The sequence below is a fragment of the Poecilia mexicana genome, unplaced genomic scaffold, assembly GCF_051168715.1.
Source record: "Poecilia mexicana isolate PSO_F unplaced genomic scaffold, ASM5116871v1 scaffold_8, whole genome shotgun sequence".
Lineage (NCBI taxonomy): Eukaryota > Metazoa > Chordata > Actinopteri > Cyprinodontiformes > Poeciliidae > Poecilia > Poecilia mexicana.
Window position 1 is genome coordinate 24652636 of NW_028263377.1, and position 72089 is coordinate 24724724.

A 72089-nucleotide genomic window follows, 5' to 3' on the forward strand; every position below is an offset into this window, starting at 1 on the left:
GCAAAACTCAAATACTAACAAGATTTTGTGCTTTGCAATACAAAAAGTCTAAATTCTGTCAAAAATGTTTGACTTTTCAAACTCAAAAATGTCCATGTTTTCTTCTGGGAAGTTTCTTGTTTTTATTTTTAGTGCAAATTTTAAACTTTTCAAGCTCAGAAATGTCCAAACTGTTTCTTGAAAAATTTTGAGATTAATCTAAAAGATTCTGGGTTTTTTTGACATTTGAAACTCAGAAATTTCCAAGATCTTTCTCAAAGATTTCTGAAATTAATATAAAAATTGTAGTTTTTTTCTAGCAAATATGCAACTTTTGAAACTCATAAGTTTTCATGTCAAAACTTTTCTAGAAAAAGACATCAAACTAAAATAAATCTGAGTTCTTTTCATACTAATTTTTTACTTTTAAAACTCAGAAATCTCCATGCTTTTTCTAAAACATTTCTGAAATTAATCTAAAACTTTCAGTTCTTTGGCTGAAATTTTCTCCTCCTTTTTTTCTAGCTATATGGCCCTAACAGGCTGCCGTACCTTTGCTACACATCACCAGCAGCAGCCTTCATAGAGAAACCCAGAGAGGATGAGAAATGTATGACATCCCAAATGTCCCAGGTAGCTCTGATAAACACTCCAGAGGATTTAAGTGTAGCAGCATGTTGGCTGTGATTACCTGTAGTGAGGCGACCATCTGGCCCTCCCAGCTGGATAAAACGGTCAGGAGATGGATTGTCTTCGCCACACCACCTGAACCTTACAGACACAGTGCACCATATTTTTCATTCATATTTTATTATGTCAGTCTCTGACATTAAATAAAAGAGAAAAACCCAAAAGCAGTCGAAGTAAACATTGTCTGGCTTTCTGAAGACACATCTAGAGAGCAGGTTCTCTGTAATTGCTTGGCAACTGCCTGCATGGTGTGTGTTGAAGTTCAAAGCTAGACGGCATATCTCCAAGCAGCAGAAAACATCAGAGGTGCCTACGCAGGCAGGCACAATCATGCACAAACAAACATTCACAAGCCGGCCCGTCAGTTTAAATTGGCCATGTTGCTCGGTCACAATGGAAACGCGCTGCGGGAGGTTGAATGTTTAGATAGAAACTTTACTCATCTACTGCCGGAAGGGGCACGGCCGTTTTCTCCCGCCTGCAGAATTTAGGTTAAACCGATGCAGATTATTGTGTCAGTGGGAGGTTTTGACTTTGATGAAAACAGAACCGAGTATCCATCAGCAGAACGGACCACTGGACCAATGTGAAAGGCTGCAGTCACAGCAGGAAAATGCGACTCGAATCTGCTTCTTTTCACCCAAATGCGACTTATATCCGGCTTTTCACCCCACAAAAAAATCCAGTTTGTTCCACTTCTATACGTGGTAAGAATCAGACTTGGGTTGTAACTAGTTAGGTTACTTTTTTTTTTTTTTTTTGAAACAAACAAACAAACAAACAAAAAAAACATTAAGGAGTAAGATTTTTATTGAAATAAACTGATTTGGAAAAAAATGTATTTTGCCTAATTTAGTTATTCTTTGTTACTTATATGAACTATTGCCATTTTGGTCGTTAAAATACCAACATTTCCATTTAACTTTATGTTGTGGTCCATCTGATGATGTAGTGTTATATTGCTATGACAACAGCGAACAAGCTACAAGCTTATAACTAGCTCTCGCGACCTTCCTAATTTATGAACAATATGCGTACATTACAACTATTATTTGATCAAAAATGTTTGTGTACTCTACCCACCTATGTGTAATACTAAGATAAATATCAGTGGTATTTACTGTAGTACTTACTCATTTGCCGAACTAGCAAAATTAGCTTAGCTAATGTAGCTTAAATCTGTGGTATGCACGGCCACGAAAGAAAAAGATCGGATTGGAATTGAATACAATACCTGCCAAAAACAGTTTGTTGATTAATTAAAAATAGTTTAGCTGTATGTTGTGTTGACTTACTGATGAGGAATTACACATTGTATCTCCGGATGTTAAACATGACATGGTTGATGATGTGTATGTAAACATAAAAATGAGTCAACGTGATGTTCAGTTTGTGATTCCTTGAACTCACCAAGTCAAAAGCAAAGAAACCTGACAGTGTTTTCTAAAGCAGCTGTAGTCATCATGCTGTTGTCCCTCAAGTGTTTGTGGAAATTACTCAGCAGCGGCTTGACAGGGGATTTTCACCTACTAAAGAAATTTGCTGACATCTACTGGAGATACTGAAAAACTTCCCCTCTGTTCATGAGCACTGTTGAGAATATGATGAAGAACAATGAATATTGAAGTTCTGTCTATAGGCTTAGTTAATTTTTACTATTTAGAACCATTATTATTATTATTATTATTATTATTACAAATGAATCTGGAAAAATAAAAAGTTTTGTTATGAGTTAAATAATCTGCCACCGGCACTAGTTAATCTTTTTTTTGTAGAAATTATTGACTTAAAACAAGTGCGTATTTCTTGCTAAGATTTTATTTATAAGTTAGTTTTGTCTCATTTCAAGAGTACTTGGATATTATGAATGAAAATCCTGACCAAAACTAAGTTAAGATTTTCTTCTTTTTTTCTCAGTGTATGATTATTGAAAACAAAGTTGGAACAATAATTCTGACAATGAATATGTCCCAGAGTGACACAGAGGGAAACACTGAAGCAGGGCCAGGTATAGTTTGCAAATAAAACTGCTCAGATAATACCAAAGATAATTTCAACTACTTACTTGTCTGAATTGTATTTTTTACACATTAAATAATGCTTTAAAGCATTTTATCTTATTTTATTGTACCTAAACATATTCTATTATGTTAACTGTTACTGCCAGTGAGTGACTGTTGTTGTTATTATTATTATTATTTTATTGTTTGTTATAGTTAATAAAAAAATCTAATTAAAAACAATTGAATATAGTATTACTTTCACCTTTTCCTATTATATGTAAATATTTCTTTAAAGTATTTTCTTAAGAATTCAACACTTTTAATTTAATTTATAATTTTGTGGCAAACAATTTTCATCTATAATGTAACCCTGAAGCTCTTATAGGGCTTTTGGAAACGCACATTTCCACCCGTTTTCTTCTCTTTCGAGCACCAATCTCCCTTGCCAATATGGCGGGCGCGTCCACGTGTCCTTAGCAGTCTTTAACGTTCAGACCTGTGGAAGGAAGCACTGCGCCCCCTGTGGTGTCTTCTGTTCTAACCAAAAGCCATAGACATAATATAAGTAATCTAAGTAATTTAAGTAATCGGATATAATAATCTTATATTATGTCTATGACCAAAAGCGAAGAAGAAGAAGAAGTGTTACGTCTTGGTGGGCGGGTCTAGACGTCATTTCCGTAAAAAATCAAACAAATGAGTTTATTTATGATCACGCTAACCTCGCAGCTGTGCGGTTTAGTTTATATTAAGACTGATTTGATTCCGGCTTTCCCGATCCTACGCTTTAACGGACTGCCGTGAAGTAGCAGGTTAGTCCACACCGCTGTCTAACTTCCTGTTATAAGGAGACAATGTAGACTCCAACACTCTCACTATTGCTAATGCTAATGTTAAATAAGAAGCTCTGTTGAATCACACCGGTTATTGATTCTGATTTTAGATTCATATGGACTTGATTAAGCAAAAAAAAACATTTTTTTACTTGGATTTAGCTTAGGCTGGCTTTTTAAATCAGCTACTAACAAATTAACAGGTATGATGTCGATTTGGAGCTGGAGTAAAGGGCTAATTCTACCATTTTTGATCAGCTTTTTCTCCAAATTTAAACACGATGACATGGATTTCATTATTACACAGTCTACTCAGTTTTTAAAACACAATTTATGTTTTACGATATCTTGTTTAATTGCAAAATATTAAAATAGGTGATTCTGGGAGTGCTTTAAAGTACAGATTGTGACTTTAATCTACTTGTAAAACAACCTGCGCAGCTTAAAATTAATTCCTTTCCAAGTTCTGATACATTATAAACTGTGACTAAAATGTTTGCACTTATATATATTGACAATTCTTTTTCTTTTGTATGTTGTGTGCACATTCAGATAATTTAAAGTAAGATAATTTCTAAATAACTTACTGTTTTAAAGGAGAGAACAAGACATTTCTGTGATTTATTCAGATCAAACATAAAGCCATTACACATTTATCCATTCCAAACATTAAAAACGCTTATCAATTTAAGAACACATTATAGCTTTGCTATAAGTTAAACAGACACTAAGAGGGTTTGCATAAAAGGTTTTTATTAAAAGGTTTGAGAATAAAAGAAATGTGGCCCTCACCAGCCAAATTACAATTACACATTTTTAAATATTACAAACTTTTTATTGAATTTAACTTTTGTCTGGACTACAGAGGTACTCATTTTTATTCTTTATTCACAAATTAATCTGCTTTTAGGAGTATTAAAAGAGGGGCTGAATATAATCATTTATGTAAAATAAGTCACCACTTTCTGTTGTATAGAATCTCATTAAGGTACCTTGGATTTTGTGACAACAGCTCAAAGCCGTTTCAGGGGTGTGAATATTCTTTCCTCTCTGCTTGTATTTAGATGACATTTCCTCCTCCTTCCTTGGATTGAGCTCAGCTGCAGGCATGGAGCCCTCCACCAAACCTGGGCCCAGCCAGGTTGCTGATGTGGTGTTCGTCATCGAAGGAACGGCCAACCTCGGACCGTACTTTGAGTCTTTAAGGAAAAACTACATTCTTCCAGCCATTGAGTAAGTTCCTGAACATCCAAACTGGAAAGTTTCATTGTGTCCTTAATTAACTCCCATATTTATTTATTTTTCAAGATATTTCAACGGAGGCCCTCCTGCAGAAACAGATTTCGGTGGAGACGTGAGTGCTCTTCTTACCGCTCTATAAGGGATGCAAGTTATCGATTAATGAGTTAATCTAAAGCTGATTACTTTTACCAATCGACTAATGATGAATTGATAAGCGGCCATTTTCTTAAAAACCTGAGTTTTATTTTGTACCAAGAGGCCCGGCCGCCTTTCCATAACACGTTTTTCGCAAAACGCTGAATTTAAAAACACGTTTTTGTGTCAGCCGTGTTAAATACTGACTGAATGATTGGAAAATCATGGTTTTCTCACATTATTTCTCAGGCTTATTCGCGTCTTGTCTGTTCGTTTTCTGTTATCTTCTCCGCTATTGTGTCGTCACTTCCTGACCTTCGTAGCAAATCGATTAAGCGTGAGCGCTATTCACATGAAATTTAAGAAGCTTGTAGAGTGTTTATACTTTAACCAGATTCGTATGAAGCGCATTTTTCATCCCTGATTAGATCGTTTCTTTTCTCCCGTTCTATTTTCCGCCATCTTAGCTCCGTTTAGAGTTGACCAGCGGCGCCCTCTGCTGGATGGCTGCCAAACTACACCACTAAAAGAAGTCTAAACTGACATTATTAGTTAATCGATTTGAGCTTATTTTATCCTAATATCCCATTAATTGTTTACATCCCCACTCACTTCATATTCTGTCTGAAATCGGAGTGTTTTTTGAAGGCGAGCATCACTTTGTTTCCTGCAGTATGGAGGGACGCAGTACGGTCTGGTGGTGTTCAACACGGTTGACTGCGCGCCGGAGTCTTACGTCCAGTGTCACGCACCAACCAGCTCTGCTTTCGAGTTCGTGTCGTGGATCGACAGCATCCAGTAAATAACTTCATCTTCTTTAATCCAGATCAATATTTGTCCTCGGAGCTGGGATGATTCTTAGCTTTTGGTTTCCTGCAGGTTCATGGGAGGCGGAGCTGAAAGCTGCAGTCTCATCGCAGAGGGACTTTCTGTGGCCCTGCAGCTTTTTGACGACTTTAAAAAGATGAGAGAACAAATGTAAGCTGGTGTCTCTTCATATCTTCAAATCTGTGTGTTATTTGAGATTAATTTGTCATTTTGTGCACTGTTGCAGAGGTCAAACGCATAAGGTGTGTGTGCTGCTGTGTAACTCCCCTCCATATCTGCTTCCCGCCGTGGAAAGCGTCAGCTACACTGGCTTCACAGCGGACAACTTGGTCAAAATCATCAGAGATGTAAGAGACGTCATGCCCTGTTCTGCTCCAATACAAGCCTTCAGGTGTAATTAATCAGCTCTACGCATTTTTCAAGATGTAATATTTAAAGTAGAACCAATTTGTTACTTCCTCTTTAGATTTTTTTTTATTTAACCACTTAAACATTTTTTATTCAATATTAGAAATACATTAAAAGATCCCAATAATAAAATCTAGACATTTTTAAAATAAGAAAATAAGCATTTTTTTGTTTTTTTTAAAATTTTATTTAGTTATTATTCTTACTATTTCACTTTATTTTTATTTATTTTTATTATTATTTCTCTTTTCATCAGCTTATTCTCTTGTTATCGTTTTTGTACAGCATTTGGTGCAGTTTTAAACCGGTTTTTAAAAGTGCTATATAAATAAATTTGACATTTTATTGCCTAAAATTTAAACCAGGTGAAACTAAAACTTTTGGCAAAAAATTTTTACAAGGTGTTTTTTTATTTTTTATATTAAATACAAAATGAATTTATATTTTGTACAGTTTTGGCTTAATTACTAATGTGAATTATGTTTTTTTTCAGCAAATTACCTGTAATCTTAACGATTAATCAGTTACTAAATTAGTTGACAATTGTTTCAGTTTTCAATTCATCACAATTAATCCGATTCATTGTTTAAGCCCCATTGTGCTTAATTTACCACTCGGCTTTTAAATGTTTTCATTTTGGTTTAATAAAGAATGACAAAGAATAACTTTATTAACTCCTTAAATATCATTTATTTAACTTTAAATTGCTGCTAACAAGTTGAAAGCAAATCACATGAAACATTTTAATGTCAGAAATAGTTTGAAAATTGATTCATGTTTGTAAAAATTAGCCCAGAAAAGCGTAGAGTTTTATAATGTGTGTCAGCATTGATTGCGAAGGATTATAAAAAAAAAATTTTTTTTTGTAATTTTTTCTGCAGAGAGGGATTCACTTCTCTGTGGTCGCTCCGCGGAAGCTGCCAGCTCTCAGGGCTTTGTTCGAATGGGCGTCTCCGGTGACCGGCGCCGTGGAGCCGCATCCGGACTACAGCCAGGACCCGTTCCACATGGTGCTGGTCAGAGGAATCTCTCTGCCCGGTGAGAAACATCCCGGGTCTCGCCAGGTTCAGTGGAGAAGCGACACGAGTTTCAGACTTGACTTGGACTCCTTCGTTTTAGTTTATATTAATTTTAAATCAGTTACAAACACAAAGAACAAATGAAAACACACACACACACACACACACACACACACACACACACACACACACACACACACACACACACATTATCAGTAACTGGCAGATTGTTGCTTATAAGGAGACATTTTCTTCATTATAACCTCATTTATCTGCCAGTGGAACTAGAACTTTTTAATCAATATTAAGGAATTATTTACTTAAAACAAGCTGCTATATTTTGCCAAAATCTTACTTTTAAGTTAGTTTGTCTTATTTCAAGTTTAGTAAAATATTTGCAGTAGAAACTAAATAAATAAATACTTGGCAAGATTTTGTTTCTTTGCAGTGAAAATATCCCACATGAATAAGCAGTTAGCTTCCCCCTCCAGTCCGTTTCACCTCACGGCCTCTCTGAGACAAAAAGCAGGAAAAATAAGCAGATAAATGAGTAAAATAAAATGATGAAAGACAGAAATCTTAGGGATTAAGTAGGAAAGACTCAACTGGTCCCCAAAGCTTCAAAAATATGTCCAATTTGATCACAACTCAGTTTTTCCAAAGGAAGGACGACGGATATCTGCGTCATCCACATCTTCACCGTTGTGACACTCATTAGCAAAAAATCGAAGAATTGTTGGCAAAGATTTAGAATATAGATCCAAATAGTTGCATTCAAAAGGTAAAACAGAGAAAATGAGAAGCTAAAGGCCAAAACGTGTTCAGAATGGAAATCTTTCCAAAAGGTCTGTAGAAAATCTACCTCTGTGCCTCAAACATCTACAGCAGAGGCTGGAGCGGTTGGGGAACAACAGACACATAGATCTATAGAAAAGTTTATTAATCCTGACAGTCGAAGCTCGATGGTTTCATTTAGTTGAAACCAGGCTATTCTCTAAATCTGTCAGTCCTTAACGAAATACACTGAATGTTTAGTAACAGTTTTAACTCGTAATGAAGAGCGAAGGGTTTAGTTTTTGTTTTTTTGCTGGTTTACTGCAGCTGTACTCTGTGTTGAACGTCATTACATTCTGTCACTTTCCTTTGTTACTCTGAGGAACAGCTGCTGAAATTCTCCCGCTGTAGTGTGGCGCCGTTTTGGGTAAATCCTTTTGGATTATTTAGATTAGCACCTCTGGAGGCTTTGCACCTCATTTGGACGAATCATATTTGCTCACATCACTTCCAGATTTGACAGCGGTTTGGCATATTTCTGTAAAACAATCCAAGCGCTGTTTTTGTGGAAGAAATGGGGAACACGGCAACATGCTCGTGCAAAGTTTGCTGCATCATGTCGATGCCCAATGCTGAGCGTTTCCTACATCTGGCTTGCAGTATCTGATAAACGCATTGCTGTGTGCAAACTTTAGATATGTGTTTGACATTTTCCTGTTCATTTTATGGAGGAAAAACTATTTTATCATCCACCTACATGTTTCTTTACTTTATGAACTTCAAGGTTTCTTCTATTTATGTAGTTGCTAAATAATTTATGGGTGTTAATTTTCACACCTTATTTGCTTTTTCACAATTTTTCTGCGCCGTATTTATTCTGTGGAAGGTTTTAGCGGTCTGACGGAAAGATTTAGTTGTTTTGAACTGTTTTTTTGGTGTGTAGGAGAGAGAAATGAATGAACCCCAACACCTTCTGCAGAGCACATTTTCAGTTTTGGTCTCATGGAAACATCTTTTAGTTTCCGCAGGCGGAGGACCTCCACACAAACCGGTCCTCCCTCCTCAGCCACCGCCTGGCCAGTCTGTTGTCGGACCCTCGCAGGCCCCCCCACCCATCAACCCTGCACACAGTTATCAGGTAACGGCGAGCAGGCGCCTTCATGCTAATTCCTGCCACCTGCTTTTTGGCGCGCGCTCAGAACGTGGTGTTTGTCTTCCTCTGGAAAATGTTTGACGCTGTACGTTTAATCTGCTTCCTGCAGAATCAGCCTGCGTTGACTCCTGCTCAGGTGGCTGCACAGATGGCCGTGGATGCAGCCAATAACCAGAAGAATCGCTGTAAGTTCACAGGAGGTGCTAAGCTTTTCAGAATAATTAATTTTTGCCAAGCTTTGTTTTGCTTTTTTTTCTGTTTATCTGCCATGTCTGGTATTTTCTTCCCTGTTATGTCTGAGATGTTTACCAGCCACTTTGTTTTTGTGGAGGTCTGAGGTTGTTGATGCACAGAATTTACACCTTTTCACTGCAAAAGTACACAAAGTCTTAGTTTCTAGTGCAAATATCTTCATACACCTGAAATAAGACACAACTAGCTTACAAATAACTTTTCATCAAAATATTGGCTTCTTTTGAGCCAATTATTCCTTAATGATAATAAATATACTGGCAGGTTGTGGCTTTTAAGACATTTTCTTACAAGTGAAAAAATCTGCCAGTAGAACTAATATTTGTTTTATTTATACTAAGAAATATTGACTCAAAACAAGTTCCTATATTGTGCTGAAAAATGTCTGGTGGGTTAGTTTTGTCTTATTTCAAGTGTACGAAGATATTTTTACTAGAAACTACAAAAACAAAATACTTGGTAAGATTTTGAGTTCTTATGGTGTAAAAAACATATAAAATACACACAAATTACATCAAAAGAATAATATTTTTAATTACAAATCATGGCATTTATTCAATAAAAAATGTGGAGAGAAATATAAGAAACTGAACCGTTTTTAGCTCTAAAACAGAAGCTTAAAGTAAAAACCACATAATTTAGAGTTTGAACCAACAATTTGTGTTTTTTTCTTATTAAAAGTAAAATAAATGGGTTCCAAGCCCCCATTGTAGCTGAATGATATCAAACAAACTTGCAGTGATTATACAATAAATAATAAACAAAATTAGGGCTGCAAATAACTTATTTTTCTAACTGATTATGTTATTGATTATTCTGATGAGTAATTGAATAAAAAGTTGGCACATTTTGAAACATTTTTCATTTAACCACTTAAATATTTAGTCAATATTATAAATAATAAACAATAAGAATAATACATTTTATTTGTAGGTGCCTTTCTTGACACTCGAGGTCGCCTTATATAATTTAACATAAAAACAAACAATATTTAAATACATGGTAAAAACTAAGTACCAAACAAAATTTAAACAGACAATGCAAATACGTTAAAAGATGCAAATTTAAAGAAGAAAATATACATTTATTGCCTAAAATGCAAAACTGTTTACATTTTATTGCCAAATGAAGGAGTGTCAGTGAAAGCTTTTCCATTAAATTAATTGTTTCTTGACGGGATTAATTGTTGGAAAAACCTTAATTGTGCTAAAACAACACATTCAGGCTGTACATTGTATATTAAACTGGCTTTCCATATGTTACCACTGTTCACTCTGCCATTCTTAGCAGGAACCTGAAACTTTTCCACTCAATAAATAAGAGCGAGGAGCTTCTTTCTGCTTGCTTTGGGAGTCTGGAGTTCTTTGGATAAATGTTTTATTTCCATCATATTTAAATCAAATCTCCTGTAACGTTTGCGCTCGTTTTTGTTTTCTTTCTTCCAGTCACAGGAATTTCCAGTTCGCCATTCCAGAATCAGCCGATTTCTTCGGTCCCCGGGCCAAAGCACGGGCAGCCTAGCCTACCGACGGTTACCACGGTGAACCAGCTGACGATGCCCCAGCAGGCTCCCCCCAACCCCCAGCAAGCCGTTCCGCCCCCGGGCCAGCTGGTGGGCAGTCAGCAGCCGCAGACCAATCAGCCCACGGCGCCGTCAGCACAGCCCAACATCGTAAGACAATTTAGATTTTTCATGTCATCAGTGGCGTTTTATGCATTATTATTGTATTAGCAGGGACTCAGGTTAACTTATTGAAGGGATCCGGTATTAATTGGTGAAGTGGGAGCAGTGGCAGGTTGAGGAGGCTGGCTTGCTGTGAAACTGTTGGTGGCTTTTATCGGAAGAGGTCGACTCGTTTCTGATTGGACCACCTCAGTCTGAATGACGGACAAATGAGAGACAGGATTAGATTTTATGTTTAATACTAGAGCTTTAATTGACGCTGCAGCTGCTAACTCGGTAAAATGTCTGAACCTAAATATCAGAATGGATTTTCAATGTGGTCAAAACCAAATGTTTTATTTTCTCCTGAAGATCACAGCTGCATCAGTTTGGTTTTCTTCAGAAACTAAGTAACATTTCCCTCCAGAATATGTTTCCCTAATTAAAATGCATATCTCACTACAGCACACTTACATTAAAAATGTTAACTCCTTTCTTCTGTCCGCAGGCCGGCGTTCCCGGAGGTCAAGTTCCTGCAAACCCAATGGGTCAGCCTCAGGGCATGGCCAATAAGGTTATGGCCTGGACCGGCGTTCTGGAGTGGCAAGAGGTAACCCAGAACCCAGGGACTTTCAGCGAACTGCCCTTTTTCCTCACGCTGCAAATATCACACCTAGCTGCCAAAAAGGCTCTAGCACCCAAAAAACAATACAGAGAGGCTGTTTTTTCCTTCCACAAAACTTTCCAGTAAGATGCTTGGACAAATTCTGTATGAGTTTTAATTATTATCCAAGTAACTTCAAAGAGTCGGTGGCTTGGTGATGCCACACCATGGAAGGATCTATGATAGCAGTCTGTGTTACAACCAGCCTGAAGAAGCCTCTGACTGAAGACTGCTGCGGTATGAAGCTACCAGCTCAATGTCCAGGCAGCAGAGATGAAATTCCACAATGACGTGTCCCGCATGATGCCATCAGCTCTGCTAATCCACCTCATTTGCTTTTGCCGCTCCTCTTTACATCTCTGTAAGGTCAGAAAGCCGGACAGAGACATGGGAGCCAGCACACCCAGCTCCTTCAGGAATCCCCTTTCATGGCTTGTTTTTCTCTGTGAATGGGAAACTGTGACGTCACCAGCCTCCTCCAAGATCACATGGGCCACAATATAACAATATGTTCTTAAAACTCTTTGCATTCAAATTTTATGAGAACATTTTTCATTATTTGAGTCATAACAGTCAATAAAACAAACACTCCTTTGGTTTTCATCTTAAACAGTTTAAAATCAGAACTTTGACCCCTGGGTGTAACTGATGAACACAAAGCTGCAGGTGGGGGTAACATGATATCATCATCACCCTGAAGCCACCATGGTGCAAATTCCTAATAACCCCTTGTTATCGATTGCTGTGCAGTTTGATTAATCACGTATCGCTTACCGTCCTCCTTCCACCGCTTTAGCACAAGGTCAGATTGATCCGGTTTACAGTGCAGAACCAGGAAGTTTCACTGCGTTGATGTGGCTCGTATGGGACACCATATGTGTTCGCACCGGGCCGATCAATGGCTGCCATCGACCATCGACCCATCCTCCCTCATCCATTTGTCAGAATTATCGAAGCCGGTTAAATGGATAGGAATAAGATTGAGAAGCTTCGTAAAGTCTAAATCCATAAACGGGTCAAACTGGGAGCATGAAACGTTGCTTTAATCTGCGGTTTCCTCCTCCAGGTGGCTCATCTGGCGGTTCGTATTGGGAAGAATTAAACTGCAGCATCTGAAAGTCATTTGGAGGAAGCAGTTGTTGATGAGAGGGAGGTTTTTTTAAAGCGCAGCATCATCGGCGTAGTATGATCGGTGTGGGTTTTTCTCCCTGGGATTCGCCAACAATCGTAATCAGCCCCTGATTTAGAGCAGAAAGAATTGTTTGTTGCTCTCTACGTCTTTACTCCATGTCCTTTCTGCCTTAGCCAGCACTTAGAATAAATTACCCATTTGTCTTCACTGCAATAAATCTGTAATTGAGTACAGTGGGCCTGACTAATGTGTGATTGATTAATCATTTATCCTGTATTGATGCCCTGAAGATGAGGCCTGGCAGTTCTCCCGCTGGGACTTTTTGTAATTGCTTGTCCTGATTGGGGTCACTGACAAAGGTCCGAGCTGGACAAGCCGCACGTCTTTTTCCTGGGCGACGCCTCAGAAACGCTGCAGTTCACGCCTGAACTGCTTCCACTCTTAATGCTGAGAAGAAAAATGTTATTTTACATCTGGAACTTCTCAGACCGACTAAGCAGTTTGTTTCTCCTTATTTCCACAGAAGCCCAAAGCCTCGTCTATGGACTCAACCAAGCTGACGCGTTCCCTGCCCTGTCAAGTTTTCGTCAACCAAGGAGAAAACCTGTGAGTAGCTAAAGCCGGGGTCAGAGGTCACGTTTTAACATGTATTAACTGTTATTTAAGTAAGACTGATGGTTGTAAACATTAAGGTGCTCTCAGTAGGAATCTCTCGACAGATGCTGCAGCTCAGATAGCTCAGCTTTAATCGGGGGTTTCCTCACATGCTCATTTAGTCGCCTTTAGCATCTGGATGCCGTACGATTAGCATCTCAGAAGCTTAAATAAAACCTGAACTACAATCCGAAACTCCAGAGGAGTCGAAAAGGAGATTTCATGGCCCAAAGAGCAGAGAGGCCGGAAAAAGTTCAGACCATCTCTTCTATCGACTCCAGAGTCTTTCTCTGCACAGCTTTCCAACCATAAGGCCAGATGGAGAATTAAAAAGGAGCGGCAAAAGCAAAGGGGACGGATTAGCAGGGTTTTCCAACCACTGATGTCATCCAGGATATGTTGAAGTGGAACATCGTCCCCCGCCTGGACGTTGAGCTGTTGGCGTCAGACCTGGGTGAAGCTGGGCTCCACAAACTAACAAATTAAACAAAAATGACGTTTGTGCAGCAAAAATTGTTTTAAAGATGAAATTAAATGTCAACCAGCCCACATTTACAGAATCAGGCTAAATGTTGTGTCAATCAGCTGTAATACATTTGTGCGTCAAAATGTTTTGTTTATGGGGTTAAATTTAAGGTTCACCAGAAAACGACTCGTCCTCCCCACCTCTGCCAAAGCATTAAAATAATAATAATAAAAAATGCTAAGAGTTATTGTGGTATGTTTGTGCTGCTAAAATGTTTGCTTTGCAGTTGATTAACAAATTTAGTTATATTTTGTAAATGTGGTGGGCTGGTTGACCTCTGGAAACAATTTCTTTTAAACGAGCAAAAATTCTTGCTGCACAAACGTTTGGCGCTAATTTGGTCTTCAGTCAGAGGCTGCTTCCGATTGGTTGGAAGACTGACTGCTCTCCTTCCTGCCTGCAGCGCCGCATCGCCATCCGCAGCGATTCTGTGAAGATACTTGGATGATATGAGTTATGACAACATTCAGTTTCCCCTTTGGGATAAACAAAGTGTTTTTGGGTTTAATTGAATTTTACGCCACATTTTGACCCTCATCAAACGGTTTCCTGGCTTTGCTGTCGGTTTTCGTTTTTCCGTGATCGCGCTGCTTTCGTCTCCTTGCAGCAACACAGACCAGTGGCCACAGAAGCTCATCATGCAGCTGATCCCACAGCAGCTACTGGTGAGCCAGCTGTTTTTTAACAGCATTTTATGCAGCAGAAACTTCTGGAGTGATGCTTTAAATTATAACCCGTCTTGTTTTTCCTGCAGACGACTTTAGGGCACCTGTTCAGAAACTCTCGAATGGTTCAGTTTCTCTTCACCAGCAAAGACATGGATTCCCTGCGGGGCCTTTATCGCATCATGGCCAATGGTTTTGTGAGTGTTTACTCTTGCTAAACCTCAAATGTATTTTTACTTTTGTTGAACTTTATAATTTATGACTTTACTTTTGGTGAAATATAAGCGCAGGTCCCTTCTCTGGCCACTAGGTGGCCTGAACGTTACTACTTGTTCCAGTGATGACAGAGAAACTCTGGAAAAGGCTTTTTACCCACATGATGTCTTAATTTTCTGCCTAAATATTTTAAATGTTCTTTCACTTCAGATGGAAATATTCTTTTGTAAAATATAAACCTAGTTCTTAAGGTTTACTGTTAAAACTAGTGAAAAAACAAGCAGAGCTGCATCTCTAATTCACTATATGTTCCACCAAAGGCACATTATGAATTAACACCATTTGTATCCGGTTTATGAAGCCAGACTCTGATTGTTTCTGTTTTTCTTTTCTATCCTGGGGAAAACAACAAAAAGACAATGAAACACACAAAAATACAATGAAAAAATCCACAATTTCTGTTCTGTTGTCAACTGAGACGAGGCATCCATGTGCAAAATAAATAAAAAAAATAAATAACACTTGTAAATTACATGAATAAGGAAAGCCCAAGTTTACCAAAGAGCTGCACAAGGTATAAAAGCCCCAGTGGCATCAACAGTTAAACAAAGAGTTGAATAAAACAAACGTAGCGCAGGGCATTCTGGGTAAATACAACCATAACAAATGCGGGTGTCTAGTCCAAAAAATGTTGTTTATTTTTGCCAAAACCAAAATAAAAATCCTACAGCTACTAAAATCTGACGCTACTACGTTTTTGTTTCCATTTTATGAAGAAGGTCTCACTAAGTGTCTTCTTCAGAGGTTTTTGTGTCGTTTCCTTCAGTGGTTCCTGGTGCAGCGCCCCCACAGGCGAGGAGGGGAACACGTTTTTAAAAGGGTTTGGTGTGAAAGTTTGGTCCCCATTCGAACCGAATCTATTAAAATGTTTAGCAGTTTGTGTTGCTGGATGTGAGAGAAAACTCTCAGCTCTCTGTTGACCTTAAAGGTTGGACGGCGTCTAAAGACACAACAGTCCAGACAAATGTGTTAAACTGATAAAGAAAATAACATATTGCTATGAAAATTACAAAATTAGGCCTGAAATGGGCCCTGAATGACGTGTAAATAAATGTTTTGTATGTGTTTATATAGGCAGGATGTGTGCATTTCCCCCACACGACTTCGCCGTGTGAAGTTCGGGTCCTGATGCTGCTCTACTCCTCCAAGAAGAAGATCTTCATGGGCCTCATCCCCAACGACCAGAGCGGCTTCGTCAACGGCATCCGGCAGGTCATCACCAACCACAAGCAGGTCCAGCAGCACCGAGCGGTGAGTGTCAGAGGTCAGAGGTCAGAGGGCTCTTCAGGATGAAATGGTCTGATTCTGATCACTGAACTGCTCACATAGTCACACCTTTTAATTTATTGATATTTATTGATGCTTTCATGTAACCAGCAGTGGATAAAATAGGAAATAAGAGCTGAGACAATGCTGTCAGTTTTCAGATGTAATTAATAGGATTTTATCGTTCATGATGAGAAATTTTTCATAACGATATAATTTTAAAATCCCTCCTGAGCCTCGTAAAGTGCTTTGATCTTCGTTGTGCAGGCTGCAGCCGGCTCTTTGAACCACGTTCAAAATGCTCTCATGATGCGCTGCAGATGTAACTCGGTGGTGTTTGATGTCAAACATTTCAAGAAAAATGTGACGTTCTCCTAATTTTATGACTGAGTTTCACGGCGAGAATAAGAGATAAATTATGAGAATTGTTATAATATTAGCTGAATAAAGATGCAATATTACTGGGAAATGGTTGTAAAGTTATGAGAAAAAGGTTCATTTTATTGAGGGGAAAAGCTTCAGTGGTTATAAAGATCTGAAATAATTGTTTTAAAGTCCTGACACTGATAATCTGATACTGAATTGTTAACTGATAAAGTATTTTTATATTTTTGAAACTTATCCTGAAGTATAATTTCACAAGATGCTCAATATTTATTTTATATGATTTCTCATGGAGGAATTCTCATATAATTACCATTTAATTCTCCTAATATAAGACTTTAATCTGCTAGTATCCTAACTTTTTATATTCATAATATTATACCCTTATCCTCATTTTATTATCACTTTATTCTGCTAATATTACAACTTTATTATCAAAATATTTTGGCTTTTTTCTATTATTATGACTTATCGCATTTTTATGACTTCTAGTTATTATTGTAATATTACTAAAATTCTGGTTATACTGCAACTTTAATCCTGTGTTAGTTTGACTATTCTGGCCTTTATTCTCATTTTATTACAACTTTGTTTTGTTTTGATTTTTTTTCATATTCTAGATATGAAATAAAATCTTAATTTATTCAGTAATTTTATTGAGTCAATTTATTCATTTATTTATTTTTTACTTTAATGGTTTGACTTTATTTGAATCTAGTGTGATAAAAGAATAAACAAACAAAGTAAATGTAAAACAAAGCAAAAGAAGGACAGTAGTAAAGTATAACTACATGTTCAAAGGAGTGGGTAGAAACATGAACTTATTTTTACATCCAATCCTCTTACATTTGTAGCTTCATCCAGTAAATGGCTGTTCATGTGAACTTGGTGTGATTTATTATTTTCTATATCCATCTCTATAACTAGAAAAGTGTATTCATAATTGGATGCCCATGTTAATTGTCAAGAATAGTTAAAATTCATTTTAAATGTCCGTCATAATGCCGTGACACAGCCGCTGCTCTGCTGCAGCTTTAAGTCCAAAGTGTGTAAATTTCATCATTAAACAGAACCGATCCTGCAGGTTAGAATCTGACTCTCCTCGTTGTCGGTGCTGGAGGTGGACCTGCTCCGGTTTCTGCAACGTTTCCTCTGGATCAGCCGCCTTTTCCGTCACATGGCGTTCCTCCAGCTCCTCTCGCTGCTGAACAAGCAGCATGTTGCTCTTTAAAAATGAAGCTGCTTGGCGAGTTTACATGATTCAGATTACATTACTCCTCATGCTCTGATATCATCCATGTTGATGGCTCTTGTCTAACCATCCTGCTAATTTTATGTCTTTGCGAGAGGCCCAATATGTGACTCATAAGTCGTGTGTGTATGAGTATCGGGGCATTTAGAGAAGGCAGGAGACATGAAATTTTAATGAAGACCTTTTTTTCTACCTCTGCCTCTTGTGTATCGTCACAAATTCAGTGCTGCATTGCTAATAAGGAAGTGCTACAGCAATCTTAGCATAATTAAAATTCAATTTGGACCAGTAGTTGAAGTTTCTTTGTTGCAGAAATGGCATTCTTCCCTTTTCAGATTCGAATATTATGGCGTTTGAAGTGATGCAGGTTAGCGAGTTGAAGGCAGCAGATGAATCACAGGCAGCGGAGGAGAAACGAGCTGGGTTTAGTTTTCTGGGAAGACCCAGAGCTGTGTGTTTCCTGGCTGTTGTTGGTCAGAGAGCGCAGCGCGTATTAGCAGCATCCCTGGGTGATTTGTTCGGATTCAGCAAGATGGATGGGTGAAGGTGTTTTTCCATCACGCTTTCCTGAGTCTGAAGTTAATAATTTTTTTGCTGGGTGTGGAGATGAAATGCCCTTCATTTCCCCTTGTGTCTCCCTGAGTGTGAAATCCATCACAACACATTTAAATCTAAAAGCCTGAGCAGGTATCTGCATCTGGATGCTGTTGGTTTTCATTTTTAAGGAATCAGAACTTTGATCCTTAAAGCTGCTTGACACTTTATATTGTAAAATCAACCAAACTTACTGCTGATGTAGTTTTTCACCTGTCAAACGTGTCTTGCTAATTTTTTTTTCCATTGCTTTTCTTGGAAATTCTTACATAACCAAGATTAAAGGTAAAAAAGCTATTGGACCTATATGGCTCGGATGACATCACAAAAGGTAAACCATCATAATTCTTCTTAAAGGGGCAGTGTGCCATTTTATAGCACAATCAAGTAAATGTGGTGACTTAAGTTGTTATATAAATGTTGTAAAGATCAAAATTGCCGCCTAACTTAACACATTGAAATTGGGTCTCTGTCTCTTTAAAAACTCCTACTCTGTCTTAAACTCCGCCGACAGGAAGTCATCACAACAACGTTCCTCTGTTAACCCTTAAGGACGTTTTACCAGCGTTTCACTGAGAAGTAGCTCGCATATTAAGGATGTGCAGTTCCACCAGATGTTTGCCAATTGCTGCTGGCTAGTCTGAAGGAGCTGAGTGGGGGGGAGGACTGTTCTGGAAGTATAACGTCTGAGCCCAGCTGGACTCCTCTGAGTTTATTTCTGACCAAAACATTTGAAATCTGGCCGCTTGCAGCTCAAAACCAGCCTGAAATATTCAGATCTGCTAATGCAAGTTAATTGACTCGATTCTTCAGCCTCTTGTGACGTCATTACCCAGAATACACACTAATTACAATTGGATACGGGAGGTTTGTGTGGTTTTTAAAAAGTCATTTTCTGAAAAACTGCAGTGGGAATCAATAACTCATTACCCAGCTGTGTTTTTGGTGTCGGTGTAAATCTGTTTCTGGAATAAAAATACAGCTTTAAAATGTCCAGCTTTATTTTAGGGCTCTCATTTGTTCTTATCCAGCTGAAAGCCTGAAACTTTGATGCACACCACTGGTCATATTTTGTTAAATGACCCTGAGCAGGTTCCACCTTTCTGCTGTTGGTAAACATCTGAAACTATTGTTGCATGATATTTTACCAGTCTGTCTCAGCCGGTTTGGATCTATTCATGGAAGCGGAAACTCTAACCCCAAGACATTTTGGACAATTTCATGCTCCCAACTTTGTGGGAACATTTTGGATCTGGTTCCTTCGAGCACAAAGCAAAGTCCATGAAGACATGGATGGAGAGTGGTTCTCGACCCAACAGAACAGCTGTGGGATGGATTAGAGCAGAGAGTGAGAGCCAGACCTTCTCGTCCAACATCAGTGTGTGACCTCACAAATGCACTTCTGGAAGAACGGTCAAAAATCCCCATAAACATCGTAAACCTTGTGGAGAGCCTTCCAGAAGAGAGGAAGCTGTTCGGCTGCAAAGGGAGGACCAACATCACACTGAAGCCTGTTGATCAGGACTGGAACGCCACTGAAGCTCAGCTGTGAGTCAAAGCAGGGGAAAAAGAACCGGTCTCACCTGTTGTCAACACCTTCTGTCGATCATATGGCAAAGCGATATGCACCGTCAGATTTTGTGTGAATAAGACTATTTTAGAGATGTGCACCGTTTCAGAACATTTGATCACACGGCAAGGTGCAAAAAAACAGCTAAAAGATCCACTTTGGAGACGGTGTGAACCCTGCGGGACGCCTCTGGTTTCTGTTACCGTTTAATTTAATTTAACCTCCAGATTCTGCTGCAGGTTTAGTGACTGAGGGGAGGTTTGTGCAGAACACCTTGCAGGTGGGGTTTAAAGTAAAATCTCCACTTGTTCTCAGTGTTTGTTTTTCTCTTTCCATCTGCTGTCTGACAGAGTGGGTGTAAATGCAGCCTTGCAAGCTCTCAACACTGGTAACACTGTAAATTACATAAAGAAAATATGTGTGCTGTAAATACACTTTATGTCAGCAGAAGCAGTGCATACAAACAGCAGACTGAGGATTTGCAGAAGTTTAATTATTTTTTTCCAATTAGGAATCATTTTACACATTTAAACATGTTTTTGCAAAAAGATCTTTTATGTTCTTTTTTTCATTTGGGGTATAAATACAAGTCTGTTTTTTACTGCAGGAATCTTTTAACCTTTAAATTGTCAACCAGGATTTCTGTGTTTTGTTTTGTTTTTGATAGCAAACGCAATGTTTAAACCCAACAACCCGTGAGAAATATCTGTTTTACAGAGTTTGTGTTCAAAAACATTGATTAAAACCTACAACCTGTAAATATTTAATTAGAGGAAGCGCGTCTTCACAGTAAGGCTCTCACCGTGCCTTTTTAACAAACATTAACCTGTAAAGTTACAAGATTATGTCCAATTCTTCTCACAGGTTGTAAAACTTCTTCCATGTTCAAAACTCTGAAACTTTAACTCAGTTTCAGAGTTTAACTGCAACAAAATTCGGATTAATCGTGAATTGATTGTTGAAATAATCAATTTATTGATTGATTAATCGTTAACTGGAGTATACAGACTGAAAACAGGCTAATTGCTAAAAGAACTAGATATTCAGAGCTGTTTAAGTAGATAAAATATATATGTTTGTGGATGTTTTTAGCAGCTAAACTATGTATAACACTTTGACTTTGAAATTGCAAAAATACCGTAAAAGAATAAAAAACTGTTTTGTAATTTTTTTTTTTTTTTTTTTTTTTTTAATATTTTTGTTTTAAATTTATCATTTTTTTGACAACTCTCCACCACAGGATTTTTAGTTTGGGGACCTTTTAAATTTATTATTCTTATTTTTTATATTTTTATTTATTTATTTGTTCCTGAACAATAAGTCTTGTTTTATCTATTTATGCAGGAATTCTCCCTTTAACATTGAAAGTAAAACTTTTAGATTTTTACAGGCCTAAGAAATTTTATGTAAAATATTCAGTTTAGATTTTTTTTAATCAGGAGATTATACAGTTATTCATGACATGCATTTTGCAAAACTTGCATAACATCTCAGACTTTAAAAAAAAAGACTTAATACAAGCTTATATTTCTTGCTAAAAAGTTACTATTAAGTTAGTTTTCTTATTTAAAGTGTAATAAGATATTTGCATGTCAAACTAAACCAAAAGTACTTGGTAGCATTTTGTTTTGTATCCCTTTGCACTTTTCCCACATTACGACCCAAACCTTGTATTCTACAGGGATTTTATTTTCAAATTTTTTCCCCAAGAAAAACTGAGATTTTTTTAAATATATTTTGTTTTTGCAGCAGTTAGGTGGAGCAGGGGTTCCCATGCAGACCAATCAAGTCCCAACCAACCAGAACTTTCTGAACCGGGCGCCCGGCCCCATCCCGGTTTCCCACGGCAACGTCCAGCAGCAGGTAAATAAATCCAGAGCCGCTCCGTTTCTCCTCCTGGCGGCCGCCTGCGGAGGTGCATGCCTTACTGGTAACTGTCTCTGCTCCTCTCTGGTCGGCTCTGCATCCAGTCTGTGGTGGTGGGCATGCCCCCCGTTAGTCAGGTCTCCATTATGGAGGAGCAGCAAAGGCCCAGCAGCATGGTGAGAACAACTAACTAACTAACGCAAACTGCACCTTTTCAGACGGGCCGGACTCGGTTTCCTTCATGCATGTGAACTGGACTGGCATGGTGCTGATGTGGTCTGTCAACAATGTCCTGTTTTTAAAGCAAAACTACTTGATTTAAGTTGCTTTTATTTAAAGGGACCAGTGCAACTTCTAAGTAGTATCACATGATGCTCTATGCAATACGTCGGAGGATGAGGGACATACTAAGAAAATAATTATATCAACAATAGTCATATTACAAGAATAAAGGAATATAATACTATGACTTTATTCTCTTAATATTACAACTTTATTCTTGTAACACTATGATTTTATAATTTATGTGTAATCATTCTAGTAAAAGTATGACTATTCTGTTAATATTACGAATTTCTTCCCATAATATCTTGATTTTATTGTCGTATAATTACGATTTTATTCCCATATGACTTTATTCTCATACCTCTTATTTTTTAGTGTGGCCCTAATTAATAGTCCAGTTAACTCTATAAGTTTTTAAAAGTTTTTATTGTAGGACGCTAATTAACTTTATGCAGGACATTTAAATTGTGGGCGCTTTCTACGGCAAGCTGATTTTACATTTAATAGAGAGTAAATACATTTTTCCAGGTAATAAAATAACTTGTAGCGTAATTCTTCCAGCTTGATCTCAAACATAATTTTCCTTGGACAAAGTGAATATGATGTTAAACTTATATTTTATGTTTTATTACTGTAAGTCATGGCATCTTAAACACATTTTTATTAGTGATAATGTAATTGTTGGTAGTTCTCCATTCTTACAATCAGGAATGGGTTTTCTTTAATCTTCAGAGGAATGATATTACCGTAATTTCCAGATTATAAATCAGTATTTTTTTTTTCATATCTTGGCTGATTCTGCAACATAAAGTGTAAAAACTTTTATTTTTTTCACTGTTTTCAGCTTAAAATTATCGCTGGTGGTCTGTTTTAACCTGCATTTAATGCATTTAGATGACGATGAGAGCAGCAGGACCAACCAATCAGCAGCCTCCGGTCAGCGGAGCTCCACCCAATCAGGTTGCTCAGGGCGGACAGACCCAACCACAGGGATCTATTCTCCGCCTCCCGAATCCAGGAGCCAATCCGCAGCTCCGGAGTCTCCTGCTCAGTCAGCAGCAGCCGGTGAGAGCAACAGAAAGCTGCTTTTTCATGCTAAATTTCCAAATACCTGCATGTAGAATTTAACGATGTTTTCACAGCAGGGTGCCGTGTCTCACATGATGTCCCACCAAGCGTTGGGGCAGCAGATGGTGCATCCGACACCAGGAGGCGGGCCTCAAATACAGAACCAGTGGAGGCAGCCAATGACGGGTCAGCAAACACACAACTGTTCACAGCAAGATAAAATTACAAAATATTTATGGAAAAAGGCAGATTCCCCTCTATTAAAGCTCCCCCACTCAGCTCCTTCAGACTAGCCAGCAGCAATTAGCAACAATTTGTTTCATACAAGACCGATTTCTGATTTTACTTTTTTTTTTAATTCTCTAAAAAAAACAATACATTAAAAATGATCTTATCAAAAAGTGGCTTTTATCCCAATCGTCCCCTTTGTGAGTTTGTTTGACAGAGTATTAAGGCCAGACAAGAAAATCTATAATGTATTCTATATCATAGAGTGTAGTCATGAAATCAGCAGAATAAAGACACGGTTTTACCAGAATGTCTTAAAACGGTGCTGTCCAAACTTTTTAGCAGGTCAAATTGAAAGAACTTTTGTGTCATTTCTTCAGTGGTTCTTGGTGCAGCGCCCCCACAGGCGAGGAGGGGAACAGGCTTTTCAATTAGTTTGTTAGTGTGAAAGTTGAACTGCAGCAGCTGAAAATCTAACAAATGTTGCAATTTTGGTTCCCATTTAAACCGAATCGACTGAACTATCAGACGTGAAAATGCACTACATCTGATATTTACAGAAATTATATATATTTTTGACATTACATCTCTTTTTGCATTCATTCACGTTTTCTTTAGTCTAACATTTGTTTTGAAACACTTAAGTGTGACAGAGAAGCAGGATAAACTGCGTGCTATCATATAAATTCCTCTCCATTTTGGCTCCAGATTTTTGTCCAAACAAACCCGCTCTGAGCTTTTCCATTAGCGGCGCTTCTGAATATTTCATGTGTGTCTGTGTGCAGGTCAGATGCTGATGTCTGGAGGGCAGCGGGGGCCCATACCCCAACCCGGGATGCCCCAGGTCCCCAGCATCACAGACGAGGACGTCATCAGGGACCTTCTCTGAGGATCCGCAACCAAAATGGACTTTTGAATCTTGATTTTTAATTATTTAGTTTAATCTTTCCAACTTGCTTCCAATTTGGAGTTATAATTTTGCATTTTCTTTTTTTTTTGTCTTCTCTAAATGTTCAATTTAATTAAACAAGCCACATGTTGTTGCTTTTTTTAGCCCTGCTGAGCTGCCAGAGTTAATTGGGGGCAGAAAAATTAAGATTATTTTTTTTATGGAAACGGTGAAACAGGGAGGAAACTAATCCTTCATGCTTCACACCAGACGTTTTCTTTCTGTCTCTTTTTTTAAATAATCAAGTCAAGTCTTTGCAGATGAAATAAAATTGAGCATTAAAAAAAACTGAAGAAGCTCTTGAGCTTTTGGATTGCATACATACAAACAACCGAAGCTTCTGTGTTGCAGCAGCTTGGACTCGAAAGGTGAAGCTGAAATAGATCCACTAATAGATAGTTTGGTGTCTTTTCCTGCCAAATAGTGTCACAGTGTTAATTTTAACTACTCCAATATGTCGAGAAACCATAGCGGGCCTCGCTGTGCCAAGTAGTCCTACCAGATGGCATGAGTTGGCCACGTTTCCACTGGCAGCGTGTACAATCAGGCTGTGCGCATGCGCACAGCGGGCACCGTCGGTCTATATGCCCGCTGCGCTGTGAGCTCCTCTTAATGCGCCGCCGCTCGCATTTTATGGGGACAGAAATCCTGCGGCTTCGTTCGGTTTGAAAGCAGCGCAAAGGCTGGAGGAAGACTTTGTTGGAAGTCTCTGCTTCCAACAGGAAGTGATGTCAGGCTGCGTGTCACCTGGGAAACGCGGTTGCTAAGAGACCGTGACAGTGGGCTCTTGTTTTTGAGTCTCTCTACCCGTTTCCAGCCCCGTTTTTTTTTCTTTTTTTTTTCCACATGGACTCACACAGATAGACAGTAGTCCCTCAGAGGCTGGAGCTCATCCCTCCCATCTCTTAATCACCGGCCGGCCCTTCGGAGCTCCGGCTTAGCCTCGCTTTTTCTCTCATCCATCAGCCTCCATCCACCCCGCTATCGAACTATTACCGCCTGTCTGAACTCATAACTTTTTCAGTGTCTCTATTGTTAGCAGAAGGAATGAAGCTAATGGTTGTTGCATAATCGGTTTTTCTATCAATTAATCAGATAAGAAAAATTAGGCTCATCTTAAACGATATTGAAAATGCGTACAATTCCTTTTTAAAATAAACATTTTATTAGCTAACGTACAAAAACAACACATAATTCCTTTCGTGAATGGTAATTTGTAGAATCTGCAGGTAAAAAAATTCTTGACGTGAAAAGTTTCAATCAGCAATTAACAGCAATAATTCAGGACATTTAGCACATAAGAGAAAAAAATTTTCAGGCATAAATTTAAGTGTCTAAATATGTAGCTAAGAGCTAAATATTTTAAGTTGAAAACTAAATATTTAGCATCAAACTACCATAAATATTTTGCTCCAAACTAAATGTTTAGCTTGCATGATAAATTTGTATCCAAGCTAAATATTTAATTTACAAATTAAATGTTTAACCCCAAACTAATTTGTTAGGCAAGCTAAATATTTAATTTCCAAACTGAATATTTAGTGTCAAAATTAATATTTTGCTGCAAAGCTTTATAATTAAATATTTAGCTCCAACCTAAATTATTTTAGCAAGTTGAATATTTAGCATCAAACTAAAATTTTCAGCTCCAAACAAAATATTTAGTTTACAAACTAAATGTTTAGTTTACAAACTAAATGTTTATCTCCAAATACACATTTAGTTTATTTTTTGTTAGCAAGCTAAATATTTAATTTACAAACTGAATATTTAGTCTCAAAATAAATATTTTGCCCCAAACCAAATATTTATTTTTAGGCTAAATAACCCAAATTATTGCTGTTTATTTTTGATCGTGTAATTTTACAAATGGCACCTGATGCATAAGAAACACAAACGACGTTCACTGACTCCTTTCGATGTGTCGGAGCAGTGGCTCTACACAGAGCTGACCTGGGAGACCAGACATCACCTTGTTTCTGTGGGTGATCATAGTGACAGCAGAACAACTTAATCTGCAGAAGGCAAGGAAAACCAGAAATCTTCTATGAATACGCCTTCAGCTCCTGTCCACCTCAAACAGGATTAGAGGAATCCTGGGGTAAGCCCAACGTGGTGGGAACAAACCACAGCTATTGCTTTGGTCATACAAGCATCCCTGGCACCGCCACAGATGCCTCTAGGGAGCATGGAGGTTTCTCCTGATGCACAAACCTCTGAAGGAGACACTGAGTGCAACTTCCTTTTTCACGAAATGTAAACAAAATTGGAGTTGTCAAATTTTAGTAGTTCTAGGATCCTTTTTTTGTCTTTTTGTCTCCTGCTACCGCTAAACACATGCAGTTCTTTTGGTTGTACTTACCCAGAATGCCCTGCGGTTCAATGCATAAACAGCTGCTGAATACAAAAAATGCAACTGGAAATGATTATGCTACCATATTCTGGCGCCCCTTAGTGTAGCGCCCCCATATTGACTCTTTGCACGTGAAGTCGCGCTCTTAGAAACTGCCCGCTCCGCCATGTTTGACGTCAAAACAACAATAGGCTCCTCTAAAGCCTGTCAAAAAACTGACACATGGTAGCCTAATATAGGTTTATTTATTTAGTTGGTTGGTTTCACATTAAATATAATCATAGGATGCTGCGGTCGGCTGCACAAATAGAGAAGGATAGAAACCAGACTATTTTATTTTATAACTTTTAATGAAGAAAAATACGCAGCGATGGATAACAGCTGTCAATAATGACTGTCAGCCCTCGGTGTAATCATGAATTTTCGGGGAACACTTTTTACAAGGTAAGAAGATTAACGTTCATATACATTATAAGTACCATTAGAAGTACAATATCCAATATCGCAATATGAAGAGGGTACGGCTAAACGCTGGTAACCATGGAGACAATGTAGCCTAGCGTGTATGGTAAAACTGGTTAGCATCTCGTCTTTTGTACGTTTTTAAGGCTGCTCCGGTGTAAGATGAGCTGATGTTTATAACCTAATGATATAAATCATATGGTATGAATTCAGGCAAAATCTGTGATGTGTTGAAGTTTAATCAACACATTGGGAGGGAGGGAGAGAGGAGTTATGGGTCTGTTTCTAAGCTAGCTGTTTCAAACTGTTGTAAATGCCGACCTCTGTGAGATCTAGCCAGGTGTGTGACGTTTACAGACAAATTAGCTGGACTCGAACAAGAAGAAGCCATGAATAAAGTGGCAAAAACAACTTTGGGAAACAATTTCGGTCGCTCTGATCAACACTCCCGACCCTCACTTCCGACGTCCATCATGGCGCCTCCAATTATTTAGTGACGTAGTTGCAAAGGGTAAATGGTACTGATTGCGCCCCAGTACAGCAACTGGTGTGGAGGTCTAGAGAGGTCGACTGAACCAGCAAACCGAACACATGAGGAGGCAGCAGCTTTCAAAGGTCTGCTTTTTGTCTTCATATGAGGCGCATTAATCCTCCCATCTTTATTCATTATCGGTCTGCGGTGTCCAGTCAATCAGTCAGTTAAGGCTGACGAAGCTGGCGCTGCACAAACACGCCACGGCCAGGGAGTAAAAAGGGAGGTTACGCTCCACACCACACAGCCCGAGTAGACACTGCAGCACAGACAGACAAACAGGGGCGGGATGGGGAGGAAGAGGAGAAAATGTGAGGAAGCTCTTTTTAAATAACAAGCCGAGGAGGAAGGGGGGAATTGAGAGGTTCAAAGCCAAACGAAGGGAGAGAGCAATCAATAACAAGATACGGAGAGATACAGGAGGACGAGAACACCTCCACAAACTACTGAGGTATGTAGGACTGGGAGGGGAAGGGGCGAGAGTGTGTGAGAGTTAGCGAAAGGGAGGGATATCCACTGCACTGTTGTGTGACTGGAAATTTAATAGAGCGAGGGAGGCGGGGAGGGAGGATGAGGAGGAGGAAGGAGCGACGCAATGCAAGAGCTCAGAGCAAGAGTCGCTGCTGCTGGGATGAAGCGGCAGCGGGACAGGCTGCGGATGCTGATCCTCTCCATGTCTGCTGGAGCAGAAACGGGTCGGCCACCCTGTTGCATCCAGACTCGCTACGTGCACCAATCAGGCATTACATTACGACCACTGACCGCGGAAGTCAACATGATCTGTCACCTGGCACGGTCACACAAGTGTTTTAAATAATCAAACTGATTCATTTGCACACAGAGAGGTTTTAAGAAACTGTTTCATCTAGTAAGGGAATAATCTTTTATTTTTGTAAGTATTCTAAATAGGACCTATTTTTTTGTCCATCCATTGAGTCTCAGTTGCTTCTAAAAGCAGCCCAAGCAATTAAAAAACAAACAAACAAAAAAAACACCCAGCCGGTTTTTGGTGTCTGGAAAATGAGCCTTTCAAAAACTTCCTGATTAATCACATTGAGAGCTGCAAAGTTACCTAGCAACCCAAGCACCTGTTGCCTAACAACATGCTGGTTCTCCTGCTTGTTTTACTGCTGTATATGCTGTACAATGGCTGCTGGAAAAGACAAGTGTTTTGTTGTTGACTTACCAACCAGAAACCACTTTCTGATTTCTTGTTGGTTGTGCAGGAGGCTCCACTTCTGCTTTTCAGAGATGTATAATTGGGGTTGTATAATTGCGCATCTGTTTGCATCCATTTTTAAGAGTGAGTGTAAACATTGAGTTCGGGGGTGTGGCCAGCAGCAGCTTATTTGAATTTAAAGTGACAAGAGCCCCTAAAACAACTAAACTGATCAGGCTAAAATTTAATTAACTAGGAATTATTATTTTTTTGTCTGTTTTATTTTGCCCGTAGACCTGTCCTAACCTCTTTAAGAAAGCAAGCTTCTTATTAGCGCCAATACCTCAAGACAAGAAGTATGCTAAAAGATGTCAAAAAAAAAAAAAACATGTTAAAAAAAAAGCATAGCTACGCTCTAATTTAAAGAAATTCAACAACAAATCTAACACCTGTCAGTCTGGAAAGAGAGCCCAATAAATTTCTACAGTGTGAATCGTTATTCACATGTGGAGAAAACATGGAGAACCTTCCCAGTTATTACAAATAATTTATGTTTGTTGTTGCTGCCAATAATCAGAGACACATACAGCCGGGTTTCCTTTTTCTCTTAATGCAAAACCATCTGAAAACACTTGCTGCATTTCCTCGTTTATCTTTGTTAGATATCAAAGTGTGTTTGATGATGTGAAACGTCAACAGAAGAACTGAATGTTAGTCAAAAAGTGAACATTTTGTGCTCGGAGTCGATGAGTTAAAGCAGGTAAAACTGACCAACTTGCTAATTAATAGCTGTTGTGAGGTGTTTATGGTCTGCAGTGATCAGTTTCAAACAATCAGCCGCCTCCCTTTTAATTCTCTGCTGAAGTGACTGACGACTCAGTCCCAGGCTGACCTTTTCCCTTTAAGTCGACCTTTACGTTTTCCTCTGTTATCCGTCCCTGGGGAGTCTTTGATAAACTGCTTTCACTCTGGATCAGCCGCACATCTCCTTCAGGAGAGGAAAAGCACAGAGTCCGGGTACACAGCGCATCTCAAAGTTTGATTTTATTCACAATTGAAGCTCATATATAGATTTTTTGCAGATAGAAATGCTTTTTTTTATTTTATGTTTTTGTTAATTTTAATGAAGAAATCCCTAAAATTTTCTAGGAAACTTTATCACTGTTTAATGTTCAATAAAGGAGGTTATTGCAAAGAATTGTTACACTTAATGCCTGGGTCAATAATTTATTAACATTGATAAAAAAAACACTAGTTCCATTAGCAGATAAGTTAATCAAGTATCATTTTAACAAATCATAAATTGGTAAAGGCAACCAATTTATTATTCATATTTCACTAAACCTAATAGATTATTCAAGAACAATTTCATTGTTTTCATCAATAATGAGAACAAATCTAGTTATTTAATAACTACATTTAACTAACACTTTATTACTAGAACATGTTTTAATCTCATTTGGCAAACAAAAGACAATGAACATGATTTTTTTTCATGCTAAACAAATCATATTCTGTGTCATATTCATATTAAAATCCACACAGTTTTTTTTATTTTTAAGCCATTATGAGGCACTGTGGGGAAACTTTAAACTGCTGCTGCGCCAGTTACTCAACAGCTTGTTGCTAGGTAACCAAAGAATGAGTGAGTTGCTAGGTAACCACAATGTGAGTGAGTTAGTTGATTCCACTCTACTTTCTTGGGGCTAATTGTGCTTTAATAACTGCATCAATGTGATTCCTGGTTGCTTTAATGGCGGCATTCAGCTGGTTGTTGGTTCTGGGGTCTCCTGTCTTCCTGCTGACTACACTCCATAGATTCACGTTAAGTGGATCACATCCAGACCAGTTTGCCAGCCAATAAAGAACCAACACCAGCAGATCACATGGATCCAAACATCATTGGCTGTGTCTCTCGCTCTTCCTCCAGGCTCTTGGACTAAAGAAGAACCGAGTCCCTTTCCTGCTCAGCCCAGGTAAGACGCCTCTGATATTGTCTATAAATATCCATAAATTAATATTGGCATTTCATATCAGTCGATATCGATAATTATTGATTTGTTTTTCTGTTTAAATGTCTGAAATATTGCCAAACTGGTGGCGTGACCTTTTCTTTTTTACCCAGGTTTGACTTTATGGTGTTATTTTTATTTTTTAGCAGTTATGAAGCACTGTGGGGAAACTTTAAACTGCTGCTGCACAAGTCACTCAGCAGGTTGTTATGAGGTGACAACCTGCTGACAAAATCTGAGAGCGTTAGTTGATGTCACCAACTTTGCTTATTATAATATTCTATCTATTGATATTGATCACGTGTCTATCGCCATATATATTGGTATTGATTTAGTGTCCAGCCATACTTTATCCCTATTTTTTGCCTTCTTTTAGTTTTAGTCATGGTTAACTTCTGGTTTTAAGTTTTTATTTTGAAGGGACGACTTTTAGTTTAACAACAAAGCAACTGATTAAACTGAGTTTGCCTCCACCAAACCTTTGAGTGAACTTTGCTCCCCATCCTCATTTTTTGTTTACTTAATCTTTATAAGGAAACAACAAACTGAGAGAAACAGTCTCCTTTTGGAAGAGTTTTTCCTTCCACTAAATGTTTAGCTCCAACAAGACATAATAGGTAGATTTTATTACAGACTCATAGTCCAAATTAAGAACAACCAATTATAAAAAGAAGAGTAATGGTACATAAAATACATTAAAATCAAGATTTTGCCAACAATTCAGTGATTATTAGATCAACATTAGAAATTTAATAGAAAAAAAACTTGAACAATTCTTAGTCTGAAAAGTTTAAAATTTGCTAGAAAAATCCTGACAAATGTTGAGATTCAACTCAGAAATTTACTTGCTTTTCTAGAAAATTCTTGAAATTAATCTCAACATGTCTGAGTTTTTTTCTTGAACATTTTCAACATTCAAAGCTCAGAAATTTGTAAGATTTTGCCAGAACATTTCTGGGATTATTCTTAGTATTTTTATAAGTCAAATATCTTCCATGATTGATACCAGAACATTTTCACAAACATAATTTTTATTTTTTTAATTTGCTTTAAGCGATCAACATGAACAGAAACAAATGCTTGGAATATATAACTTTATTTGTAATTAAAGGAACTTTTTGATAATATTCTGTGATTTATTGACATGCACCTGCAGGGAGGATAAATGTGGTTGTGTCTGCAGTGGCAGCAGCGCCCTGCACAGGTGGAGCTGTGTTGCCAAGCAGCAAATGCTCCTTACAGGAGAGGTTGCCCTGGATTTGTGGCAACTATCCGACTATATTGCATGAAATGCATGCTGTCTGCACTTGTTTTGACTGTTTTCTATTTAAAATAATGATGAGACTGCAGCAGGAGCTGCAGGAAGAGTCGTGGTTGCATCCACCTGAAGATTTCTGAGACAATTTCCATCATACCAGCAGCGGCAGCGCAGCACTTGGAAACGCTGAATCAATCTGAGAGAGAGAGAGAGAGAGAGAGAGAGAGAGAGAGAGAGAGAGAGAAAGAGAGAGAGAGAGAAAATCAGCGTCGGCGGCAGCTCTGCAGTGGAATACGCGGTTATTTGAGGAAAGCTTGGAGCGACGTTGCGTTTTTAGGACTCTATGAAGGCATTACAAGATTTTTCAAAAATGGTAAGTCTGTTTGACTTTCCCTCACGCTCGTTTCTGTGATAATGATGATGATTATGGCCTTTTTGTTATTTTTTATTTTTTTATTTTTGCGTGTGCGCGCCTGTGTCCCGACAGTTAAGTGGCGTTTGATGCTCGGAGCGCAGCGGTAATCTGATATCCATGCGGTGAGTCCCGCGCTGTGCGGACTCACATCCACATGTCGGGATATATTCATATTTCCTCTCCGTAATCCAAACTTTTCCTCGCTGTTTGGTTGTTTTTGAAGCAGTTGGCGTTAACCTTGGATCATAAGATGGGCAGCATCCACTGTTGCGCAAGCGGTTCCCACTGAAATCTACTTATTTAACCCGATCGGGTCAGGCTGTTGCTTCTGCCTTCACTCGAGCGGATCGTGGCCAATGACCCCTGATTTGGCGGTGGCGAGAAACGCGCAGGGAGCTTGCGGGTTTTTACGCGCAGGGTGCGTTAAGCTTTGAATAAGAAGCTCTGTGTCAAACTCAAGGCCCGGGGGCCAATTTTGGCCCGCTATAACTTCTTATGTGGCCCTCTAGAGCCTTCAGGATAACAGTTGTGTGCTTAAAAAGCAAAGCAGCTTTTTTCTGTATGCTGCCATGTTACATTAATCTGTCTCTTTAGTTTTTCACGATACCAGGGTTGAAGAAATTTACGCTAAATGAACAGATTCCTCTATTTTTGTGCAAGTTTATTGCAAATTTGAGTTTAGCTGTTGCTAACTCCCAACTGCAGGTGGTAGTGTTTCCTTCTTCGTGTACCTTCAATTCGCTGAGTTATTTTTAAAGTTAAATATTATAATAAACATCTTTTCACATAGATAAGTCCCTCAAGGGTTTCGCAATTCCACGATTGTAGACAATTGCGCTAAATGAACAGATCCTTGTATTTTTTTTTTTTTGCAAGTTTACCACAAATGTTCTGCCAAAATGGTCAAAAACATGTTTTTAGTAATGCTAACTCCCACCTGCAGGTGGCAGTGTTTCTTACTTCTTAAAATTAAATTATCTTGAAGATATTTTCATATAAGTACATGCAGTTCTTCGTGATTCTTGCTGAAACATATTCTAGATGAACAGATCCCTGAATTTTTTGCAAGCTTATTGCAAATTTTCCTCAAAAATGTTTAAAAACATCAGGTGTAATTGATGCTAATGCCCACCTCCAGGTGGCAGTGTTTCCTAATTTCTATTTCTTCAATTCGATGAATTCTTCCTAAAATGAAATATTATTGAATATTGTTTTCACATTGATCAGTCACTCCACGATTTCATGATTTTTTGTGTGATTTTCTTCACAATAATGAAGAGTTTGTGCTGCTAATTTAGAAACATTTGCAAGGAATTTTGTAACTTGGTCTTTTAAAGTTGGGCCTTTTTCCATCTTCAGATGATGGATTGATTTGATTCCTTTGAAATGTTCAAAGCTTGAGATATTTAATCCTGCGTTAAACTTCTCTTTCTGACGTGTCTGCTGGGTTTTTAGGTCGCATGAAGCCGTTTGTTCTGGAACGTTTTCTAACGAACCCGTCAGGTTTGGACAGAACGGTTGAATTTATCCTTAGCTCAGATTTAGAGCTGCAACAAATTATTATTTTAGTTATCGATTAATTAAACGGTTAATCGGATAAAGATGGCCACATTCTACAGATTTCTTTATTTAAGGCTTTGTATACAATAAAAAATATATTTTTGTGTATTTGCTTTAAGAGATACAAATAAACCAAAAAAAACCTTTTTAAATAAGAAAGTAAACATATTTCCTAGAATTAGTGAATGCTTGATAATTTGTAGCAAAGGATCCATTTATTTCTGCTTGGAGGTCTGATTTGGAGATTAGTTTTAGATTAATCGATTAATAATTGGATGGGAAGAGGTGCTTTTTTTGACTGGGTGAAGCTAAAATTTCACCTGTTTAGTTTTGGTAGAAGATATCTACAGGCAAAGGATTTTTTTTGTTTCTTTTTTTAAAACCATAAATGCTAAACATCCAAATTTTCTGGCAGTTTTGACTTAACACTCTGTGTATGTTGTACTTTCAGCAATCTGGCTTTTGTTCTGAGTCTGTCTATCCCAACGATTAATCGTAAATTAGTTGATGATTATTTCACTATTGATTAATCACGATTAGTCGTTTCAGCCTTAATGAGAGTACACACCTGTAGACTATTTAATGATGAGGTGCTCTCTGAAGGAGTGAGAGGAGGTGAATACAAAAACACACAAAGTTCAGTCTTATGCACTCAGACTGAAACACATTTTTGATAAAATGCCAATAATAAACGATTTTGAGCTTAAATTTTGCAAACCATATTCACACACTGCTCTTTACGGTAGCTGTAAACTTAAACTCTATAAAAAGCTCCACCATCAAGAGAATGACCATGATGTATACCGTTTATGGGCCTGCGCTTTACGGCTTCACTAGGTCCTAAACTTTAAGGCGATGGTAATTTTTTATGTTGAGCGTAAAACTGTGCATGTTATCTGCTGTGACGAAGGGAGTCTTTGTCATCTGACGATTATGAAGCGTGCAGCAGCAGCAACACCAGTCACTACAAGGCCACAGTTTCATGGGAAGCTTGTCACATAATATCATATTTAAAGGCAAGGTCCTCCAGTCGAGGGAGCGGGGACTCGCTTTCCACATATCAAGACATGTTTGCACTGAAAAGCGAGGCTGAAATGTCTCCAGGATTTGTTGATTTTCAACTTCTATATATTTATATTTTATAATATTTAGTAGGCCTGTCACGATAATACATTTTGCCGAGCGATTAATTGTCTAAAAAATTATTGCGATAAACGATAATATTGTTTCGAGACCTTTTGACACTGATTTAATGGAAATGACTAATAATGTCTGCGATTTCCTGCCATAGATAGATGCACTTTATTTTCAAAAGAACACATAAGATTGGAACTGATAAACTAAATAAACAAAACAACCAAAAATAAAAATAAAATGAACAAAAGACGTACTTGAATAAAAAAAACATAAAGCCAAAGTGGAAATAAATACTGCATTCAACCAAAAGAGTGCAGATTATAAAGTCTGTATACTATATTGCCCTTCAATAATCACTAGATTTAAATTAAGAAGACGGGCCATCCGACTACCTAATGCAGTAGTTCATACTTCACGATGTTTTGCTCCTATTTTCCCCTGACGATAATCTTAGATCGTTGGCCGTTCTGATTGTCGCTGGTGATTTCGTAACCGATCATCCTGCAGTGTGTGGTGTGTTACGGTACATCGTGGCCGCTCTGATCTAAATCAGGGGTTTTCCCCGATTGGGAGCTAAACGCTGAATGTGACAGGTAGCCAATCAGAAAGCCGGATTCTCCTCCTGCTTTCTGAGGGGAAATTACGGAGGGGAATCCCAAACAGCTGACACGGCGCAACCCGAAGTCCAGCAGACATCGGAGATGATATGTGGAAACAACATTAATATTTATTAAACGTTTCGTGCAAAGAATATAGAAATGACAAGGAGAGGAGTTGGAGCCAAATTGCTACCGCAGTTGATAAACCCGGTAGGTTTTCAGCTGTTCTTCGTTAAAAATTCAGTCAGGACTTTACGCTGACTCTAGCCACATGCATCACAGGTAGATTCTAGTAAAGCATTGATTAATGCCTGGTTTTAAAATTAGGACTTGTAGCCATTATTTTGTGCCCATGTGGCTGGACACCACATGGCATGACGAACCCGATCGAACCGTTATACCACGGATTTCTGTGGCTAATGTGTCTCTCAGGTTTTGAAAATGGGCCGACAACTCGTGTAGTATGCGCTGGACATTACACTAAGGAAATAGGAAGGGAGGGTCAGTGGAAAGGCGACCAGTATGAAGGCATATGAAGGTTTTAACCTCCTCAAGCAACTCTGTCTGTAATCTTTGGATAACGAGCTACAGAGAAACAAAAAAAACCCTGAAAATTAAATCTGTCAGCTGTTTTTGTACTTCCTTTTTGGTTTCTGCTGCCTTTAAAATCACTGCACAGATTATTGGCAGTAAGTTCATAATTTTGGTATCTGGAAAGTGAGTCTTTTCCAGAATCTCCAGAATGTAAGGGCACAAATCAGCAGGCACTTCTCGTTACCTAGCAACCCCCCAGTGAAGCCCACCCATTACCTAGCAACCACAGTGGAGCTCGTTTGGTCAGCTGGTTTAACCTCTATATGCGCTTTACAATGGCTGCTGGAAAAGACAAGTGTTTTGTTGTGTGACTTACCATCCAGAAACCACTTGCTGCGTTGTTGTTGGTTGTGCAGGAGGCTCCAGTTCTACTTTTCAAAGTTCTGCAGTTGTATAATTGTGTTCGAAAGCTGCTACTGAGACCAGTAGCAGCTTTTTTGGATTTAAAGTGACAAGGGGCCCTAAAGCAGCTCATTCTGAATTGAGCAGACTGAAATCTGATTATCTAAGAATGATTTTCTGCAAAATATGTTGCAAACGTGTTTTTTTATCACCTGTAGACCTATCCTAACTTGTTAAAGGAAGCATAATAGGTCACCTTTAAAACACATGGTCCCACATGTTGCGCTGAATCCTCACAAATTAAATGCCAGCTGAGCCATTTCAGTCATTTGAGGGTTCAGGCCAGGCTGCTCTTTCATTTCTGTGGCGCATTGCTTGACCAATGAGCTCGATGAAAACAAGCAGGCAGGTTAACAGGGACATGCTAAATTACACCTGCACACCTGTTCTGCAAAGGAAGGGTGTGACTTTGAGATAACGCGCTTCCGACGCCGCAGGGGTTTCGAGCTATTAGGGATTATTTCTAGCGGAGATCGGCGCAAATCCTCCCAAAACAAACGGAGTGAAAAGGGTCAGTGGGGTCATCTGAGATGGTGAATCTCTCAAATTAAAACTCGCCTTTTCCAATCTGGTGAAAGAGCAGCTCGACTCCTTGTGTCCTCTGACTGTAAAAGGACAAAGGATTCAACAGGATGCATCTGTTGCTGCTCTAACAGTAGGGCTGCAACTAATGGTTTTTTAAAAGTTATTGATTAATTGGTTGATTGTTATGACGATTAATCAATTATTCTGACGATTAATCGGATAAGAAAATGATATATTCTGCAGATTTTTCACTTATTTTGTAAAACACTAGAAATATGTTTTTACAATTCAAACAAACAAATCATTAAACTCCTTTTCAAAATAAAATTAACATTTTATTGCCTAAAATGCAACAACAGAACATTCCTGTAGTGAACCGTTGACCATTTGTTGGAAAGATCGGATCTGCATTCTTTGTGAAAAGCTCAGCCCTTTATGCTTGACTTAACATCAACACAGTGTATGGATCATTTGTTGACTATTTATTGGGTTAACTCATCAATAATTCAATAACAAAAGGTGCTTAACAGGTGTTATTGTATTTTTTATAGAATTTGAACCGGGTAAAACTAAAATTGCCACTGGGTTGAACATATTTGTAGACAAAGAAGTTTTTTTTTTTTAAATTTGTAATGAAAATTATATATTTTTTGTACAGCTTCGACTTAATTACTGCTCTGAGTCTGTTGTTCTTTGAGCAACAACTGGCCTTGTTTGAGTCTGTATACGTCAGTTAACGATTAATTAATTACTAACTTAGTTGACGATTATCCCAATAATCAATTAATCACGATTAATCTGCTTAATCATCTCAGCCTATTTAAAAAACATTGAAAACAGCCGTGAACCTAAATTTGTGTGAGCTTGATGGTGGCTTCTGCACATACAGTGACTTCTTCCACTCCTGAGAGGGATCAAGATAATAGATGACACTTGAACCGCTCTAATCAGGCCAAGCTGGTTGCTGATCTCTTCATAGAGCGAGGGTGTCAGTGATTGATGGAGGCACAACTTGCTGATGCGCACAGGTTGGAGGGTGAGAGGAGAGTCACTGATCAGCCAAAAGAGACTGGAAACTGTAGGAACAACTGCAGACTGTCCCCCAAATGAGGCTGATTTTCTGCTGGAAACGATTCACCACATCCTGTTTCCTGCACACGGTGGTGGTGGAATGCTTCGCTATGCCAAGCAAAGTAAATCCAGTAATGTGTTGCATAAACAAACGCATGATTTAGCCCCTTTGGCTAAGAACCTGCTACACTGATAAAATTTCCCCATCATTCTTTTTTATGCTGCACAGTATTCATCTTCACAAGCTGCTTCAACTTCCACACAGAAAAGTTATGAACTCTATTTTTAGTTATTAAATGTCTCATCCTAAAGAAAGCTTTTTAAATTTGTAACATCTGGGTAAGCGATTATTCTATGGATTATTCTGACGATTAATCGATTAATCAATGTTTCAATTTGTCTGATTAACCATCAAACACATTTTAAAATCAAAGATAACTTGCCTAAATATAAAGGTTGTTTGTAAATAGTGACTTGATTTATGTCATGGTCTTTGGCCTTTGGGTTTTTATTCTGATGATTAATCAGTTAATCAGATAAAAAAATTGGCTCTTTTTGGCAAAAAAAACTTATACCTTTTTACCTTAAATTCAAGATGTATGTGTTGTTTTGCACATTTGTTTCTTATTACATTTTTAAATATGTTCTTTCAGCAAATCAGTTTTTGTGGTGAGTCTGTATACTCCTGTCAATGATTAATTGATTACTAAATTAGTTGATGATTATTTTAATAATCCATTCATTACAATTCGATTAATCGCTTAAGTCTTCCATAATTTGCATGTTGCATCATTTGCAGTAAGTCCACAAAAACAATGCTTTGCGTTTCATCTATGCCTGGAAGCATGAATTTTGAACTCCAGCAGTAAAAAATAAACATAAAAACATCATGAAGTTGGAATCACAAAGCTCTAGGTGCTAACATTAGCATTTTAATGCTAGCAAGCTTGGTTAGTTTAGGCCACAGAACTCTGAGAAAAGCCTGATAATATGAAGAAGCACCTGGTGCTAAATTAGAGTAATATTTTTCTTCCATGATTAATTGTTGTTTTCTTATTTTATACATTAATAGTTCCATCCAGAACCTTTTTATTTCCATGTTTCTGGTACTCTCATAAATCTGACGCACAAGCAGCATCTGCAAACACGGATGGATGACAAAGCTGCTTCTCTTGACCTACCGGGAATTAATTTTTGCTTCAAAAAAATGACCTGATGCGTCACTGAAAAGACTATTGTTGTGTTCCAGTTATGCTAAAAGGAGTTAAAAATAATAAACATTTGTTGTTGAGCTCATATACATATTTAACCAGTAATTTAGCAGCAAAAGTGATTTTTGAAATATTGTTTATTTTGTCAGTGTAGTTTTCTATTAAACTGCAATTGATTAATTACAGACCCTGCAATTAACTCCCACCACCACATAGATAACTTTCTATTTAGTGAATGAGTGGATAATGGAAAAACAACCTCAGTTTATGTTGCACATATTGCCAAGAACTCAAACTTGGACAGTGATTTATATGTTTTTTTTGCATGATGTGCCACTATTTGATCATCAGTAACCAGGGGCCAGCAGAGCACATGTGCAGTGACCCGGCTGCTGCAGAACCGCTGTTGCCCTGTGATGGCTGGATGGGCACTATTACCCATGATTGGTTTGCCTGAGTCGCCCATCCAGGCCTGGGTGTTGGCCCTCCGGGGATCATGAGGGCTGTCCGGGGCATTAATTATTGAATATAGTAGGAGGAATGGGAATGGTTAATTGCATAAAAATGAATGCTATAATCCATTGAATTGACATAATTAGAAATGGTGAGATTTCCCCTGAGGAATATGTTCTCATCATGACCAAACGTGGAGAGGAAAAAATGAAGCTGAAAAATGAACTGAGGATGCTCTTCCTTCCTCGTGAGTTTGTAAACGTCCTGGGGGAGATTTCAAACTTAGTGTGAGATTTTTTTAAAGGTGACCTACTATGCTTCCTTGAATAGCTCTATACAAAACATGTTCATTATGTTTTTTGCATAAATCATTCTGAGATAATGAGATTTTAGCCTGGTCAGTTCAGAAAGAGCTGTGTTAGGGCCTCTTGTCACTTTAAATCAGAATAATCTCCCGCTGGCCACGCCCCCCAACTCAACATTTACACTCACATGTGAAAATGACTGCTGACAGATACACAATTATATAACTGCAGAACTTTGAAAAGTAGAACTGGAGCCTCCTGCACAACCAGCAAGAATGCAGCAAGTGGTTTCTGAATGGTAGGTCAATAACAAAGCCTGGTGCAATAAATAATTAATCAATTAATCGCATGATAAATCAAAATGAGCTTGATAACTTTCATTGTGATTATTAATATTTTTTGAAAGGTAATTTTGTTTACAGAATTCATAAACCATTTTATTTATGGATTGGGTTGTGTGAGGTTTTCATTTCTGTTTTATTTATTGGAAATTTAAAATATTTTCCAGCTCAAGAGTGAGGTGTTTTCTGCATAATTAAAGTTTATTGGTCCTTCAGAGAGCAAACTTATGTGATCACTTGAAAATTGTTTCAAAACAATATTATAATTTACAATTTAGCATCCAGGAGAAGTTATCACTATGACAGGAGTACCAACAATAATACAATTGTCTTTTCCAGCAGCCATTGTACAGCGCATACAGCAGTAAACCAGCTGATCAGCTTTATTAATTTTTTTTTTTAGTTGGGTTTTGTAAGGGGACTTTGGGTTTGGGTTTTTTGAAAGGTGCCCTCTTATAAAATGTATTATACTGTTACTGTTATTATTGTTACCATATGTGCTGGAATTCTGCTTGGGTTGCTAGGTAACGGACTGGGCTTCTCTGGGGTTGCTAGGTAACGGCAGTGCCTGCTGATTTGTGATGTTACATTCAAACTGATTGTTTTCCAGGCACTAAAAAAACATTAATTTATTGACAAAATATATCTGACTGGCTGTTTTTTAAAGTGCTTCGGTTGTTTTTAGCAGCAGCAGAATCCCAAATGGAAGTATAAAAACGTCAAAAAATGAGTGTTGATTTATATATCCTCTTTAAATAAGTTGCAGCGGCTGAGCTTGGCTGTCGGATGCCGAGTCGAGTCAGAGGAAGAGCTCTTCTCCTCTCTGTGTGTGTTAGTAAATGTGATTGGATAATGAAGGCAATCCGGCCTGACCACCCTGCGCCGCAGCTACTGCTGGCTCGGCTGCGTTACGGCTCGAAGTCTTCAGGGAGTTTGTTTCGGGTCAGTGATGGCATAAGAGCTCACTACAGCATTGCAGAGTCAGGCTGGGGCCTTTCCTCGGTTCGGTCTGCCTCGCTGACTGGCTCCGCTAGCTGCAGGCGCAACAGTAGAGTCATACTGATACTGCCATATGGCAGGCCGTTTATACATAAAATACGACTCACTTCCATTCCAGACATCTGAGAATGGTTTAAATTAGTAAATTAGGATATCTGTAACTATATTTTCACAAGACAAAATTCCTGTTTGAGATATCTCTATTTACATTATGACTAGTATAAATGATTTACTGTTAATTTATATGGAGGCTTCAGATATCTACAATACGTTTTTGACTATTTGAAACATATATTTCAGATACCAAGAATTATATTAAGACTAGTTATAAAGTAAATTTAAGATTTTTTTGTTCTGACTAGTCCATATGCTAATTAAAGATATCTTGAATGACAAATTAATTCAAGATATCTCAAATGTATTTTTGGATAAATTCAGCGAGTTCAAATTAAATTGTGGATTTCTTGAAATCAAACAACTAGACGAAACTAAATCAGTTGTAATTTTGACAAATTAAAATTCCTTTTTAAATTTTTAGATATCTGTAATGACAGCTTTTCTATTTCAGATGTCTTGAATTAACATACGGTCTAGTCAAAACATTACAGATTTATGTAGCTTATTGAAATCTTAAAACAATAAAGATAAAAAAAAATAGGAAAAAGTTTTGGAAAATCATCATTTCATCTTGGGAATGGGTGGACAGGAGCACTTTTAGCTTTTCAAAACATTTTTTATTGTGTTTGTTGGAAGAGAATAAACATGATTATTACAGATTAATTTGAGATTTCTTGACTAAATCTCTTTCAGTTTTCAGTGCAAACATCCCAGTAGAACAGAAACAAAACTAAACTTTCATTTTTTATGTTAAAAAGGAATCCAGATATCAAAAAATGTACTTTCTATTAGTCATAATTATGTTTGTGATATCTAAAATTGCAATTGCGGATGTGTGACCCTTAAAATGACAAATTTGAGATACGGTATTTTAATCTGTCAAAATGTAATTGAAGATATCTTGAATTATTATTCTTGCAAGTCAGAATGTGAAAGCAGAAATCTTTTTGGAAAGATGTACAAAATGTAGTTGTGCTCAGTCAAAATGCATTTTTAGACATCTGATAATCCGTAGTCAGACGAAACCGATTTTATGTTAAAAAGGCCTGCCATACATAAGCAGCTCAAGAGAGCTTTTGCGCAATTCTTAATTCAGACATCAAAATATGACATTTTGATTAGTTATAATTACATTTGTGATCTGTTTAATTGAAATTGCGGATGTGTGACCCTTAAAATGACACATAGGGTGACGTCATTTGAGATGCAGTGAAATAAATTTGCCAAAATGTAATTGAAGAAATCTTAAATTACTATTCTTACCAGTCAGAATGCGAAGCAGATATCTTAAATTATCGTTCCAGATAGTCAAAATACATTTTTAGAAATCTGGAATGTAATTACTGATAGTTGGACGAAAGAGATTTTTTGTTAAAACTGCCTGCCATAACTGCCGCTACTGATGATGACAGTATAAATATTGATGATGTAGATGGCACAAATGAGAGATAAACATGGAATTATAACCCCAGTGACCAAAGTGTGATGCTTAGCAGGTTTTTTTACTCCCCTCCTGATGCCGTTGTTTTTTAATTTCATTTCATCTCTCCGTGCTGCGTGTGATTCAGCCTGACAGAGCCAGGTTTGGTTTCCACGGCACTCTAAGAGATCACAATGAGATGCCTGGAGAGAAGCGTGGGCGCGCTGTCGCACAAGATGACACGTAATCAAATGTCCTTTTTGTATCTGCTCGGAGGTTGTTGTATTTTCGGGGGCAGCGGCGGGGGCGGCGCTGATGTCACAGCGAGATGCTGGCTCCAGAGGAGGCCGCGCAGACGTGCCAGCAGCGGCGCCAGGGGAGCCGGAGGGAGCCACGGAGGAGGCAGTTAGCAAAGCTGCATGCCGTCACTGTGATAAATCTCAGATCTGGCTGTACAATGAGGTCGATTCCTCGCACACCTTCACCGTTTGCTTCCCAGTGGCCGCTGTATTAGGAACACCTGTTCACACTGCAAAACCACAAAGTCTTACCAAGAAGTTTAGTTTCAACTGCAAATATCTTACAAGACTAGATTAACTTACAAGTAACTTTACAGTGAGATGTAGGAGCTTGTTTAAAGTAAATAACTCCTTTTTATTGATAGTAAAGAACTAGTTCTACTTGTAACAAGACATTGTGATATATATTCAATATATTCATTATATTGGTTAATCAATATTAAGGAAATACTGACTTAAAGAGGCTCCTATATCTTCCTGAAAAGTTATTTATCTTATGTCAAGAGTAATAAGATATTTGCACAATAAATTAGACAAAAATCCTTGGTGAGATTTTGTGGTTTTGCAGTGTTCCCCTTCATTTGACGCACAGAAGCAAAAGAGGAAAAACGCAAAATCCGAGTTTCTGTTCAAAAACCTTTGAAATTAGACAAAATTAACTTACAACCAGCTTTTCAGCAAGAAATAGGAGCTCATTTAAAGCAAATAATTTCTCAATGTTATACTTTAAAAAGTTCTAGTTCCACTGGCAGATATTTTCACTTTGAATAAGTGAAATAATCTGCCAGTGGAACTAGAACTTTTTCATCAATATTAAGGAATTATTGATTTCAAACAAGCTCCAATATGTTGCTGAAAGGTTTATTTTAAATTAGTTTTATCTTATTTCAAGTGTAGTAAGATATTTCCACTAGAAACTAGACAAAAAAAATCCTTGGTAATAACATTTTGTGTTTTTGCAGTGCAGTTGCTTTCCTAACACAAGCACAGAGCAGAAACTCTGCGTCTAGATGTCCTGAAACCAACTTTCTACAGTTCTAACCGAGCAGCAGAGAATATTTAAGTCAAGTTTATTGTGCAGCACATTTCAGCTACAAGACAAGCTCAGAAAGCTTCATGCGATAAAAACATTGCACACTAACTAATTATGAAAACAGCAACAAATGCCATCTCCAAGCAAATATGCATCAAATATCTTGGTGGTTCAGTGATTTAAACCTAACGTCAGAATCTTACAGTCTCTTCTCTCAGTGTAGGGACTTTGGAGCGGGGAGGATGTTCTCTATCTTCCTGGTTTTAGTCAGAACTTCAGCAGCAGCGTTCTGGATCTGATTGGTTGCAGTAATCAATGTGACTAAATATAAACACATGCTTCTGTTTCTGTAGATCTTGTTGGACATTATTTCTTTAAACCTGGAAATGTTCAGGTGATGGAAGGCCGACTTTGTGATTCTGCATCCAACTGAAGCAGCTTAATCATCAGTTATTCTGACAATTGATCGATTAAATGGATGAAAAAAATTTGGCACATTCTGTAGATTCTTTATTTAACCACTTATTATTTTATGCAATACTACAAATGCATTAACATTTTATTACCTACAATGGCACTCCTTCAGTGTACACTTGGTCGTTTGTAGCAAAGTGTATATCTGCTGCTAAAAGCTTCTTCTAACATCAACATGTGCATGATTTCTGCTTGAATTAAGATCAATATAAAGCAAGACTGGTCTGTTGATTATTTTCTATTAACCCATTAATAATTGGATAGCAAAAGGTGATTAATATGAGATTTTTTTTTGCAGAATTTGAACCAGGTCAAGCTAAAATTATCCAACAGGTTGAGCTTTGGATAGAACATATTTACAGACAAAGACTTTATTTTTAGTAATTACATTTTGGCTTAATTATTACTCTGATTGTGTTATTTTAGTACAATCACAGCCTTTTTTAGAGTCAGTTAATGGTTCATTGATTACCAAATCAGTTGGCAATTATATCAATATTTGATTCATCACGATTATTGTGATTAATCGTTCCGGGCCTGTTAAAAACACATAGGCAGTTAACAGTGGGCTCCTGTGGAGCAACTTGTTCGTTTCTGCCCCTTATGTGCATGTAAATATCTGAGCAGCAGGATAATGCAACATTTAAATCTTAATTAATCTCTAATGCGTACTTCCACCATCTTAGGAACTTTATTAGGCAACTTTTCAGATCCCTCTAGTGCATTTTTTAGAAAAAGAGACTCTGGCAAATCAGTAAAGCACGTATGGTTCTTACTTTTCTCTACGTACCTTAAACCGTCCCACAGGCCTTAAAGGTGGCTAAGTCCTTGCACAGCACTTTTCCGAGTGCAATAAATATTTTTCCCCCAAATTTAATGAATACTTGTTTTAAATTAAGCAGCTATACGTGAAAATGAGTTCGTACTGCACTCCACTGGCCTCCGCAGTCAGCAGATCGCAATCCAACGGAGAACCGTCGGCATCTGACTCCAACAGGAGATTTGCATCCTGGATGTGCAGCTGAAACGTCTGCAGCAACTGTGGGATACTATTATGTAAATATGGAGCCAAACCTCAGAGGAATAGTTCCAGCACCTGGTTGAAAATGTGATATGAATATTTAAGACGGTTCTGAAGGAAGACAGGAGTCCGGTACAGTACTTTGAAGGCGTGTTTCACTGAGTATGCACAGTGTTGACTGTTGCACATTTTTCTAGCTGTAGTGAGACTTTCAGGTTCAGCTTTCATGTTGGTTTTTATGCAGACTGTTTTAATTAAAATGTTGAAAGTAGGGCTGCTACTATTTATGATTTTAATAACCAATTATTTGGTTCATCTGATAAAAAATTGCCACATTTTTAACTGATTTTTAATTACACCACCAGAGCTTATTTTATAAAATATTATTTAAAATAAACCAATAAATAAATTTTAAAAAATCAGCTTGTTTAAATAAGAGGGTAAATATTTTATTGCCTAAAATGCAGTAACATAGCATTATTTTTAGTGAATTTGAACTGGGTGAAGCTAATACTATACCACCTGCGGAGTTGTGGGTAAAACATATTTACAGACAAATATGTTTTTATCTTAAATACAAAATAATATATTTTGTACAGTTTTGGGTTAGTTAATGCTCTGAATATGTTGTATATTCCAGTTAGCGAATAATTTATTACTAGATTATTTTAATTATTGAATAATTATTTTAGTTGTCATGCAGAAAGCTTTAAATAAAATGTCAAAACAACATTTTGAGCTAGCCTGGTAAAAACTAGCCCTTTGTTCTTCGCTTTGCGTCGTACAGAGGGTCTGGACTGGTCTGTGTTGAAGTTTTACATTTTATTCAGTCGCAAACGTTTGGTTGTCATGGCAACTATGACGTTTGTAATGCGCCAGTTCGTATGAAGCTTACCGGAAGTTTCCTGCGCTGTAAACAACCAATCTTCACCGTTGTGGAGCCCAACTAGATCGCTATTGATGCTAAATATGTATTTGGAAGTGCGACCAACACGGACTGAATGGCTTTGTTGACTTGATATTGCTAAAACTACAGGCAGACTACTTTTCTAAAACAGCGCAGAAAATAGACGTCATCGTTCACTCTGTTCGCTGATTGGTCCGGCTGAAAATCTACCGGGAAAAGCCCACACGGAGGAGCAGTGAAGGCGGATTAGCATCGAGCAGGAAGGCTAATTTTGGACGTGTGCACCTGTGGAGATGTTCAGCTGGTATTGTGACTGCTGTTTTGATCCGAACCGGGGAGATTCGGGTAGTTTTCCGGGCTCCGGCGAGCTGCGGCTCCCCGCTTTAGGAGCAGCAGAGCGGGGCCGCGGACGCCCCGAGCCCCCTCCACAACCCCGCTGACGTGACGGAGAGACGCAAGATGGTGAGTGGTTACTATGGCAGGTTACTATGGCAACCCCAGGTCTCTGCAAGAGCTTCCATTTCGCACAGCGTGGGAGAGAGATGGAGAGAGGGGTGGAGAGAAGAACCCGCAGAGAAAGAAGGGTGGAGAAACCAGCAGAAGAGGTGAGGGATGGAAATAAACACACGTTGGGTGTAGGAAAAGAAGAAGAAGGAGAGGAGGAGGGAAAAGAGTGATGGAGAGGTGTGAGCGATGGGGTGAGACTGCGGATCAGAGGGCAGGAAGGCAGTGACGCCGGACCGGATCGGTGCACGTGCTGGAATGTTTCAGGTCTGGTTTGCTATCAGTCTGCTGCTGCGCTGCATGTTCCCACTCTTTATCTCCTCTTCCTCCTCCTCTGGCTCGGCGGGAGACATCGTGTCGGTCTCTGTGACGGGGTCTCCATAGAGACGTCCATCAGTCAGTCGGTGTCGGTGTTTTTTGCGGGCAAAGCCTTATCGTGTTTGTCAGTGTGAGTGTTTATCTGTGCGTGTGTTAGTCGGGGTGTCACTCATAGGGAAGGCTGGGGCGAGGCCTGAATGGATGGGGGCCACGGGAGCGCTGCTTATCACGCATGCATGCACACGCTGCTTGTTTGTTTTGAAAAAGACAAGCCTTTCTACATAAAACTCTGGCATGCAGTCGGGGAACTGTAGATACACAGACAGTCGGATGCATAACAGGAGCATTTCCACCTCTGCCCTGTTGCATCAACCTGCCTGAATATAGATCTTTGATCCTACATCACAAGTTTTCCTGTACAAATAGTTGATTTTTGCTCTTTTCTAGCTAGTATCTGTTGAACAGAGTTTCAGAAAGTTTTTAAGATCTTTTTAATGCAACCTTGAATAAAATTTAAGAATGAAAACTATAAATATATGTTGGTTAGGTGCATTCACACCAGCTCTGTTTAGTCCGCTTCCATTTGCCTAGAAAGTCCGGTTCATTTGTAGAGGTGTGAACAGGCAATCGAACTCCGGTCCGCCTAAATCGGTCTGGGTTTGCAGGAAGCGGACTATAGTGCAGGGCATTCTGGGTAAATACAACCAAAAGAAATGAAAGAGCTAGCTGGAGGAATGATTCGTTGTCTTTACAAAAGATTTAAGAGAAATCCTACAACTGCTGAAATTTGACGCCACTCCATTTTGTTTACATTTTGTGATGAAGGAAGTTGCGCTCAGTGTCTTCGTCTGAGATTTTCGTGTTGTTTCCTCCAATGGTGCAGCGCCCCCACAGGCGAGGAGGGGAACAGGGTTTCCAAAGGGTTTGGTTTGTTTGACACAGTGAAAACACAGGAGCTGAAAATGTAATAAATGTTGTAATTTTTGTTGCCAGTAGAACTGAGTCTATCAGGACATCAGGTGTGAAAATGTCTTTCACTGCTAACCTTAACCGCCAAGCTTAGACTTTTTTTTTCCTATGGGTTGGCAGCAGAAGTGAGTGGTGAAACAAAAGTTGTCCAGCCAACTGGTCATAAATAAAAAAAAAGGTAGTTAGCTAGTTAGCAATGCTATAATAGCAACTATTTACCAGTACCCTGAACTACCTCGAGTCACAGAGGGTAATGGAGATTTTTGCCAAACAGAAAATGGTCCCTCCAGAATACGGCCATATTTTTCACAGCATGCGCTGCCCAAGTACAGCATGGTGCCCTGAGTGGTGAGCCACATCAGCCCAACATACTGAGTGACTGTTTAACTCGTGACTCAAAAAATATTAAATATCAAATGTCAAGTTATTTAAAACTAATCAACCAGTGCAATAATACTTTCTAAGATTAGTTCCTAGCATAAAACACAGGAAAAGACCAAACTATTGTGAGATTTATCAAAACCTCACTGAATTTACAAGTAATTTCTTATACTTTATTTTATAATTAGTGGTAATTAGTTGTGTGAAGATATTTACAGTGTATCCTTATTTTCAATCATTTATTTTCCATAGAAAAAATGGCAGATATGATTCAGTATACTGAGCTGTGTATGCTGGAGGGTCCACTGATCGAAGCTTTATCAATTAAAAACACAACATATACACAAAAGCCACATCTAAATGAATAATCAAACAAGTTGTATTGCTTGAAATGAGTTCAAAGAGAACAAGAGTTTAACAAACAGGTCAAAATAAAAATAGAAAGACTTGTTCTTTGAGTATTTTTTATTAAAAACGTGATTCTGTTTAGTTGAGCTAAAGAGGCTAAAAATAAAATGTTTCTTTACGTCTGAAAATCAAAACATCTTCATCTTTAAAGCACTCATCTTCTCTTGGCATCTTTTTGTTTTCTTGCAGGATATTGAGATAAATTTCTATTCTTTGATTTTTCTCTTATTTAAATATACAACTTGAATCCAAATTTAAAATATTGATACATATTATCCTTATTAGCGTGTTACTGGCTTTGCTTCAGCTCTGTGTGTAAAACGACATGCCGACGACCTTGCCCTCGACCTTTAACGCCTAATAAACACTTCTAATTACCCTTCTAATTAGAAAGATGCCCTTGTCCTGCACTCATCCGGAGCAGTTGTGCGTGAAAGCTCAGAGTGAGGTAGACTTATCTCAATGTTTAATTTAAAAACGGCACCTGTTAGCTCTTAAGTGCTGCTGTTACGCTGCTTTGTTGCAATGCACCGACTTCTCCGGCCCAATTAGTGGAGCGGCGAGCTGTGTCCCGGTGTGTGGATGGGCTTGGAGCCAGGCTGCAGCTGTTAGATTAGCAATCACAGGTTCTCATTCTGGTGGTTCTGCATCACCTAAACCCAGAAAAGCTTTCAACAGCACGAAGAATAAATTCTGCCTCTGCATTTTAAAACACTTTTTGATGCGTCTGTGAATGCATGTGTAAAAAATACAGTCAAGAGTTTTCCTCGTGTTGCTTTCTGTGCATTGGAGCTATAAATACATGTGATTAATATATATTTAATTGTGATTCTGCTGCAAAGTCAGAGAATTGCAAATGCTACCAAAAAGTGTTAGAAGGAGTTTCAGCAGCACAAACAACACGTTGGATGGCCGTCTTTTGAGCGGTGGCGTGGGAGGATTTATAATTGCTGTTATTGCCAAGCCCAGGATGCTTTCAGGGACTGGAAAAATTATTCTGCATTACTTTAAAAGAATAAGTAGTAGAGCGATGTTAAAAAGGGAAAGTGTGCTTGTGCCGATTTCCATAATGTGAAATCAAATCCAAACATGGTTGATTTATCTTTTTTATGCCTCTTTATTGTTTTATTATGAGGCTGATGTCAAAATATGGACCCCATGGTGCGTTTATGGTCTGACATCACAATCCGAAACTATAGCACTGCATTTATAAGCAATACTTTGTATAAGATTCACAAACTTATGTTAAGAAGTTCTCTGTTATCCTAACAAGCAGAATGATGAATATTTTATATATACAAACTTATTGATTTGCTACTTTTTAATTAATTATTGTTAATATTATTTTGTTGGGGTTTTATGTGATAGAAAAATTATGCGTAGTGTTTTAGTCTTTATTGAAGAAAATCTGAACGGTGCGGTGTGCATGTTGAGAACCTCCCTTCACTGCAGGTCTTCTGGGTTTGTCTCTGTCATCTATTTAACTAGTTAACTCATCTATATCAGGGGTTGGCATCCTTCACAACACTGACAGCCATTTTTATTCAGATTTGTTTAGCGCAACAATATATGAAAAGCTACATGAAGTTAGCAGAAAATTACTTCATAAAAGTAACATTCTTTTAAAAATGCTATGCATATGTAGCCATAAATACCCATAAAAAGCTGTTAAACCAATCTTTTTAAAATTACGTTTACATTTTACCATCAGTAATAAACATTAGTTCTGCTAATGCTAAAGTGTTAGCCTCAATTCAGATTATATCTGACTAAAATCCTCAAGCCCCAATTAAATCTTGACATTATAATTGACCTTATATTATATTTACGTCTGTATCTAATGTTTGTGTTTTATTTTGTTCCTGTATGTTTCTTGTTTGAAATAAAAAAACATTTTGGGCAGGGAAGAGAGACAGAGATCATGATGAGCGGAAACTGAACTGCTGCGTAAACAGTCTTCAATCACTTCAAAATGAATGAATGAATATAAACGCCGAGCTACTTGGAAGAACTCCCAACAGTAGATTATTCAACTGAAAGTTTAGAATTCATTCAGAAAAATAAACTTAGAGCACATGTGTCAAACTCAAGGCCCGCGGGACACATGTGGCCCGCCATGTCATTTTACGTGGCCCCCCCAGCATTTTATAGGCCAATGATTGACTTAAAATAGGTTTTGAGCACGATTTGACTACAAACCACATCTCCCATAATGTATTCCAATTGTTACCAGCCAACATTACGGCTTCTCGCCACTAGAGAGCAGCAGAGTCACCTCAAGCTGCTTATTGATTTTCCCAGCGAATAAAACATCGACAAGCTAACATCAAAACGTCCAAGAAAAGAAAAATCGATTTACAAGTAAGACTGTGAATGAAGATGTGTGTGAGTTGGTGTCAGGGCGGCAGGTCGCGCTAGACGTTATCTTGACCGACAACATAAAAAAAATCGGTCATGTACTATTTTTATCCGTGAAATTACAATCATATTAACATCGGCTATTTAGTCGCATTTTATGCGGTTTAGTTAATATTCACCGTGAATCCAGATCCCATCACAGATTAAGCAGATAAATGTATCTACATTTTTCTCGTAGTGACAAAAACCACTGACTGAGGCCCCAATAACTTTTAATAAATTAAATTAAGCGACTTCACTTAAATTAGCATCACTTCACCCGCTGGGGTCTGAACGCACTTCCTCCTGGTTCCAATCTGCAGAAAAATCTGCGCTAATTCATCAGTCAGTTGGATCTGTCTGATCCAAACAGATCAACTGAACTCTGAGTGTTTTACCCTGCGCGGTCCGGTGTGAGCTTTTACCAGGATTTATTTATTTTTTGCGTGGTTTCTCTTCTCCGAAACGGACAGTTGTTACGTCTGTAGCTCCTCCAGAGTGCCGCTCTCCTGGGTAACGTGCACCAAGAAGGCTCCATTTGTTAAATCTGCTGGATGAGTTACTCCCAGCGGTTTCTAAAGGCGCTTTCGCACAGAACGGAACGGAACGGTTGTGTTCGCATTACAACTTGCGACCGGTGTTATAGATCGCATAACACCGATCTCATGCCACATCGAGATCTATTTCGATCTTCCTTTGATGAGTTTCAACCTTTGAAGCAACACATAAGTCAGGACAAGTTCTGCGTAATTTACACATTTTGATGGTTTTGCAGATGAACTTTTAAAAAAAAGGCAACATACCATATTAGACCAATAAAGTCTTTCTAATTAGTTATTCCCGAGATCTTAGTGGTTGTTTTACGGAATCGGATAGTATTTTTGCAAAGATTTGTAGTTCTTTAAGCTTATTGCATTGTTTACTTCCTGGTTCGGTAAAGGGGTCCTAAAAAGCCACGCCCACAGAAACATCAGTCTTTTTCCAGCTGCCACCACCAGTTGATTTAGCCACCAGTTGATCTATAACACCGGTCGTAAGTTGTAATGCGAACACAACCGTTCCGTTCCATGCAGTGCGAAAGCGCCTTAAGTCTTCGCAGTCCGCAGAGGTTGAGCAGCGGACTGCACATGTTACAGTCTAATAAGTTAATTAGACTGTAACGTGCAGTCTGCACATCGTCATTTATTTCCTCAAGATAAACTACCGGCTCCTCAAATGGATTAACACAACGTTGCATTCTCTTTAGTTTTCTCTGGTCTGTAATGGAGACTTTAATTTAATGCACCATTTCAACCAAAGGTTTGTAATGTGCTTCCTAACCATTTTTTATTTGTAAGTATTGATTTTATTTTTTTAGCCATTTAGCCAGGACTGTAGAACCATTTGTCTCTGCTAATGACATCTTCAATACATTTTTTTGATCCCAGGCTTATTTTATGGACTGAACAGACAGAAACAGTTACCATTATACATTTTGAACTGTCGATTTTATTTTTCAACCATTTTTTAAGGGTTCAAAAATACATTTTTGAATTGTAAAGTGTTGATTTTTTTTGAACCCTTGTTTATTGTGAAGTGTTGATTTTATTTTTGAACCCTTGTTTATTGTAAAGTGTTGATTTTATTTTTTAACCCTTGTTTATTGTTGATTTTATTTTTGAACCCTTGTTTATTGTAAAGTGTTGATTTTATTTTTGAACCCTTGTTTATTGTAAAGTGTTGATTTTATTTTTGAACCCTTGTTTCATTTGAAGTGTTGATTGTGTGAAAGACCTTAGACATGAATTGCCCCATATCGGGTTTGAACCGACGACCTCAGCATTGCCAGCACGGTGCTCTAACCTGCTGAGCTAACTCACCTACCTTACAAAGTGTTGAGCTTCCATGGATTTAAGAAGAACTGACATGACCTTACCACAATGAAGATTTGATAAAAGTGCTTATATTCTAATGTTTTTCAAACCAACATACATAATATTTTATTTTCCAGAGATTTTGTATTTTGAAGTGTTGATTGTATTTCAGATATTTTTTATTTGTAAGTATTGATTTGATTTTATAGCCATTTAGCCAAGTCTCTGTAGAACCATTTGTCTTTGCTAATGACATCTTCAATACAATGTTTTTGATCCCAGGCTTAGTTTATGGACTGTAAGGTGAAATTGGGGACAAGTATAAGTCTGACAGTTTGTTCACCAAGTTACTGTGCTCTCTGAGAGGACCTGTGGTTTAAATATTTGACATGGTTCCATGCCAATTATTAGTCTCTCATAACGTTTGGATCATCTACCAGGAACACTGCAAAGAGCATGAGTTTCTGTAGTGTAGTGGTTATCACGTTTGCTTCACATGCAAAAGGTCTCTGGTTTGAAACCAGACAGAAACAGATTTTGCATGTTCTATTCATCACAGGTGTTTACTAAAGGTCAACAAGGGCTCTGTGGTGTCATGGTCTGTACTCTGAATCCAGGCATCTGAGTACAAGCCTCAGCTGACATTTTCATGGGTTGCATCTCACATCATCAACTTTGGAACCTCAAACTGAAACAAAGCAGACAAGTTCAGTTCCTGTAGTGTAGTGGTTATCACGTTTGCTTTACATGCAAAAGGTCTCTGGTTCGAAACCAGACAGAAATGGTTTTTGTTAGTTGTGCAGTGAGACAACAAGAGCCTTCCTCTTTCATGATGGTTCATTTGCCAATCGACTTCAATGTAGGCTTCTTTGAAATCGAAGCTACTTTACTTCAATTACCAATTCTATGGCGTAATGCTCAAGGCTCGCGGGCCACATGTGGCCCCCCAGCATTTATAGGCCAATGATTGACTTAAAATAGGTTTTGAGCACGAATTGACTACAAACTACATCTCCCATAATGCATTCTGATTGTTACCACCCAACATTACGGCTTCTCGCCACTAGAGAGCAGCAAAGTCACCTCAAGCTGCTTATTGATTTTCCCAGTGAATAAAATGTCGACAAGCTAACATCAAAACGTCCAAGAAAAGAAAAATCGATTTACAAGTAAGGCTGTGAATGAAGATGTGTGTGAGTTGGTGTCAGGGCGGCAGGTCGCGCTAGACGTTATCTTGACCGACAACATAAAAAAAAAATTGGTCATGTACTATTTTTATCCGTGAAATTACAATCATATTAACATCGGCTATTTAGTCGCATTTTATGCGGTTTAGTTAATATTCGCCGTGAATCCAGATCCCATCACAAATTAAACAGATAAATGTATCTACATTTTTCTTATAGTGACAAAACCACCCCAATAACTTTTAATAAATTAAATTTAGCGACAACTTAAATTAGCATCACTTCACCCGCTGGGGTCTGAACGCACTTCCTCCTGGTTCCCATCTGCAGAGAAATCTGCGCTAATTCATCAGTCAGTTGGATCTGTCTGATCCAAACAGATCAACTGAACTCGGGAGTGTTTTACCCTGCGCGGTCCGGTGTGAGCTTTTACCAGGATTTTTTATTTATTTTTATTTTTTTTGCGTGGCTTTGCTTCTCTGAAACGGACAGATGTTACGTCTGCAGCTCCTCCAGAGCGCCGCTCTCCTGGGTCACGTGAACCAAGGCTCCATTTGTTAAATCCGCTGGATGAGTTACTACCAGCGGTTTCTAAATCTGGGGTGTGTTTTAGCAGGGATGCACTCCTGATTTGTACCATCAATGTGGCCCGTTGGGGGTGGCCAATATGCTGAAGTGGCCCTCGGTGAAATTGAGTTTGACACCCCTGACTTAGAGGGAGGAAAGTGCGCTAAGTGTTTTAAAAGCTAGCAAAACCACTAAACGCCAAAAGAAAAATTGGCTTAATAAAACTTCTTTTTGGATCAGATACCAATTTCAATGTCATTAGTAGTTTGGAGACATTTTCTTACACTTTTTAATACAGAGAAGGCATTTCCTTTGACTGGATATTAATATAAAACAAGAAATGTTCATGCCACCCACCTGGCTGTGGTGCCCTGGGTGGTCAGCCACATTCCCTATTTAAAATAACAGTCCTGGCCACAGAGATGTTTTTTTTCACCAAACACTTGTTTCTAGATTATTTTTCTTCACTTAGGAATTTTCTTGTATCTCCTGCTAAAGAAAACCTCCAAACTCACAAGCAATAAAGAGGATTCTTGTCTCAGTCTCTTCTTACAGACTGGCAACAATAAAACCCAGAGAATAAACACAGAATGCAGCACAGATTGACTTCATACCAGAAAGGCCAGGCGCACAATCATAGAGTCAGAGCTGACAGATCGTACCTTGACCCCTGAGAGAAATCACTCACACTCGCCTTCTTATGTTGGAAAGAAAAAAAAAAGAAAGAAAAACGGATACCAGAAATCCTGAAGCAAGCCCTGTTGTGCAAAACAGCTGGGAGCAACGAGCGCTCAGCTCAGAAACACTGGGGAAAGCTCTCAGAGCAACCCCAAAACTGTGCCATTTACACGGCTCTGTAAATGGCTGGGAGACATTTCCATTAGAGAGTGGTTTTAATCCTCAGGAAACCAGTCCATCAGCGCTCCAAACAGCCTGAAACACGGATCAATTCTTCACAAAACCAGCTTCCACAACACCATTGCTGAGAGCTTGGGAAGATGTTAACATTAAAAAGCCTTCCATCCCACCACCTAGTTATCAATTAATGAGTTAATCTAATGCTGGTTGATCTTATTGGCCGACTAACGATTAATTGATTCAGGACCATCTTCTTAAAAACCTGAGTTTCCTCTTGTATCAACTGTATTTCCATAACATAAAGGGCTGCATTTGTCATAATATGTTAAATTTAACAAAAGTATTATTAAATTTTAACACTATGTCAGCTGTATTGAATACTGACTGAATAAACAGAATTATTAAACTAAAGACATATTTAAAAAACATAGCAAAACAGGAACCTCTTAGGTTGCTGAATATAAAAATAAAAGATGAACAGAATAAAATATGTTAAATACGTAATTCCCCATAAACAGACAGAAGTGCTGTCAGTAGTTGCTCTTGTAGGAATGTTAAAACTTCACAACAGTCCTCAAAATAAACCGCGCTCATTGGCGCCATCATGTTGCAGGTTTTCTCCGCCTTTCTGACATAAAATCCTCCCTTCATACTGAATATGTAAAATTTGGATGAGTTTTGACGCTGCTTCGTCATGTAGCTCGGCTGAGTGAGCGCTACGGAGTTTGTCAAGTGTTTATATTTCTAAACAGAACCGCTTAAAGTGCGTTATTTCATCCTACACTGACCTCTGGACCGTTTCTGTTTCGTTCTGAGAGACTGCCGCCATCTTTGATTTTCGTACCAACGGCTCCGCTTTAGGATGACCCGCGGCGCCCTCTGCTGGACGGCGGCCGAACTACAACAGTATAAAAAAATATAAGCGGACGTTATTAATCAATTGGAACTAATTTTAATCTAATAAACCATCAGTTGTGTGTTTACTAGCTACATTTACTTGAATAACGTTGGTCCTTTTCCACTTAAATTTATATTTATGTCCGTCTGATGATGTTATTTTTAAATATTAAATGATTGATCAATTACTCAGTATTCGAGTAGACTTTTTAATAAATCCTCTTTTACTCTTGAGTGATTTCTTGGGCAGCTACGTTTTACTTTTATTCCAATAAACTGTGTTGCTGCAGTGCTACTCTTGCTTGTCTACAATCGTCGGGTTCTCTACCCACCTCTACTGATCCTTAACCAGTCAGGGTTCATACCAGTTTTAAGAATATTATGGGTTTTTCATTATAGCACAGTTTTATTTCATTGTGACTTATTGTTTGTCTAACTCAGTCAGTTTTAATTGTTTTTTATTGTGTTTGCTAGTTTTCATTAGTCATTAATTGTTAAATCTTGTTTGGTTTTAGTTTCGTTTTTATCAACTATTGTAGTAATTTTTTTTTTCATATTTTGGTTAATTCAAAATCGTCAAAGTATTGGTTTGTGAGCACTTGTCTTTTTCAGCAGCCATTATACAGCGCATACAGTGGTGTAATCAGCTGACCAAACATGAGGGAACTCCATGTTGGGTTGCTAGGAGACGGGCTGAGCTTTGCTGGGGTTGCTAGGTAACAGGCAGTGAAGTTACATTCCTGAAGTTTTTGAAATGTCTCATTTTCCAGACACCAAACAATATTAAGTCATTGCCAAAAAATGGCTGGGTGTTGTTTTTTAAGTGCTTGGGCTGTTGATGCACAAAAAAAGTCTACTCGATGCACAAAATGCATCGAGTAGACTTTTTTACAAAATGTTTTTTTTACTCTTACTTGAGTAATTTCTTTGATGGCTACTTTTTACTTTTGCTTGAGTATAAATATTTCGAAGCAGAGCTGCATTACTTGCCCGCCCCTGTAAACCATTAACTGTTTGAATCTCTTCCACCACATAATACCAAGTGGTTTGGAGCCCCAGTTTAGGGGTGGAGGCAGAGTAATGTCCGTTAATGGGAGTGCTTCAGCGGGGTGATGAACACAGTGACTTTTAATCTGCCGCTCTCGGCCTACTCTGAAGGATGAAGAGGAGGAGGTCCCCACTCCGGTAAGAGCAGTTCTAAATAGATCAAGGCTCCTCTGCGCCTCCTGCATCCAAATGAGAGCGGAGCCGCGTGGATGGTTTGAGTGGGAGGGCGAGGTGGGAGACCGAGCAGAAGGAGGGGGCTCGAGTACATCCTATTCGACAAGGATGAGCTGTGAATGAAACGGGAGACGGCAAATTATCCAGTTTTAGAAAGGACTAATAAGGCTGTTCTGCTGTTTTCTAAAAATAAGCTCTTATTGTAACACTGCTGCAAGAGCTAAAATAACCGTTTCACTGTTTGAGAAAAAGAAATGGGATTACATTATGGTCCAGTTTGGATAAGTAAGTAGAGCAAAAAGTTTTGGATAATTAATAGTTTATCAAAGAACGTGAGCTCAAACTATCAACTAGTTACATTTGCTGGAGTTACTATTTTTACAACACAACTTTTTACTTCTTTTTACTTTGAACTGCTTTGTTGCTGAAAATGTGCTACAAATAAAATTACCTTGAGTAATTTTATTATGAAGTATTTTTACTCTTACTTGAGTAAAATTCCTGGATTTTCTTCCCACTGAATGAAAAACAAACATTTTTAACCAGAAATCCACCACAGTTTTTTATTGAGTAGACTTTTTACCAATACTTTTACAGTCAGAGTTGGAAAGTAACTAGTTACATATACTTAGATTTACTGGAGTTAGTTTTTGGAAAAAATCTGCCAAAAATCAGTTATTTACATTAACTCATTTGTGTGGTTTTTATTTCCATTTCATCTATTCTTTCTCATTGTTGTGTTTTATTTCTGGATATTTCATGTTTTCCAGCTCCAGTGTTATTTATTAAAGAGGGTGAACTTGATTTATTACTGTTGTCAACTTGAAAATTGTCTAAAAACAGCAACAATGACAATTGTGATAATTTCTGGGATAATTTACTATTGTGAAAGGTTTTCCTGAGGTCCTGTCTTCTTGGAAATAAGAATTAAAATACTAAACTAAAACAACACCTAAATAAATAAATGGAATCAAATAAAACAGATAAAAAAACAAAAATAAGTTCAATAAATTACATGAGAAAAATATTATCTTTGTAAATTAAAACTAATAAATAAATAAATTAAAGTTGGAAAGCACATTACTACCAATAAAACAATATTATATGACTAATTTAGAAAGTAAGTAATCAGAAATATAAAAAATAAATAGGTAATAATAAAAAACATTTCATAAATAAACACAAAGTGGCAAAAACAAAATTAATCAGATTAATTCAAATAAAACAAAAAGTTAGAATCAGGAGCTTTATAGAGTTAATTACAGTCTCACATGCACATAAAACTTAGTACATTTATGCCTAAATGAAACAAAGTTTTATCAGGGTTAACATGGACACATAAAATTTTAATTCTAAAACCAAACTGATGATGAATCTAGTTGTAGATTTCTTTTGTTTCTTTAATCAGGACGCCATCGGAGAGGTGAGGAGAAACGTTTCGGTTCGGACCGACTCTCCTCACGTCCCGCGATAAGACGCTGTATCTGCAGCCAGAGTTACAGTGAAACGCGCCATGGCGGCGAGGCGATCGTCTCTTCCAACGCGCTGCAGGCTCATTTCATCTGGAAACCGGAGAAATTCTTCACCTCCGCCCCTCTCACTCGCTTTACATCCTTCCTGCCTCATAATGATATCAGCCATCAGGCGAGCATCGATTCAGATCGCTGGAGACAAAAAGACGCGTTCCTGTAAACCTGTAATTGTGGATGAAATTACAGCGTGCGATATTAGGAAAAGAAATCAATGCTGAGAACAGTGGAGGTGTTACACCTGTAACACATCACTGGCCGTAAGAGTCATCGATTCACCTGTGCTCACACCTCAGATGATTATTTCAGTGGCCTCTGCTCGTCTCCTGCAGGGAGCCAGACATGGAAAACGGCTGTTTGAACGGCGTTAGTCAGCCGGCGTACAGTCAGTGCTTGTGGGCTCCAACGTGACGTCAGCGATTCATTCATCAGCAAGGCCGGCGCTCCTTTCTCCGGCGGAGAGGAGGCGGAGGAGAGCGGGGCTTCCTCCATCCACGAGCGTCACAGATCGCTGCACCTACATCTGCTCTGTTACTTTTACTTTAATCATTTATATTTCTACTCTCACTGTCTGGATTTTCTACCCACTGAATGAAAATCAAACATGTTTTCACCAAAGATTCAACAGACAGCTGCAGTTTTGGTCAAAGTTTAATCAGTTTTTTACTGAAAGAAACTGATTTGGAAAATTTTTATTTTGCCTGATTTATATATATATAGATATATATGTATATATATATATGTTTTGGTCCATCTGATGTAATTTTTAAGTTCATAAAAAGTACTTAAGCTGACACTTTACCAATACTTTTTTACTCAGAGTTGGAAAGTAACTAGGTACATATTCTTAGTTACATTTGCTTCAGTTATATTTTGGAAAAAATCTACAAAAAATCAGAGTTGGTTAGTAAGTAGTTACATTTGTTCAATTACATTTACTTGAGTGACTATTGGGAAAAAATACTTTTAGGAGTATTTTTACTATGCTGTACTTTTTACTTTTACTTTAGTAGTTTTATTTTTGAAGTATTTCTGCTCTTACTTGAGTAAAATTTCTGGATTTTCTACCCACTGAATGAAAAACATGTTTTAACCAAAGATTCACCAGCAAAAGCTGCTGTTTCTGTTAAAGTTTATTAATTATTGAAAGAAACTGATTTGCCCGGTTCTGTTATTTTTATTACTTGTATAAATTATTGTCTAAATTTTGGTCTAAAATACCAAAATTTCCACTTAACTTTATATTTTGCTGTGAATGGTGATGTAATTTTTAAATATTAAATGACTGTTAATTTGATCAGTTACTCAGTACTGATCGACTTTCTACGAGTTTTTTCGTTGATTTGAAACATTTGGTAGCTAAATTAGACCAAATGCAGCAACTAGATTGACAGTTTACCCTCAGATAAAAATTTTCCTACCATTTAAAAGGACCTTAAATCTGCTCTTTAAAGAAATCACATGTTTGCTTAAATCTGGTGAGCTCTGCAGCTGCACTCTGCTCCGTTTCTGTCTGATTCGCCTTTTCTTCCCAACAAACTCCATCAGTTAGACAAACAGGATGAACTGTTGGCCTGTAATCTGCATCTGTGTCATGATCCGTGTTTCTGCGTCTTCCCCGTTGATTGCTTCCCAGGTGTGTCTAGTTACCTGATTACCCACCTGTTGTCTCTTGTCGGGTCCTCGTCTTTGTCAGCGTCAGTCTGTCCATCGTCACAGTAGAACTGGTTAAGTCCTGTGTCGGCGTCAGCTCTCGTTTTTCAGTCCTCTCAGTTGCTACCGGTAATTAGCTGTGTGCTAACTCTCTGCCATGCTGCCTGTTCTGGACTGTTGAGCTTTCTTCATTAAATCCATCATCACCTTCATCACAGCCTGGGTCTCTGCGTCTCTCCTCACCACACCTGACAATCTGATGCTTGTTGCTGAGACTCAGGGCCCAAAGATGCTGCTTTACTCCAACAGGGCGTGTTGGCGTTTTTGTTTGTCTGAAGTTTAAACAGTTCAAAGGGCTTTGCTCCATTAAAACGTCAATTATGAAACAAGCAATAAACATTTTGTCCAAAGCCGTCAAGCAAATATATTAATGTTATGAATCAAATGGGTTTTTAGCCTTGATTTAAAGGAGCTCAGTGTTTCGGCTGTTTTGTTGTTTTCTGGACGTTTGTTCCAGATTTGAAGCTGAAAGCTGCTTCTTCATGTTCTGGTTCTGGTTCTGTGCAGAGCGCACTGTAAAACCACAAAATCCTGCCAAGTGTTTTTCTGCTGCTAATATTTTAGTACACTTCAAATAAGACAAAACTAACTTTTCAGCGAGACACTGGAGCTTATTTAGGTCAATAATGATGACAAAGTTACAGTCCCACTGACTTTCAGTACTTGTAGTAAGATATTGTTTCCCATGTTAAAAGTGAAATAATTTCCCAGGGAATCTGTCAAAGCAAGTTGGCACATTATTTGCAGCCATGTTACAATAACGAAGTTGTTATGATAAATGATAATATTGTTGTTTTTAGACCATTTTCATGTACAATAATGGTAATAATGGCATAATAATAACACATTCTCAAAGATCAATAAACTTTAAATTCTGATCAACATTTAACACTGGAACTGGAAAATATCCAAAACAAACAAAACAGCAGAAACAACAAATGAAATGAATCATGAAGTCAAAGTTGTCCTTAAAAAATGTCTGGTTGAGACCAAAACACCAGACTGAAGAATCTTAAGTTTTAGGTAGAAAGAGAAAAACAATAAATCATGCAAATGGAAATTATTTAATTTGCTTTCAGCTTCAATGCACCACAAATCTGGAACAAACTTCCAGAAAACAACAAAACTGCCGAAACACAGTTCCTTTAAACCAAATCTCAATCTCTTTCTTAAAAGTCGCTGGTCAGTTTGTCTTAATTAAAGTTTACCAAGATGTTTGCAGTAGAAACTAGACCAAAATACTTGGTACAATGTTGTGATTTTGCAGTGTAATAGTTTTTATTGAGTTTCCTTGTGGGTGAAAGGCCAAAACTCATAAAATAAATTTGTTTCCCAGATGTCCGGTTGCGTGTGGACTAAGGTCCTGTTTGGACTCCTAACCCACTAACCTTTATTTCCCAGGAACGCGGTAGAGATCCGAAGTGACTCAACCAGAACGAAAAGGAAACAGGATCTGAAACGGTGAACCGCGGGCCGCAAGCTGCTGGCTTTGCCTCCAGGTGGCGGCAGTCGGGTTTTGTTTTCGTTCACAGTGAAGCGGTGAAGGGAGGAAGACGAGCGGTGACTCCGGGTCCTCGCTCCGGCGCTCTTCATCGCCCCTGGTAACTCACCGCCTGCTGCAGCCAGTTAGACTCCAAGCGAGACGCTGCAAATTCTGCGAGTCGTTTTTTATGACCGTTTGCTGCTCAGACTCCTGCTGCCAATATCGATGGCGTTTAAATAAAAGGAGGCCATTTCCCTGCGAACGTCATTTTGCTCTGTTAGGCTGCAGCAGGTCCGGTGGTGAAAGTCCACCAGGTAGCAGAACGGCTAATTGCTCTCAGGGGAATCTGGTCATTGGATTTAGTTCAGACTGGAAGAATCAGATGCAGTCGCCGATCCGCACTCATGATATTCATCTTCTTCAACATCAACCGCCGCAATCTGAAATCTAATCAGATGTGAACTGATTAGATTGATTGAATAAACCGACCAAATCAGCAGCTAACGTGACACAAACTCTCCCTGATGTAGGAGAGGATTCAGAGTTGGTTTGAACCATAAAACATGGAAAATAGACCAGATATTCTGTGTATTGATTGTTTTAATGATGGACATAATGTAACGTCTGAGCCCGTCAGTTATACTGGACGATAAATTGTCCCAGATGTTATCGTGATAAACGATAATATTGTTGGTTTGAGACCATTTTCAAGTACCGTATTTTCCGCACTATAAGGCGCACCGGATTATAAGGCGCACCTTCAATGAATGGCCTATTTTAGGACTTTTTTCATACATTAGGCGCACCGCATTATAAGGCGCATAGAATAGACGCTTCATACTCTATTATTACACATCCACATTAATAAAGAAATGGTCCCCGAGTACTTTATATAGTAGGCTGGCCCAGTCGTTGTTTCACTCACGGTGTTGGTGTTGCGATATTATGCCCAACTGCTTTCTGGGTAACACAGACCAACCGACAAGCTGCCGCTGCAGTCTCTGTCTCTCTTCCCCTGCCCCTCCCCCCCTTTAAATGTATTATCAAACTTTATTAACAAACCAGTGTTCTGACAACTATCCCAGCATGCACCGCGCACTACTTCTTCTACGGGGGAAAAAGAAGTTGGCGGCTGCTTACCGTAGTGGACCAACTACGTAAGCAGCCTACTGCATGTCTGTGTAAACATGACGTCTTTCATTTCGATCTGAGTTAATTAGCGTAGCATTTCTGCCGGATTTTCACAACATATCAGCCACGGCAATGGACAGGGGAACCAACAAGTTCATGTCATCTTTTTTGGACAACATCAAGGTGTTTGAGCCACTGGATGCCTCCGCGTCACAGCTAAAAGCTACCGATAGATGAGGAAAACAGCAGATCCTCACACCCTCAGCATAAATATAGCTGTGGACAAGATCACTGATGCCTATTGTTCTTGCAAGGCTGGGTAAGTCGGCATTCATGGTTTTGATGGTCCACAATGTACATTAGCATATGTTTACTACTGTAGCTTGTGTTTGTGAGATGGTCACGCACGTGGTAGCTGCACTGTGACCTAAAATGGGCATTAGCCAATGAAACGCGGCCCCTGTGGTAAGGTCCGTTGCTGGACCTGTTGTGGCTCAATATTGGTCCATATATAAGGCGCACCGGATTATAAGGCGCACTGTCGGCTTTTGAGGAAATTGAAGGTTTTTAGGTGCGTCTTATAGTGCGGAAAATACGGTAACATAATGGTAATAATGGTGTAATAATACAAGAACATTCTCAAAGATAAATAAACTTTAAATTATAATGAATATTTAACACTGGAAACGTAAGATATTTTAAATATAAATAAACTAATAAAATGAATTATGAAGTCTCTATAAACAAAATGAACATATCATCCAGTTTTTGGTAGAAAAAGAGAGAAAAGAGAACAAAGAATTCATGGAAATGGAAATTATTGAGCTTGTTTTAATTTATCGCGATATTAATTGATTTAATGCAACAGGCGTAGAAATGTCTGTTACTGGTTTTATTTAGATATCTCTTTAAAAATGGGTTTAAAACTAAACCAAAGCGCTGAGCAAAAACAAAAACACAACAGAATAAGTTGAAAAGAGAAAGAAAAAAATAATACAAAAAAATAAGAGTAGTAATAATTAAATGCCAACAAATAAAAATAAATCCAGAATGTGACATCTGTTTTTTTGTTTTCACTTTGAACTGCCGTGTTGCTGAAATGTGATTTACGGATAAACTTGATTAATTATTGTGATAAATTTCTTATCGCAAGAATTTTGATTTATTATCACAATAAATTCCAATTAATTATGTTTAAAAACTTCCAAAACTGTCCGGATTGTTTTATTTTTTAAGGTCGTTGGCTTGAGTCGCCTTCCTTTTAGCAGTCGCCAGACAGGAAAGTGAGAGAGGGCAAAGGTCAAACCCTCCACTCTTCTTTCAATAAAAGTATCAATAAATATTAGGCAATAAATCAATTAATTGCACGTTAAGTTGAAATGAGCTCAATAATTTCCATTTGCATGATTTATTGTTTTACCACAAACTGGATGGTAAAAATCTTCAGTTTGGAGTTTTGGTCTCAACTAAAACCTGTTTTTGAAGGATAATTTTTGTTTAGAGACTTAATTCATTTTTCATGTTTATTTCTTTTGGACATTTAAAATGTCTTCCAGTTCCAGTGTTAGTTTATTTATCTTTGAGAATGCGTTCTTGCGTTATCATGGCATTATTACCTTTAAATTATGTGAAACAAAACAATATTTTTGTTTATCGTCCAGTAAAATTTATTATCCTGATGGAGCGAATAAATATCAATAAATTACAGATTAGTGACACAAATGACACGTCTTCATGTGACTGCAGTCCTAAAGAATCTTGTTTTAATGGGAATATTTTCCAGTATTTCTGTTTGTTCATGCTGTTGCCTAAAAACCTGAATAAATAGTTCGTGCCGTCACTTTAATTGTTCTGATCATAGATCCTCAGCACCAACCTTCAGTCCATGTCGCTCAGCCTGATTCGCAGCAGCAACTGGAGATGCTTCCTGATGCTGCTTCATGAGTCGAGGTGTTTGAAGGCAGATTTTCCTCCCGAAGCTTCAGAAGCGCGGCCGACTGGAGGGAAGTCGCAGCCGCATCAGCAAAGGTCGTGGCTCTCTTCCCACTGCACACATTGGACATGACGAGCTTTCCCCGTCCTTTTTCTCGAGGCTGCGTGAGCTGCCATCTTGGTGTGTGCCAGCTCATTACTGATGGGCCTCCATGCTGATGTGCAGACAGGAAACTGGAGAGCAGGACTTTGTTCCTGTCTGCTGGACTCGCTGCGTGTCTCTGTTTCCTCTCGTTTTGCTTCGGAAATGTTTAAACTCATGTCATACTGGAGCGTCTTACTGTAAAAAACCATACAAGCATAAAAACATGGGATTTTTTTAATTTCAAGATGGCCGCCATATTGAACAAACTTCTAGATGTTTCAGAGACAATGTGGCCGATTCTGAAGAGCAAATCTATCCAGTCCGATTCTCTGCGTCGGGATTTATTGTTCAGTTATGTTTAGGATTCCTAACTGCATTTTCTGACCCGTTTGAAAGAAGTTTTATTTTTCACACTGCAAAACATAAATCTTACCGAGAACTTTTAGTTTAGTTTTTAGCACAAATATCTTAGTACAGTTGAAATAAGACAAAACTAACTTAAAAATAACTTCTCAGAAAGATATGGGAGCTTGTTTTGAGGCAATAACTCCTTAATATTGGTGAAAAAGTTCAAATGACATCGGCAAATTACTAAACTTATAACATGGGAAAAACATTTTGTTATTATATTTGCCAATTGAAATAGTAAGAATTATTGACTTAAAACAAACTGAAAAGTTACTTTTAAGTTATTTGAAGTGTACTGAGATATTTGTGCTAAAAACTAAACTAAAAGTACTTGGTAATTGTTATGATCCGTGGTTTTGAGTGTTTGTTTTTGACATTTTCTGTGTTTCTGTCCTGTTTCCTCTGAGTCTCTGTCCTGTCCTCCCCGTTGATTGTCCCCCAGGTGTGTCTACTTACCTGATTACCCTCCATGTGTATTTAAACCCACCTGTGTCTGTGTTCTTCGTCGGGTCCTTGTCGTCGTTTGTCTAACGTCTCAGTGTTGTTCTCACTCGCCAGTAGAACTGTTAAGTCCTGGTTGGTGTTTGTTCCGTCTAGTCCGTTTTGTCAGTTGCTACCGGTATTTAGCTGCGTGCTTGTTCCTGCCGTGCTGCCTGCCTTGGACTGTTTGTGTGCTATTTTCACCATTAAATACATCATCTTCACCATACCTGGGTCTCAGCGTCTCTCCTCACCACCAACAACCCCACCATATGATAGTAATATTTTATGTTTTGCAGTGTAAGGAAGTCCTGCCATTGTTTTTATCAGTTTCAGTTTCTTTATTACTTATTTTACATCGGCTGTTCTCCTCCTAACTGCACTGACTGAGGAAGTTAAAGTTGTTTTTAGACCAAAGCCTGTTGGTGTGTTTTAACTCTGCTAATTAGGAATTTGATACATTTATATCTGCATTAAAAGAAAAACGAAACGTTTTAAGTCAATTAGCACTAAACCTCAGATATTGGTATGAGTGGATCTGTATTCCAAACCATTTATTATCATTAAATGTTAATAATTTTCATCTCACATCAAATGTTTTCCACTATGGTCGTCCCATCTATACAATCTTAGAGTAATGATATGTAGTATAAGTACTTCTGAAAACTTTAAAAGGAGTTGCTAAAAAGTAAAATTTGAAATGTAAAAATATTTTCTTATTTAAGTTTTCAGCTCCAGTAACTTCAGCCTGTGAATCTGCACTAATTAGCTTTGATTGTCTGGATCAGAACGTGTTCGGAGAAGCCAAAGCTGTTGGCTTACAGAGGAAAACGGATTCGGTGCCTGTGAGTAGGAAGCTGCTGGTGAAAACTTCAGACGTTCAGTGAGACGACGCTTCCAGGTTGGATCTGTGGGAGGATGTTACATTTTACATATATTAATGTGAAATACTTCTAATTAAAATGTCAATAGCAGAGCTCAAATTATTTATCTTTTCTCAACTTTGCCAAACCCAGAAGATACAGAAAATAATTTATAATGAAGTTTTACTGAAGGGTTTAATCTGTAATATAGCAGCTCACTGGTTGCACTTCACACCAAATCAGATTTTGTAGCATTTTAGGAGAATTTTAAACAGCTACTTTTAGGCCTGTTGAGATAAACGATAAATCAATTAATCGCACGATAAATTAAACCTATCAACCTTTATCGTCTCTTCCTGCCTTTTTTCTTTCTGTTGATGACACTTAATGAAAAAAGTCTCAACTCCAGTCTCTCCACTGACCCTCCTTCCTATTTCCTTAGTGTAATGTCCAGCGCATACTACACGAGTTGTCGGCCAATTTTCAAAACCTGAGACACATTAGCCGACAGAAACCGTGGGTATAACGGTTCGATCGGTTCGATCATGCCGTGTGGTGTCCAGCCACATGGGCACAAAATAATGGCTACAAGTCCAGTTAACTAATTTTAAAACCAGGCATTAATCAATGCTTTACTAGAATCCACCTGCAATGCATGTGGCTAGAGTCAGCGTAAAGTCCTGACTGAATGAAAATTATAATCTATTTATGTCACGTTAACGAAGAGCAGCTGAAAACTTACCGGGTTTATAAACTGCGGTAACAATTTGGCTCCAACTCTTCCCCTTGTAATTTCTATATTCTTTGCACGAAATGTTGAATAAACATTAATGTTGTTTCCACATATCATCTCCGATGTCTGCTGGACTTCGGGTTGCGCCGTGTCAGCTGTTTGGGATTCCCCTCCGTAATTTCCCCTCAGAAAGCAGGAGGAGAATCCGGCTTTCTGATTGGCTACCTGTCACATTCAGCGTTTAGCTCCCAATCGGGGAAAACCCCTGATTTAGATCAGAGCGGCCACGATGTACCGTAACACACCACACACTGCAGGATGATCGGTTACGAAATCACCAGCGACAATCAGAACGGCCAACGATCTAAGATTATCGTCAGGGGAAAATAGGAGCAAAACATCGTGAAGTATGAACTACTGCATTAGGTAGTGGGATGGCCCGTCTTCTTAATTTAAATCTAGTGATTATTGAAGGGCAATATAGTATACAGACTTTATAATCTGCACTCTTTTGGTTGAATGCAGTATTTATTTCCACTTTGGCTTCATGTTGTTTAGTTTTTATTCAAGTACGTTTTTTGTTAATGGAGACTGAGAATCCATTTTATTTTTGTTTTTGGTTGTTTTGTTAATTTAGTTTATCAGTTCCAGTGTTATGTGTTCCTTTGAAAATAAAGTGCATCTATCTATGGCAGGAAATCACATGCATTATTAGTCATTTCCATTAAATCAGTGTCAACTGGTCTTGAAACAATATTATCGTTTATCGCAATAATTTTTTAGACAATCGCTCAGCAAAATTTGTTATCGTGACAGGCCTAGCTACTTTTCTAACTTCCTGAAACCACCAGCTGTGCTGCGGTGCTTAATTTTAGTTAAGAAGCTAATATTAGTGATTACACACGATAGTGTGACTTTGCTGGCTCAAACCACAGTAACAAACAACATCAGCACATTAACATTTACAGTCATATTCGATAAATTAGAATATATTTTCAGGCTCGTTTATTATGTTAAAAACAAAAACGTGCAGAAAGTTTCATGTTAAAATGTTCATTTTAACATTTTAACATGAATATAAGAATTATAAGAAGGGCTCTTATAGTTTAAGCAAGTTTTAGTTTTCTTTGAGTTGTATACAACATGGTGCATATTTTGAGTTTATTTTCTAAATCAATCGATTATGGAATCAGTATCAATAACTCCTTTGTGTTGCACCGATCTTTAAACAGCCTGACCTGCCGATTCGGTTTTTGTTTTGTCTGTAATGTCGCTAAATATAACAAGAAAGTTGCTGAACTGGTAAAAGTGAGCGACTGATGTTAGCGACAAACGTGCAGACGTGACCTGGTGGGCGGGGCTAAAGGTGCGTTCACACCAAACAGTCCGACGCTTCCAGCTGCAGGTGAGCGTTCAGAGGAGCCGTTGGTTTCCGTCGTCGGTCTCTTTGTACAAACTATGATGCAGTGAAGCTCCTGCAGTCATAACGGAGGCTCAGATGAACATTTTGTACTCAGTTTCTATTGAACAAACAGCGGAGGCAGCTGATAACAGCACGATGCCCGTTGGAGCTTCTTTCCTTTTTTTCTTCTCCCAGTTACTTTGAACAAGGGCGGGTTAAATATTGAGAGCGTTTTGGTTTTACTGACTGAATTATCTGGTGTTTAAATTTCCCAGATAACTCAGAGGTGTTGTGGGTTTTGTGAGTTATTAGCTCTGTTTTCGTTTCCCTTGAGCCCAGTTTGACGACCTGCTAACCTGCATCGGTGCCTTCGTCTCCTGGCAGGACACCAACCACTGGCCACTACGTCACGTAGTGGAGTCTCTCTGATTGGTTGACGCTCCGCGTCGAGCGGCGAAAGTTGAGATTTTTCAACTCCAGCGACGCTCAAAACGCTTTGGATGTACAGTGATCCTTCGCTATAACGCGGTTCACCTTTCGCTGCTTCGCGGATTTTTTTGTGCAGTTTTTTTCACAGTGCATTGAGTTCTGCATCCTGATTGGCTAAACAGCCTCCAAGCTTCTTCTCTCCCTGTGTGCCAATAACGTTACGGTATTTAAATATAAGTAATACAGATTGGCCATTCAGGAGATGAAAGCTGAAACTTTAAATGCCTGCTGGAAAAAAAAACTGTCCAGAATCAGCGCAGAACCCGACCGGAGGCTTGATGAGATCCATCGCTCTGCCGTAGATACAGCTGTGAATCTGGGGGCAGCTTGGAGGAGACGCTTTAATGACGTCACATTAAGGCCCGATTGATGAACACGCACATCCGCTGACCTGAAAACAGGTTTTGTTCTTTGGTTTCAATGTAGAGTATTTAATTATGCTGTATAATAATTGTAAAAATTAAAGGTAACTACTTATCGCGGGTTATTTTCTGAACGCAACCACTAAGAAAAACGAGGGATCGCTGTAAATCAGACGCGCTTGACGTTTGTTGTGAACGCACCATAACAGTCAAACCTCTCACTGCAGAGCTGTAGAGAACAGCGGTCGATTTTTAGACATCTGAGGTAGAGAAGATCAGTGGATAAGATCGGCTTCACATGCAAGTATCGGCCGATCACCGATCTCCCAAAATTAGATAAATCGGTGCATCTTTTAGTTCTTATCAGTTCCCTAGTTGAGGGGCTGCAGTAAAAGCAGCAGCAGCTCATATTACTGACGTCGGTCCTGGTAAAAACGTCTTTGAACCAAAACTTAAAAACAACCTTGACTTTTCGAGCGTGTGACTCTGCTGATTTCAGCGTCATCGCCGTGGCGTCGCTGCCGCAGTCGCCGGCTGCTTGTGGCTCTTCCTCTTGGCTTTCATTTTTTCCTTTTTGTGGAGAGTTGATGTCATTCAGACTTTGGTTTAGGCCTCTTGTGTATGATTGTGTGTATAGAGTGCTAATGAGGGGGGGGGGGGCGGTGGGAGGAGGATGCAGAGTCGGTGGGATACAGCTGGACGGAGCAGGAGACTGTGGTGAATAGGTAACCATGGCAACTCTGCTGGCTAAGATTTAAATGTGGAGAGAGGAACAAGAGAACGAAAACGGGGGGAGCGAAGACGGAAGCTGCAGCGTGGATGTTTGTAAGAGAACGAGTCGG

At 38.4% G+C, this 72089-nt stretch overlaps 1 protein-coding gene across 5 annotated transcripts; it reads left to right on the forward strand.

Moving 5' to 3' along the window:
* The first annotated feature begins 3328 nt into the window (after nt 1–3328).
* med25 (mediator complex subunit 25) lies at nt 3329–24646 on the forward strand. 5 transcript variants are annotated; one of them, XM_015010040.2, is made up of 20 exons: nt 3329–3484; nt 4570–4738; nt 4814–4859; nt 5556–5680; nt 5762–5860; nt 5937–6057; nt 7000–7156; nt 8931–9049; nt 9174–9249; nt 10762–10988; nt 11488–11589; nt 13299–13381; nt 14563–14620; nt 14710–14817; nt 15971–16147; nt 21712–21825; nt 21933–22004; nt 23008–23178; nt 23256–23367; nt 24195–24646. In XM_015010040.2, the coding sequence occupies exons 2-20, from the start codon at nt 4614–4616 to the stop codon at nt 24296–24298; spliced, it is 2196 nt and encodes a 731-aa protein (XP_014865526.2). In that variant the 5' UTR covers nt 3329–3484; nt 4570–4613; the 3' UTR covers nt 24299–24646. The 5 variants fall into 5 exon arrangements, with proteins under 5 accessions (XP_014865526.2, XP_014865529.2, XP_014865527.2 ...); XM_015010043.2 differs by having other exon boundaries at nt 23259–23367; XM_015010041.2 differs by having other exon boundaries at nt 21715–21825.
* Nucleotides 24647–72089: the final 47443 nt, after the last annotated feature.

Excerpts from the sequence above, each read along its gene's own strand:
- med25 (XM_015010040.2), top strand. The coding sequence starts at position 4,614 with ATGGAGCCCTCCACCAAACCTGGGCCCAGCCAGGTTGCTGATGTGGTG. Across the intron at positions 22,005-23,007 it reads AGCAAAGGCCCAGCAGCATG|ATGACGATGAGAGCAGCAGG; the intron begins GTGAGAACAACT and ends TAATGCATTTAG. Across the intron at positions 23,179-23,255 it reads TGCTCAGTCAGCAGCAGCCG|CAGGGTGCCGTGTCTCACAT; the intron begins GTGAGAGCAACA and ends ATGTTTTCACAG.